The sequence below is a fragment of the Physcomitrium patens genome, chromosome 4, assembly GCF_059467195.1.
Source record: "Physcomitrium patens ecotype Gransden chromosome 4, ASM5946719v1, whole genome shotgun sequence".
Classification (NCBI taxonomy): Eukaryota; Viridiplantae; Streptophyta; class Bryopsida; order Funariales; family Funariaceae; genus Physcomitrium; species Physcomitrium patens.
Window position 1 is genome coordinate 3648178 of NC_143413.1, and position 69150 is coordinate 3717327.

General features: G+C 39.1%; 8 protein-coding genes, 2 long non-coding RNA genes, 1 other non-coding gene and 1 pseudogene across 19 annotated transcripts in view; 4 read left to right on the forward strand and 8 right to left on the reverse strand.

Annotated features, from left to right (window-relative positions):
• Nucleotides 1–6500: 6500 nt before the first annotated feature.
• TRNAR-CCG (transfer RNA arginine (anticodon CCG)) lies at nucleotides 6501–6573 on the reverse strand. The gene has a single exon. It is a non-coding gene; the product is annotated as a tRNA-Arg (tRNA).
• Nucleotides 6574–9893: 3320 nt separating this feature from the next.
• LOC112281885 (ACT domain-containing protein ACR3) lies at nucleotides 9894–13876 on the reverse strand. 3 transcript variants are annotated; one of them, XM_024518872.2, is made up of 7 exons: nucleotides 13614–13876; nucleotides 12222–12460; nucleotides 11924–12084; nucleotides 11740–11807; nucleotides 11002–11604; nucleotides 10797–10898; nucleotides 9894–10633 (listed from the first exon to the last, which is right to left on the reverse strand). In XM_024518872.2, exons 2-7 carry the CDS (start codon nucleotides 12296–12298, stop codon nucleotides 10283–10285), a joined length of 1362 nt encoding a protein of 453 aa, XP_024374640.1. In that variant the 5' UTR covers nucleotides 12299–12460; nucleotides 13614–13876; the 3' UTR covers nucleotides 9894–10282. The 3 variants fall into 3 exon arrangements, with proteins under 3 accessions (XP_024374640.1, XP_024374641.1, XP_024374642.1); XM_024518873.3 differs by having other exon boundaries at nucleotides 12711–13828; XM_024518874.3 differs by having other exon boundaries at nucleotides 13248–13623.
• A 6399-nt stretch (nucleotides 13877–20275) lies between these two features.
• On the forward strand, nucleotides 20276–21830 carry LOC112281189 (uncharacterized). Its single transcript, XR_002969539.3, has 2 exons — nucleotides 20276–20839; nucleotides 21266–21830. It is a non-coding gene; the product is annotated as an uncharacterized LOC112281189 (long non-coding RNA).
• Nucleotides 21831–30697: 8867 nt separating this feature from the next.
• Nucleotides 30698–32328, reverse strand: LOC112281315 (cell number regulator 9). Its single transcript, XM_024517694.3, has 4 exons — nucleotides 32050–32328; nucleotides 31620–31691; nucleotides 31279–31491; nucleotides 30698–31119 (listed from the first exon to the last, which is right to left on the reverse strand). Exons 1-4 carry the CDS (start codon nucleotides 32123–32125, stop codon nucleotides 31052–31054), a joined length of 429 nt encoding a protein of 142 aa, XP_024373462.1. The 5' UTR covers nucleotides 32126–32328; the 3' UTR covers nucleotides 30698–31051.
• Nucleotides 32329–33515: 1187 nt separating this feature from the next.
• Nucleotides 33516–34558, forward strand: LOC112281316 (uncharacterized). Of its 2 annotated transcripts, none has more exons than XM_024517695.2 (2): nucleotides 33516–33759; nucleotides 34218–34558. In XM_024517695.2, the coding sequence occupies exons 1-2, from the start codon at nucleotides 33627–33629 to the stop codon at nucleotides 34433–34435; spliced, it is 351 nt and encodes a 116-aa protein (XP_024373463.1). In that variant the 5' UTR covers nucleotides 33516–33626; the 3' UTR covers nucleotides 34436–34558. The 2 variants fall into 2 exon arrangements, with proteins under 2 accessions (XP_024373463.1, XP_073389393.1); XM_073533292.2 differs by having other exon boundaries at nucleotides 34026–34310.
• Nucleotides 34559–34872: 314 nt separating this feature from the next.
• On the reverse strand, nucleotides 34873–37834 carry LOC112281314 (ribosome biogenesis regulatory protein homolog; annotated as a pseudogene). Its single transcript, XR_016502507.1, has 7 exons — nucleotides 37716–37834; nucleotides 37380–37540; nucleotides 36763–36883; nucleotides 36380–36498; nucleotides 35961–36144; nucleotides 35512–35617; nucleotides 34873–35201 (listed from the first exon to the last, which is right to left on the reverse strand). The product of XR_016502507.1 is annotated as a ribosome biogenesis regulatory protein homolog (transcript).
• On the forward strand, nucleotides 37782–42056 carry LOC112281313 (uncharacterized). 3 transcript variants are annotated; one of them, XM_024517690.3, is made up of 12 exons: nucleotides 37782–38154; nucleotides 38339–38401; nucleotides 38537–38602; nucleotides 38742–38943; nucleotides 39064–39187; nucleotides 39451–39557; nucleotides 39691–39748; nucleotides 39887–39975; nucleotides 40181–40248; nucleotides 40639–40755; nucleotides 40873–41038; nucleotides 41326–42056. In XM_024517690.3, exons 1-12 carry the CDS (start codon nucleotides 38095–38097, stop codon nucleotides 41346–41348), a joined length of 1143 nt encoding a protein of 380 aa, XP_024373458.1. In that variant the 5' UTR covers nucleotides 37782–38094; the 3' UTR covers nucleotides 41349–42056. The 3 variants fall into 3 exon arrangements, with proteins under 3 accessions (XP_024373458.1, XP_024373460.1, XP_090105645.1); XM_024517692.3 differs by having other exon boundaries at nucleotides 40873–41015; XM_090249519.1 differs by lacking the exon at nucleotides 41326–42056 and having other exon boundaries at nucleotides 40873–41156.
• LOC112281311 (uncharacterized) lies at nucleotides 41092–46628 on the reverse strand. The gene is made up of 7 exons (XM_024517687.3): nucleotides 45206–46628; nucleotides 44790–45038; nucleotides 43767–44655; nucleotides 43334–43562; nucleotides 42442–43061; nucleotides 42060–42297; nucleotides 41092–41933 (listed from the first exon to the last, which is right to left on the reverse strand). Exons 1-7 carry the CDS (start codon nucleotides 45734–45736, stop codon nucleotides 41345–41347), a joined length of 3345 nt encoding a protein of 1114 aa, XP_024373455.1. The 5' UTR covers nucleotides 45737–46628; the 3' UTR covers nucleotides 41092–41344.
• Nucleotides 46629–50945: 4317 nt separating this feature from the next.
• Nucleotides 50946–52467, forward strand: LOC141045275 (uncharacterized). Its single transcript, XR_012217293.2, has 2 exons — nucleotides 50946–51914; nucleotides 52078–52467. It is a non-coding gene; the product is annotated as an uncharacterized LOC141045275 (long non-coding RNA).
• LOC112280905 (uncharacterized) lies at nucleotides 52294–54907 on the reverse strand. Of its 3 annotated transcripts, XM_024516845.3 has the most exons (5): nucleotides 54496–54907; nucleotides 54315–54411; nucleotides 53837–53975; nucleotides 52957–53545; nucleotides 52376–52729 (listed from the first exon to the last, which is right to left on the reverse strand). In XM_024516845.3, the coding sequence occupies exons 3-5, from the start codon at nucleotides 53923–53925 to the stop codon at nucleotides 52523–52525; spliced, it is 885 nt and encodes a 294-aa protein (XP_024372613.1). In that variant the 5' UTR covers nucleotides 53926–53975; nucleotides 54315–54411; nucleotides 54496–54907; the 3' UTR covers nucleotides 52376–52522. The 3 variants fall into 3 exon arrangements, with proteins under 3 accessions (XP_024372611.1, XP_024372613.1, XP_024372612.1); XM_024516843.3 differs by lacking the exon at nucleotides 54315–54411 and having other exon boundaries at nucleotides 52294–52729; XM_024516844.3 differs by lacking the exon at nucleotides 54315–54411 and having other exon boundaries at nucleotides 53837–53931.
• A 2258-nt stretch (nucleotides 54908–57165) lies between these two features.
• On the reverse strand, nucleotides 57166–64084 carry LOC112281775 (ABC transporter B family member 11). Its single transcript, XM_024518652.3, has 12 exons — nucleotides 63808–64084; nucleotides 62967–63337; nucleotides 62675–62729; nucleotides 62344–62519; nucleotides 61806–62027; nucleotides 61412–61650; nucleotides 60878–61141; nucleotides 60194–60729; nucleotides 59367–60006; nucleotides 59003–59231; nucleotides 58327–58857; nucleotides 57166–58113 (listed from the first exon to the last, which is right to left on the reverse strand). Exons 2-12 carry the CDS (start codon nucleotides 63306–63308, stop codon nucleotides 57469–57471), a joined length of 3879 nt encoding a protein of 1292 aa, XP_024374420.1. The 5' UTR covers nucleotides 63309–63337; nucleotides 63808–64084; the 3' UTR covers nucleotides 57166–57468.
• Nucleotides 64085–68324: 4240 nt separating this feature from the next.
• LOC112281443 (spliceosome-associated protein 130 A) overlaps nucleotides 68325–69150 on the reverse strand; it is a 5440-nt gene continuing 4614 nt past the window's right edge. The window contains exon 4 of the mRNA XM_024517960.3: nucleotides 68325–68918. Coding sequence (XP_024373728.1) covers nucleotides 68781–68918 — 138 coding nt within the window. The 3' untranslated portion in view covers nucleotides 68325–68780. The remainder of the gene's footprint in view (nucleotides 68919–69150) is intronic.

Sequence of the window (69150 nt, forward strand, 5' to 3'; positions counted from 1 at the left end):
TGGCTGTAAATACTTCTAAGAATAAATTCAAATCATAAAAGAGTCGTAAATCTTTTTCTATTAAAGATATAAACCAAGAGCAAGCACTTCTTGATAGAAGTATGCCTATGAATCCGACTTGAGTAAATCCATTGGGGTATTGAAAAGGATGCAATCTTAGATAGAGCTTGACATGTTGCAAAAATCTTCAAAGTTTTGATCTTATTCCATCAAACTTCTGAGGCATACTAATCCTTGTCCTTGTCATACTTATAGAAGCAAAACTCCATAGATTTGGTTGTGAGATTGATCTACTTGCTTCCTTCAATTGCACAACTTTTTATCGCAAACTCTCAACTTCTTTTATAGGCATAGGCATAATACCTCTATGATTCACATTAGAAATATGTGAGATTTTCACTCTTAGGGTGTTAACAAACTCATGAAGATTTACAATAGTTGTAAATCTATTCTCACTTTTGCTGAGAGTAGCATCCACAATCTTTTCTTTTATAGACAACTCAAGTAAATTCATGAAGATAAATGGATAAATACAACGTGTTTGGTATCACAACCTTGGAAGAGACTCCTGATATTTGGTGATTTTATTAGAGGTTGAAACCACTTCTGAGAATGTTTCAATTATTTTATTTGAAAGAAGTTTTGAAGGCCTCAATAAAAATCAAATAACATTCTGGTCTTCTTGCCCTAGTATGGAATACTATTGATGGTTAAGAAGACCTATCAACCAACTTCAAAGAGAACAAAGATCAAAATAAGTAGCAAACATAATTTACCATATCTTGAATTTCTTCAACATATGATAACCACTCCTTGTAGAATTTGTCCTTAAAAAGAGGAATAATGCCACTATCATATATATTTATTATAATATTTATCTATATAATTTAATTAATATAAATAAAAATAAATTTATTTTATAATATTTTTAAAAAAAACATCTTAAAAGCTTTATAGATGTTGCTTTGACTTTATATGTGTTTGTAGTTGATTGGTAGAATAGAAACTTTGTCAATAAGTTAACCACATATTGATAGCTTGCAAAACAAGCTAATTATGTGGCATACATATAAAAAACTTGTCTTACAACTTAAAATACTTGTCTTCCAAAGTGAACATGTTTTGGAAGTCTTATAGGATATTGTCATATAGCTCATAGTTAAGAATATATATGAAGGCAAGACTGAAGTCTTCTTCACTCTTGTCAACATCTTTTTAGTCTTAAAACTTATTTCAAGTCTTTCTAATCTTTTTATCTTTGGCAATAGTAATTCTAGTTTAATACTATATTATTTTTGAGTATTTTTTTAGTCTTTTCAAGTGTCACAAGATCATATTGATATTTTGTTTCTTTGAGGTTTATGTCTTTGACAATGAGTGTCATAAATTAGACTCATATTGGAGATCCTATAGAATATCGTCACATTGTTTTTAATTAAGTAGTATATATAGAGAAAAAATGAAGCCTTCTTCACTCTTATCAATTCTTTTCTTGCTTCTATTCTAATTTCAAAAGTCTCTAGATTTCTAGTCTTTGGCGATAGCCATTCCAGTTTCTTTTTGAATATATATATTTTTTTATTATCATTTTGTCATCTCTCTTTGATACTTATCTTACTTATTTACGTATCTTCTTTGAATTCTTGTCCTTGACATGATTTCATTAAAGGCATATTCTTCAAAGTTTTATATTATAAATCATGGCTTCAATGCAAGAATTTTTACTTTATAGCCAAAATATAGGAAATATGTTGGAGGTTATAAAAGAGAAGAGTAGAAGAATTTTAGAATTTAAAAAAGATTAGAAAATTTTCTACATTTCAAAAGTTAAGTCAATGTAGCTAAGGTTGAATTTTAGTATTACATATCAATATTAATATTAACTTTAATCCAACTAATTTTTTGTTTTAAATAAAATCAATAGGACCTAAAATCTTTGTTAATATGTTAGTCTCTTGTAAATAAATGAAAATATAACTCACTTTAATTGTATTATCTTAATGCTTGTTTCTAATGTAATTGAGATCTATTTTGATATATTTCATTTTTTGGTGTATGGCTAGATTCTAAAACTAATCTTATATTACTTATAATATCTCACAATAATGCTGTAGGACCTTTGTCATCGAGATGAAATTCCTTGAGTAATCTACAAAAAAAATGATGTTGCAATCACGATATATTCTTCTACTCAATAAACACCTTTTTTTACCAATTATGGTTATCATCTAGGACTTGATACTTTTGACTTTTTAAAAGTTGATAATCATACAGTCGAAGATTTAGCAAATCATTTATTAGAGCTATATGGAACAATAAAGACACAATTAAAAGAAGCTCAAGAATGACAAAAAAATCAATGCGGATGCATATTGCAAGGAGCAATTACAATTCAATGTAGGTAAAAAGATATGACTACTTTGTCGCAATATCAAGACTACTTGTCTTTGTAACAAATTAGACTATTCTAGGCTTTGACCTTTTCCTATTAGTGAACAAGTCAATCCTATTGCTTATCAATTATATCTACTAGAGTCTATGAAGATCCACCTCGTATTTCACATGTCTTTTCTTAAGCCATATAAGATAGTAAATATCTTGAAAAGAAGACAAATGTCACCTCCTCCTATAGAAGTAGATAATAATCAAGAATTCAATGTGGAAGAAGTCTTAGATTCAAAGCGACACCAAAATAGGTTGGAATATCTTATTCATTGATATGAATATGATATTAAGGAATGCTCATAGGAGCTAAGAAAGCATCTTGTAAATACAAGAAAGAGAGTTGAAGCTTTTCATCAATGATATCCATCAAAACCAAGATGAAGAATAACAAATCTTGGCTATAAAAGAAAAAATATCAAAGAAAGATAACATTCTATCTTCTATCTTTCTTTGCAGCTTCTATATATTTGTGACATTAAAGAGATAGAGAATCAACAATTAGCAGATTGAACTCAAGAGCTTTCATTTACAAACTTACCAAATGAGACATTATGATTTTTATAACCTTCAAGCTGAAAAAATCGAGATGAAGATCTTCAAGAACGACATGTCTTTTCTCAAATAGATGGAAAGATATAACATGTTTGATATCATGACCTTAGAAGAGAATTCCAATGTTTGATGATTTTATTAGAAGTAGGAACAATTTGTGACGGTATTCCAAATATTTTTTTTGAAAGAAGTTACAAAGGCCTCAACGATGATCAAATAATAAGATGGTCTTCTTGCCCTGGTATGAGACACTATTGATGGTTGAGAAGGCCTATCAACCATCTTCAAAGAGAACAAAGATTGGAGTATGTGACAAATATAATTTGTCACATCTTAGATTTCTTCAACATATGAAGACTGCTTCTAATGGACTTCGTCCCTAGAAAAGGAGATAATGTCATGGACATACATAGATATTCTAGTAAATACCTATATGATTAAATAGGAATAGGTAATAAAAGATAAAAGTATGTTAATTTCATAAGACCTTTTAGAGAAGCTTTCTAGAAGCTTCATAGATGTTGCTTGATTTTACATGTGTTTGTTATTGATTGGTAGGTTAGAAACTTAGTCAAAAAGTTAACCACGTATTGGTAGCTTGCAAAGCAAGCTAACTATATGGCGTATATATAAAAAACTTGCCTTACAAGTTAAGATACGTATCTTGCAAAGTCAACACGTTTTGGAGGTCCTATAGGACATTGCTACGTAACTCCTAGTTAAGAATATATATGGAGGCAAAAATGAAGCCTTCTTTATTCTTGTGAATGCCATTCTAGTATTTAGTCTTGTTTCAAGACTTTCAAGTCTTTTTGTTTTTGGCAATAGCCATCTTAGTTCAATAATATATCATCTTTGAGTGACTTTCTAATTCTTTTTAGTGATACAAGAATGTATTGAGGATTTTCTTTCTTCAAGATTCATATCTTTAATATGATTTTATTCTCAAGTTTTGATTTGTTTTCTTTTGAGATTTGTATATTAGCAATAGATGTGAAGATTCATAATTAGCCTACATGCAATTTGAATTTGTTGTAAAGTTTCTCTAAAATTACATGTCAATTAATGTATATGATACTTAAGTAGATTAGGTAATTAGTGGTACAAATAATCACAATCTATTATATTATTAATTTTTTATCTTTTTTAACTTTTGACAGAAGAATGATTCTTATAGCTTTTTAAGAATATTTCTATTAAAAATATTTAAATTAAATTAAATGATTCGACGTCTTTTATCAAAATTTAGATTATACTTTAAAAAAAATATTCTATAAAATATATTTATAAATTATTTTAAAAATAAAAAATAATTAAACTATGTTGAATTGATGAAAATTTTAAAATATTAAATCCAATTAAAATAAATAAATTTAAATTAAAAGATTTTAATGGTTCAAAATTTCTAAATTCTTTTATATAAAAATTAAAGGTTTAAGATAAGTAGCCATATTTTAGCTCATTTTGTGATAATATGAATTATATTTGATAATAAGATTTTATATATATATATATATATATATATATATATATATATATATATATATAATAAAAAAAAATAAAAAAATAAAAACTATTAAATACATTATGGTGCAATAATACTAAAAGTTATATTTATTACATTTGAAGGTTAAAACCACCCTTCTTATTATACTATAGAATTTGTGTTTTATACATATTCTACTTTATTAAATATTTTTTAAAAAATATATATCAATATAAGTATGTATAATTTATTAAATTAAATTTTCTATAAAATTTTATATTTTAGCTTTAGTTCTATTTATTTGAATAATTTTAGATGGTGAGAAGAAGTAATTGCATCAAAAACAAGTTCATTAGACTTTTTTAAAGTTGAGATTAATTTTCATCCATCAAATCTATTATATTCAATTAAATCTTTCATGTATTATATTTGATATTTGTAAGTATTCTTCATTGATATTTTAATATTAAAAAGATCAAAATATTTTTGCTTTTTGACACAAATAAAATACACTTTCATTGCAAGAAAATAACCAATACAAAGTTTGACCAAGATAAGATTAACAAAGACTAACCTAGCTACTACCTACTACAAGTGACTCAATAAATTAATGTTACAACTCTCCTTTAGGTAACTACTATATCTTAAATCTGAATATTATTTAGTAACCAACTAATATTTCTACTTTGTCTTTTGCATAGCAGACTATTATTTTTCCACCTTATCTCCAAGTCTTTATATTAGATATTGCCACCATTCTTGGAGGTTTTCTATATGACCTTCATCCAAGCTATCCTAACATACCTTTTCTGTCTTTTCTAAAATCATGCTATTAATTTTTCCATGGACTACTTGGTCTTATTCAAGACTTTGTTGTTTCATTCTAACCATAGTTCTTATATGGTCAATTTGTGTAGTACTAACTAGATGACTTGAAATTAGCCAAATTGCTTTGAGATTTTCTAAGTGAAGATATAGTAAATCTAATCCAATAAGAAATGTGATGTTAAATCTTGTGGCTTTTGTTATATGCTATATAGGACCTTTAAGCTCCATTTCCATACTCTACAAGCTTATGGGCATATCCAAAATTTGTATATAATCAACTCTATGGTGCCAAGGTAGAATAGGCATAAAATTTGTAGATTTGGACATACTAATCAAACTTAGATCTTTGATTTGTCTGTAGAAATATAGGATTAAATATGTTTTTATTACTTTTGATATCTTCACCACACAAACTTTCCGGAAGATGCCTACTAGATACTCTTTTCTAGCCTCTTCTTCTTCTAAAGCTTTCTTCAAAGAGATGATCAAAAGATTATATATGTGTGTGTGTGTGTGTGTGTGTGTCTGTGTGTGTGTGTATGTATGTGCTTGAGTAAATAAAAGCATATTAAAATATATTTTCTTGTCAAAGAATTAAATTTTTAAAAAAAATGAATTCAATTTTTTTAAGAATATTTATTATATTATTAGAATATATATATATATAGTATGATTTTATTTAGCAATGTATTAGTTAGAAAGTCTTTCAAAATAACAAAAAAAATTAATGCATTATTATTTTGAAAAAATGAATTTTTCAAGAATTTTCTCTATCATAGAATATTTAGAACACATACAAATAATTATAACATGTACACAGTTTCAAGAAAAAATAGTATCATCTGAGATTTCGAATTCAATTTGGTTCAATTCATCCATTGTTTCTCAGTTTTGAAATTTTTAGATGTCTCCTTTATTACAAAATTGTGATGTCAAATTGTGACAAATAAAATGCCAAAGACTATGAGATCTGCAAGACTTTATACTGACATAAGCTGTATAGACTACCTGATCAACTTCACAAAGCATCAACAAATGCTTAGTGGATCTTCAGACTTACTTTGTAGAATTTTGAAAGACTTGGTTCAAGTAAGTGCTAAATTAACTCCCCCAGTATTATCAATTCATCTCCTTTGCCGAAATATTCATAAAACTCAAATCCTTCATTAAAACAACGATAACACAATAGCGATCACGGTGGGACTCGAACCCACAGTCTCCCGCTCCGGAGGCGAGCGCCTTATCCATTAGGCCACGCGACCATGTCAGCTGCGCTATCATTTTTCGCAACACAATATATATCAAGATCTCCTTCTCCGACTCATGGTTAACTCAACCCTTCCACACATTATCCATGTCAATAACTTTACTGTAGGCTCCAATAAAGTTACAGAAATGCGTACATTAAACAGGAGGTAAACTCAAGTTTACATTGTGCCGTCGGTGACCAAGAAGCCGCCATGCGCACAAAGGATCAACAACCTCCAAAGAACCAAATGGATGTAAACCGAGATTCCATTGTCAACAAGTGGATGTGGGTGTCCAGTGTTCATCATAGACATCAACACTTCACGATGGAATCGCACGATGACCTCCGACACAGTCCAACATGCGGCCACGTCGACGAGATTTCGGAAATGCTAAAAGGGAGAGCATCCACGATCGAGTGTGTCTACGCCATTTGCTTTCACTAAACTATACCACAAAAAATAGTAAAGGTGAGAGTTTTTCTTCACTTGCTGACCATTTGTCGGTAGGACGGTGGGTGAATGCACAGTTGACTCTGGTCACCTCGGAAGGTGCAATAAACGTCGGTGGCATCCTCAAACAGCGCCGACTCCATTATTCCAGTCCCAAAACTGAGGGAAGCTGATGGATATCTTTTCGGGTTCCGCATGACCTAATAACGTGCTGTGCAACCCAGTTTCAGGCTTTCGCGAACGCATCGAGAGGGCCGTGGCGGTCTCTAGCGATGGCAGGAAATCTACCTTGGATATCCATTCCCACAGACACTGAAGGAGTCGGCCAGGTGACCCTGCAGTCGATATTCTTTCTCTGAACGAGGATCATCCCTCCTGCATTCCGGTCGGACTGACATGCATCGTCGCGTTAAATAGTCTCTTGGCCTCGTAATCTACGACGCGGTAAAACTGGAACTTTGTCAAATTGGAACGTTGCATGCCACTGATTGTAAACTGGACAGCTGTGGTTCAACTGATTCCAAAGTTGGAGGGGTCGGGTTCACGACAGAATCTTTGGGTGTAAAACATGCATATAATGCATGCAATTGCACCGGTTGTTTGCGGGAATTTCGTAAACCGCCAGAATAAACCATAACAATTTTTGTGATGTGAAACATGGATGTTGTGAGCAACAATGTGCTAAGATACAGTTCGAGACCTAGAAAGCACTTGCCCCCAAATTTACCCTGCCAGACCGTGACAATCAGTTAAGACATGGGGGACAACATTTTTTTTATGGCCATAATTGAAAAGGAAACAGTATATATCATTCAGATCGGGGAAGTTGTCTCGCTAGGACCACCAAGGACACCCAAATTCGTGGGTTGAACTTACAAACATGGATCTAATCACAATTATTGAACATTTGTAGGAACTGGGGGGCGGATCTAGATGCAGTATTTTAAGGTGGTATACAACATGGATCTTCTTACAGCTGGAGAGACAGAGAACATAATTTAGAAATGAATTCCGAGTTGCCAAAGCTACAGTTGAAACCATGGGTCCCGAAATCTACTAGCAACATACAGCAATCAAAATGCACCATACTAATGAACCAATTAATGGTTCATTACACCCTGCATGCCCAGCACCACATCGAACCAATGAAATATCAACTCAGGACCAACAAAATGTTATAAATAATAAATGTGGAAAGCTAGCTGTAGGAATAAGCTCTACATTCCGCAAAGAATAACCTTACCTAATTTAAAGACCTTATGCTGTTAAACTTCACTTACTAGATCTTCACAATATAAATATACCTAGACACGGTGTTTCTGGCAGGTGTGCGACAAGCAAGAGCGCGAAAGTTATCCCATGCAGGCTTTTTTAATATTATAATTTCTCTAAATGAACCGAAGTCAACAAGGACCTAAAAACCTTCGTTTGTAGTCCAACGGTCAGGATAATTGCCTTCCGAGCAATGAACCTGGGTTTGACTCCCTGCAAATGCAGATTTTATCTACAGTAGCTCAACACGTGGTGCCAATTCAGTTTTGCACAATTACCCTTACGTTTGAAAGAATTCATTTACCATGCTTAGATGTGGAGTAAGAGAATGTGCATTCTATCGTAGGTGTTGATTCTACGGCATGGCTATGTCATACTACAAAATAGCTTCTAATCCATAAAATTAGTAAGATTAGTGTCAATGATTTGTCATCTTTTTCTTAGTGCTTGTAGTTCATGAAACATGCGTTTTTGCAAGGCTGGGTGAGGTTTTTTGCAAAACAATTCCATTTTTCCTTGATTTTTCAATGAAATATTAAGAGTTGTATATTTAATAGCAAAACATATGCGTAAATACTTTTGTTAGTGGCTTAGAGTCATACTTATTTGACAAATCCTCATTTCTTTTTTCAGTTTCTAACCATAAGCACTCACACCCTTACATCGTGTTTGCTACTCCACAACTCGGATCTTTTCAAGTTTTTCATCAACGTATCCAGGTTGCAAGACACTAATACCATTTTTTTTCTTTTCTTTCCTACCAACAAGGGAACTAAAATGTGCGGTGCTGAGTTGGCAGCGGAGGGAAAATTTGAGGGTACGTGTGCAGGGTTACCTGTGACCGAGGTACCAAAAGCCCTAATTCTGGGGTATTCTTGAGGAAGTGGAATACCAGCTTGAGGACAAATAGGCAACAACCCTAAATTCATGACACTAGAAGTCTACAGGCAAGTATCCAAAGAGACAAAGAGAAAAAAGAGAGAGCTTGCAATAAAGCAGTAGAGATAACATTCTTCCTCCTCTGAATGGCTGCAAATTAATGGCTCATTTTTCTGAATCCAGACCTGGAAACGTGGCCATGTTGGTAAGACGGTAGACAGATTGGGTGACTCATCCGGGCACTGTTATAGGCCCACACTACCCATTTGGGCCTTTTTGAGTGGCATTTTGAATGCTTCGCAGGCCTAGCAGCTAGCATTCTATCCAGGTAATTGATTTCTATCCTGGACCTGTGTTTCATGTTTAAAAGCTCAGTGGAGTGTGCTAGCATCTTCAATGGCTTTCCAGTGGCGTCGCAGACAAGGATTGGTCTGATACTCGATAGGACTTGTTCACAACTTGTCCGGTCTGCACGACAAGGACTGCGGCCAAAAAATTCCCCTCATCATCCAGTTACGAAGAATCATAACAGGAAAAAAAAAAAAAAAAAAAAAAAAAAGTAATCTCCAACAACGGTCTGGCAGGGCAAGCTGTCGGGTAAATTGACAACACAAGCTTCTTTCACAGAATGTGCCGTAATTGCGCTGAAATAGCAACCTGTATGGAATCGTTTAAATCAGAAGGTCTGATAACAATCAGACGAGCGATGATGCAGCAGAAAATATGACAGATTTCGGAGGCAAGTCGAGTTTTAAGATAATATGGTTAAATCACCAAAGTCTGGTATGTACAATGGAAATGGTTCTGTTGCGCGCCCCCCTAAAAAGGACAACGTCTCGAATGAATTTTTACAGCTGCACCTCCGGAGGAATCCCCCGAGTCCTAATTACTCTAGCTGTCTTACTGTACAGAGGCTCCTTGAGCTTAAAAGAATTGGGTGTCGAAGCTGTACAGCGAGCTGGTTCTGGGGGAAGATTCCTAGTTTCTACAGCTCAAGGAGCTTGCAATGGCCACATGATATAAGTATCTCCTCCTCGGACAATTGAATCTTGGTCCGCTGCAATGCTCCGTTTCACCGGTCGGGAAGACCAACTATAATTGAGATTGTTTCAACACCAAATTATGCGATGGCCGTAGAACGCCAGTTCATACTCGTGAGCCCATAAATGAATCGTTCTGATGTTCGGAAAAGTCCACCAAGCGACAGTTTCGAGCTTGAAAGCTCGGGTTCCTGTCGGGGTACTCCCTTCACTTGCAGTATTGCGTGACCGATCGATTTGCGCATGGCTTCTACAACTTTCATATCTACAGTACAGCCAGATGCGTCCACCACATAAAAAACATTCACGGCCTTGTCATCTCGTGTTGTCACGTCTGCACGGGCAACTGAAAGCCCATTCTCTCGGAATATCTTGGTAACGTCAGACAAGAGTCCTACCCGGTCATTCATGCAGAGCTCCAACCTCAGACCCTGCACTCGCGATTATCAGAAAACCACTCGATATGAGCCAACAAGCAAGTTACAAGGGCCAGAAGAAAGAATATGAAAGTAACAGGAAGTAATGAACTAATGTACCTCAACACTGAACATATCAACTTTTAAAAACTTTTAAGGAACCTGGAAGAGTCTGTACCTCGGTAGTCCTTCGGTTGATAGCAGCTTCAAGACAAACCTTCAGGTGTTGCTCAGCAGCAGTATCAAGAACACACCCATTTTCATGGCGAATGAAGAACTCCTGGAGAACACAAAAAGATACGAAGGTCAGCAACCAATCTGGCGATCCGCATCAGTAATCGAACACTCCGTTCAAGCAAGAGTACACGTGCTATGAAGCTCACCTGAGTCGTTTCAGGACCTGGGGAGTTGATCAAAGCGTGATGAATCACGTACTGCATGTCTGTCAAAGTGCAGACAATGTCGAATAAGAGCTTCGGTCGGTCTTTGCATTGAATACTAACCATGGAGTATCCACGCTCACTCTTCTTAATTTGAATCTTCGGCCTACCCTGTGAATTTCTGTCACAATCCTGCTCTCCGTGTAGTCTGTCCTCGTACATCAGCTGGTGGAGCCGCCTTTCTACATGTGTAATTTCTGAAGCATACTCTATCTTGCATCTAGCATGTTGTTCGTCATGGTCACCTTTCAGCACTCTGGATAACTGCTCCTTAATAAGTTCTAGCAGCGACTGGCTCTCTATAGGGCCACCCGTATTTGTATTAGTAAAGTATATCACACAAGCAACCCTGTGATTATGCGTCCACACTTCAGCCGCATTCACGTTGCATTCCATACTCGTGAGAACTGCAGATATTTCTGATAGAAGCCCGGGTCTGTCGGGACCAGTTAACTCAACCACTGTATGGTCAGCAGTGGTCAACCCTGAAGAACGACGCAGCAAATCGGCAGAAGACTGCTCTCTTTTAGTCCTATACCCAAGTGACTGCAATACAAAAAGCCAGATCCAGAGTTGGTGAAATTCAAAAGAGCAGAGGATAGAGTGAGTTGTGGGAAACGAGAGATTAAATTTAAGGACATATAAACACAGTTGAGTAGGAATAGAATGACCCCCACATACCTTCTGGATGTAGTCCAATACAGATTGGTCTCGAACTTTGTTGCCGCTGTCGTCCACAACATGAAATACTGCAATGGCACAAGGTTATATCAGCGCGCAGAGAGCGACATTGAAGTTCACAGAAACAGCCCAAACAGAAGGTCAAGGCTTTCTGTCACAATATTCAGGTAAGGTAGAAACTCACCATCCAAAAACCACCCGCCATCGGAAAACATGTCGGATTTTGTAATCACCAAGTCGAGATCAGTAAGCACTTGTACAACGTTCAAAAGTATGCCATGTCGGTTGGCGCTGTGAACCTGCACAACCGTGGCATTCTCATACGCCTCGTTTTCGATTGTCACCCTGTAAATTCAAATGTACGCGAGCCCAGTTCAGTGGAAGTTTCTGGCGGGAAAAACCAGTAAAGCTCGGACAGAAGGCAGAGAACCACTTCACTCACTTCAGACGTGTAGGGAGTAGTAAACTATAACCAACTATACCTTGGTGGGTTGAAACTGGAGGAAGTGGTCTCGTAATCGGGATCGAAATAAGGCCACCTCTGGTTTTCCATGGCCATTAGGAGCTGGTACTTGTTAATATGAAAACCCAAAGCAGAGGGAACACAAACAGCCGAAATGCAAGTTGTAGCTCGAAAAATTCCCCAAGGGGAAAACTATACTGGAACACGCTGCATCGTGTATTTTTCCTTGAAGATCATATCCAAATGAATTTGATAGCGCTGCAACACAAAACATGGACGATCAGACTCACGAGGAAAAGAGCAGTGCAAGAGTGAATGTGGAGAACCTGTCCGAAGAGTATGCGTGGAAAGTGGGAAGTTAGTGCTTTCGATTATGTTCAAACACCTCCTTACTCACTCTAGAAGACGAGCGCAAATCAACACTGCGAATAAGTGGATAACAGCGGTCCAAGAGCATTGTAGTGACACTATTCAGGAGGGGAGGTTCTGGGTGTTCCATTTCTGCTACCTGACAGACACGTTTTCCTTTCCTCAGGAACTTTCACACCATACGCTCCATTCAGCAATCATACAGCAACGCACTGTAGCTTCTATTAGGAACAGTGGAGCTGTAAGGTAACTAACCAGCGAGTCCCTAGGGCTAAGGATTCAAACATGGGCGGGTAAGACACATACGAGAAACCTCTCCAAACCGAAACGTTCCGAATTTCGCCAATCATTTCCAGCGAGACGGTAACTTTCCCTTTTCAAAACTATCAAGAGAGATTCAACACTTGTACAAAGTGGATACCACTCCGCTTACCACACGCACCGAGTCGAGACATGTACACACAATTCTATGTTCTTGCAAGACCTCTCCCCAAGATCTCCACTAAGTTTCTTGCACCGAAGGCAATTTCCCAAATCGGCCGTTTTCAAAAGAACTCCACAAAACTCACCACCACTGTATTCCTACACTGCAGGTTCCCCTTCAGTCGATCTAACAACGCGGGAAAACCACCTCTGTATACACCAACCATTACCACACTCACTCAACTCCCAATACCTTAATATTCCTCTGCCAGTTCACCGCACTCCTCGATCAACCAAAAAATCACCACGTAGGCTCGCCACGGATTAATCCCCTTTCCTCCCTCGCACGACTCTAAATTATCAGAGCCGATCGCACGCATCACAAAACTGTAAACGCGCACACTACTTCACTCCCAAACCTATCCTTCCATCCTTCTCCTCTCCGATGCCCCCTGCATACACCAATCCTCGTCCCTCTATCTTCCTGGCAGGCGGTTCTGAAGGCACAGACGCTTCATAGTTCCCGATTACTAAATCTAGAGCTCCTTACAAACAGACGTAGCACCATGACCGAGAGACAACAAGAGAGTGTAATGAGGCCACGGGATGGTACTCATACCAAGACCAAGTGCGGATTTGAATTATTGTTCACTCGTATTGTGGTTGTTGTTGTTGTTGTGTTTTGTTTTTCCTTTGGAGGAGAGACAGCGAGAAGAGAGGGGGAAAGTGGCAGACTGATCGGTGTCCGCGCAGGGAAGAAGACCGCTGAGCAGTAGAAGGAAAAGCGACTGCTGCTAGGAGGGAGAGGAGGAGGAGGAGGGAATGCTGTCGCGAAGAGCTGAGAATGAATTGCAAAGAGAATACTGTGTGGGTTTGGAAATACTGCGGCCCAGACACGGTCCGAGGGAAAATAAAAAGATGACGCAACCCCCGCACAACCGTGGCACACGGATTTGGGACCCTGAAGCCATGCTCTTGGGGCTCTCTCTCAGAGTCTCTCCAGCTAGGGACGCAGTCTTAGGGCTGACTGGGAGACAAATTCGCAGACACACTCTGGGTCCTTGTCTCCTGGGAATTCCTACTGCCAGGGCTGTTCTGGTATTACGTGTGAACGTGAACGCCAGATGTTCGGTCTTGGATCCACATTAAGAAGTAGTAGTCATGTAACCGAAGCTGGGTGTGTGTGGAGGTAAGGAAACCTCGGCCTCCAAACAAACAAACAAATAAAAACATCAGAATCTACGAGGATTATTTGTTTCAGTATTGTTCAAGTTTCCCATTACTCTTTGTTGGCCTGAGTCCGTTCATGTTCGCGGGCAAATATTATTAAACAATTTACTGTGTGCATTGATGATTGGGGCTCGGTAACTTAACATGCATGACAGGAAGGGAGCATGAAATGAATGTGCCTGTCAAGGGTTTAGATAATGGTTTATAAAATTGGTTTTTGGGACAGGGAACGCATGCAAATTTGGCGTTCCCCTTAGCCCGGAATCTGAACACTCGGATTTTGTGCCGGGTCAATTAGTCAGGTCATCTTTCATTTTCTTTCGGTTAGAGTCAAAAACTATGGTTGTGAAATACATTCCACTCTGACTTTAATTTCCGTTCTGTCCAATGGATTAGAGAACGCCCCCACTAAAACTCGGTGAAATTATTTTGAAACTTCCCCAACTGTCGGATGCCAACTGTGTTAGGTTAGAGCTCAATTGACCTCTCCACCACGAGGTGTTTTCCTCTCAAAAAATGACAACCATGCTCAAGTTCCCATTACCCCAAATTCTGTCACTTAGATTCACTTTTGTTTTTTATTTTTATTTTCTTAATACTGCTGTTCGATGGAGACCCTTGGGGAAAACTACTATTTGGCGGAAGCATATAGAAGGCCATTGTCCGAAAACCGCTATTTTAGTTGCAGCAGCCCGATCTGAAAACTACGGTGCGACAGAAGCAAGTGGAAGGACATGAAGGTGCTTCAACACGCATCAATGGATGAACGATAGCATCTATCCAACTGCAGCTATGAGCTGCAAACGAGGCAAATTGGTAGCCCCTGGCCAATGTGAAGGCTTCCAGACACAGATGGAGGGGGGGGGGGGATAACAAACCCAAATGGATTCAAACAGACTTCACATGTGGGTACTACCAAAATGGAGGCTCAACTTGAGCCCCCAGTACTCCGTTCGATTTGGCCAAGACCTCCGCCCATGATTCCAAAATCGAGACATCTGTTCCCTCATTGTTGCCCTCTTCATGAAAAAAAATTAATAAATCAAATCTAACCGTCCCCACAGTCCATGATGGTGATGAAAAAAAAAATACAGGGCGGTGGAAGGAGGCACGAAGGAGGGATCGTGACAGGACGATTCCGTCCGTCCATCCATTCATTCATAGCCTCCACGGCATGATGCGAAGCGGGGGCGGATTCCAAGCGGAACATGCGTGGTGAGTGCTCAACGAGTGTGCACACAGGCAGCTGAGGAGTAGGATCCCTCTGTAGGACTGGCCACCGAGTGAAGGCGGGGAGCAGTAGCGCCGCTCTCCTCCGGCACCATAATACATAAGTTATTCCGGCTTGTGGATTGCACGGGAGCTTAACTTCGCCACATGATATGGATGAATAAATTATTCCCGCCAATTATTCATTTATTTACGGATACTTTCATCCATGTCGCGAGGTGCAGGAGGAAATGCCTTGAAGCCGACGGGAGAGGCTTTTGCTTTTTGTGTGATTTCTTAAAGTCTTTTCTTCCTTCTTTCTTTTTAGGGTTGACAATGATTGGGTTGGGAGTAGAGGGCGGTGGGTGTAGCTTGGGCTGTAGGGCACCATGGCTATTACCTGACAACACTCCCTTGGCTTCCACTTACTGTTCAGAACCCTTGATTTTAAATATCTCCCTCTATCTATCTATATATAGATATATATAATTTTTATTGACTCTAAGCTTGAGTTGTGAAATACATGCCAAAAATCAAGCTTTCTGAAAGGTTGACAATTGGAGTTTTGCAAATGAAGGAGGATAGCAGCATACACATGTCTCTAATTACTGAGGCATCATTCAATGACTAGCAAGTAAAGACACACTAAGTTTGTGGGTTTTATGCATACATGGCTCGCTTTAATGTTTTTCTTTTTCTTTTTCTTTGTTTCTATTGTGAACTCCAAGGTGATTTATGTTTACACCCATTTGAGTGGTCAAAGGGTGTGTTTTATTTCATGGTATGATTTCATTTTGATATTGGAGTGACTATCAGGCCAAAAATAGCATGAATGTGCATAATTGTGCTACCAAATTGTACACATCTACAGTCATATCTCATTCTTCAAACCCAATTTTTCCATCGCTTGAACTTGTAAATGTTTCTCCTCTCTTTGATTAACATTATTTTTCATGATGAATATTTAACTAAAACGGCATTAAGAACTGATGAGTATTGGAACCAGGTTGTTGAGTTTTGAAGAGGTCCCATTGCAATGTACCGAAACAGGGAACAAACACACCGTCCAAGTTTTCTGAGGCAAGGGGGGGGGTGGGGTGGGCCACCCTCCCCAAAGGATCTCCACCGTCCCCCACCCCCACACCCCAAAGGTGGGTCCAGTCCAATCCAAGGGCCCACATCCACTCTCCCCCGCTCTCGTTCTCCATCTAGTCCGAATTGGCACCCAGCACGTCAGCAACTGCCTGTCCAGATGGCGACATTCCATTGGCGATACCCATTCCTGCCATCTTGTTCGATCTTGTTGTGACGAAGGGGTACACACTTCCTTGTTTTGTGGAAGTTGTACACTCTGGTGCTGTCCTCGGTCTAATAAATAAATATTTATTTAAATCAACAAAATGAATGAATGAATGAATGAATTTTAGTAAAAAGAAAAAAAGAAGAAAAGGCACTGGTGTTCCTTAATTCCACTGCAAACGAATGTGAAGGAACTGTACTTGTTTGTAGACTTTTTGGTTTCCTGTTTTTTGTTTAAACGACTTAAATTTTGTAATACTCAAATAACTAGAGATCCTCTCTGAAAAAAATCAAAGTTCTCATCATAAAAAAGATCGTAAAGGAAAACATATCAAATATGGCAATGAGTTCTGATGAGGCAAAACTTGCGAAATGCTGCAAGCAATAACAGTGTTGTCCTCTTCAAACATGTATAAATATATATATATATATATATATATGGAAGAGAAAGTATAGAATGAGTGAGGGAGAGTGAGAGAGAATTGAAAAGGGGGAGAATAAGAGTAGAGAGTAAGGCATAACCTGATGCGCCTCACATCCATCCAACTTTAATCCCTCATTCATTCAGACCAGTTGGGTGCATTGCCCATCAAGAAAAGGTCTGCATCAATTGCTGATGAAAGCCAAACAATAAAAATTTAATTTAAATATCAAGAAAAAAATAACACTTTAAATGATAAAGAGGAGGAAGAGGAAAGGGAAATGGGGGACTGACTTGCTTGGCATCTGGTGGCCCTTTGCTCCCTTTAGAGAGACCATTCCCACCACTCCACACACAGTCAAGCTAATACCACCTCTCCCCAAACTTCACATTTCCAAACTCAACCTTGGTGGATTGTGCAGCAACCTTCTGTTATGGTGGTCCACAGTCTTGTGTGCCTTAAAGCCCTACAATGGACCTTGGGAAGTACAACTAATGGTATTCTCCATGAGGACTATTGGGTGTTAGTGATGGATGACAGAGGAGGATATGTGTTCTTGCATAATGTATCACTAAAGCCCTTGATTGTTATGAGTATTTTCTTTATATTTTTATATTTCTCATTTGATACTATGTGCATAGAATTATAACAGTTTGTTATAACAATGTTTAATATTTAGTTATGGAATTTTTATTACATTTTTTCTCTTTGTCTTTTTTGTTGTGGATGATGTTCTTCACAGAGGTTGTGTGAAGTACTTTGTGTGGCAAGTCACCTGAGACTCAAATAACATAACAAACAAGCTTTTTGTCTTGCAACTAGAATGAGTGTAGATAAAGACAAATATTTACACACACACACACACACACATATATATATATATATATAAATATAAGATGGGTTTTATTCAATTTTGACATGCACAAATTCTGATCTTGTACAAAACCAAGTGAGATAATCCATCTTGAGATTTGGTTTTGTACAAGATCAAATCTCAAAATTCCCAAATGTAGTAATATGTCCAGTAGGAATATATTAATTTTTGTTGGTTTTAGACTCCCATTGTTTTTTTTGTAGAATTTTAAAACATAAATTCTGCACACCCAAGTCAAAAATTATGGATAGTCTTTCTCATATATATATATATATATATATATGAAGTATATAATTTTAAAACTTTCTTTTATTACTTCAAATTCTGCAAGTTTTGGGAGTTGTATGTGATCAGCTCGTAGTATTTGTAAGAGTTAATAGAATTTGTTTTTAAATAATTCAGGAATGTTGTTCACACTCAGCTCTTGTTTAAAATCAATTCAATCCTGCTTTTCATTGTAATTCTTCAATATACATCAGAAGTGTGTGGTGCTACAAACATCTTGTGGCTTATGGAAGACAAATCTTGTGTAGGAGGCCCATCTTCAAAGTGGCAGTGACTTGCAGACACAAACACTGTGGTAGTGAGATATTTGTAAGTAGTTCAAAGATGGGGCAACATATATTTGTACAGGACAATAAGTTGGTCCATTGGTGGAATGAGGAACTACCAACAAGGTTGAAGTTGTATCATTGGTGTAGTAATTGTAATTGGCTGTTCACATTGGGTAGAAAAGCCCCATGCACATTCTTTAGAGTATTGATGAAGTCTTTGGCAACGTGCTTAATAATTCATTATTACATTGCAAAAGTTATATATACTGTTTATTAATATATATTTATTTATATGAAAAATCTATGTATGGTATATTTGGGTGTACTAGAGATGAAATTGAACTAAACTTAATAGTTTTTTTTCATTTATTGCATGAGAGAAGATAAAATAAAAATTGATTGGTTCATAAACATGGATTTGATGATTTGAAAAACATGTCAAGGAAAAATCTGAACAAATTTTGTAATTAACAGAACAAGCACTGACTGTTTTGCAAAGCAAGCATACAGATCATGTATACAACCATCAACTATTACTTTAACAAAAAGAAACTTGTGACCCAATATGGCTTTAAATATGATAGTAACAATATGTTGTTTGTATGGTACTAACAAACATGTAATTAATTCAAGTCCCCAATGGTCAAAGTCCCCAGAAATGTTGCTCTCTGCCTGGATCCATTTCTTTGTTTTGTAAAAGAAAGTCACCCTTTCCACACAAAAAAATATAATACACACATAGTATCATAAAAATAGTGTGCATGTAATTATAGAAGAGGTGGCTATATCAACAAAGCATGTTTTCAAGTCCTTACAAGACCTAAATAACAAGTGGAGAATAGTGTAGGATGTTCATATGATTCCTGTCTTTTCTTCAAACAAGTGCTAGTCCAACTCATGCTAAAGAATGACTTCACAGTTGCTCTGCAAAATTGCTTCTTTTACTACTATCTCAGTATTTTCTTCAGGATTTTAATTGCTGTGGAATATGACAACATACTCATTAACAATCCATTACAGACAACAAGATAAATCCAAATATCTACTGCAATCAGTTAATATATATGACAAGGTGCTTGTATGCTATTTATAGTGTTGTTTTATGGTATCCAGTTTGTGCATCTGACAATCAAAACTGACATTTAGTTTGTCAATTGCAGATTGTTTGAGAGCCCAAGATGCAAGATTACACACTTTTGAATTAAACAAACATCAATCATTGTAAGACACATCATCAATGTGTTGTGGAGACTAACAATCTTTGTTAACCTTGGGGTTGTGGGGGCTTCTAGATACCCTCTACAAACGCACCTCCCCCATTAAATGCTTGTAGGAATTTGTGCTAGAACCCTATCACAATTCCCACAACCCCAATCATTCCTCTGTCTTAAAACGGATTAAAAACAACCCAATTTTGTTTTCTAGAAGTAAAGGTCCCCTTAGAATAGTGCAGCCTCATTAAATGAATTTGCCAAAACTCCCAACTAACTTTCAAAAGTCAGAATTAGTGCGCTCCATTTAGATAAAATGGATGAAGGCTTAGGCTGTCCAGCGCCACCATATCGCTATAAAAGGATGAAAACTGAGTCGTCCATCTCGAGGAAAACAATAAAAACTTATTCATCCAAAAGTCGCGGTAACGCGGTGAGTGCCGCTACGAGAGTCGGCTCACCATGTGATGAAGACCGAAACCGTAATGGCAAGCGCGAACCCTAATTCTCTGGCTATGGATTAGTGGCCCAGCCTCGCTCGCTCGCGCCGCGGGTGGAGGAGACCAGGTATCTTATCTGGGGATGGGCCTCGGACCATGAAGGCGCAGGCGAGGGATCCACATGGTTGGACACCTCATGCTATCCAAAACACCGAGTGCGGGTTTGCCTTTTCAGTAGCATATTCGACAGAGGTGAAGTTTTCGATTCCTTTTTTCTTCTTGTATCAGCAGAATGTGCTTTTCGTCTATCCAGGATCTTTAGCGCCGGAATGAGGAGCTCCTACTGGGCTTTTCAATGCCCCCCCCCCCCCCGCGAGGCTCGCCACACAACTTGGATGACGTGAGGGCCTTATCCACACCAGGGAGTGGCCGCGCCGTGAGAGAGGCTGGCCCCGCTTCGATCATAACCCAGCGCAGCAGCAGCGCCGTGAGGTGCTGGCTTCCTTTTGGAGTGAGTTCGCCGCAGAAGAAAATGACGAAGAAGAAGGAAGAAGACGAAGCCAAACGACAGAGCTTTAGGGTTGCGTTGTCGCATTGTGCTTACAGGTGCTGGTCCTGAACTACTCCCTCTCTCCTGCTCATTTATGACTCTCTCTCACATTTAGGCCTCTCTGTTTTTTAATAGAAAAAAGCTTCTTTGTTGTGCATGTTTCTTCCTGTTCGTGGATGGTTTTGTTGCTTTTTCCGATGGTGTCAAAGGGTTGAGTTCTTTTTCACATAATTTTCATTTTAATGCCATTAATACTATTTGTATTATTATAACTATTGTTTGTTATTGTTGGCAGCCTTACTTTTGTGGTGAGCAAGTGTGGGCATTAGTTCACAACTTCGAACACTGTTTCTATTTATGTCTCTGTTTATTATTTTTTTTTCTCATTTCTTTTCTCTTTCGGTTTGTTTGTTTTGGCTTTATGGTTCTAACCACCTTCGTTCCAATACTAACTAACTTGCTTGGCTGTGCTGACCTGGAAGCTTGAGGAGGTCACATGGAATGGGATGATTTGGGCAAGTGACTTGGGTTTGGGGGACGCCAACAAAGCACCCACAATCATTGAACTATTGTTTTGCATGTGAAGGGGATTGATTGCACTCCAGCTACCTTTTGCTCTTTCATTCACCGAGAGAGATATATGTATATATATATATATATATATATTCATCTGAACTTAAAAACAAAGCAAAAAATTATGATTTCTTATCAATAACAAGACATGCAGAAAATTTATAGTTTATTAACCTTCCTCTGACACTTCCATCTTATGTTGAAGTTGTTTGTGTGCCCTACTGATGACATATTATGGTGCCTTTTCAAACCACACACAAGTGACACCTGCCTTGGGTCTCAAAGAACGACAATTTATCTAAGATCTTGTGGAAATAAAATGCATTGCTGCACTGCACATTTACAACTGAATTGAAGTTTTAATATAGATTTTTTTCTGGATTTTTTTTCTTTACCTATTTTTAGTAAGTAAACAATGTACAAATTATTTTAAGACTAAAGATTTAGGTGAAATCACATGCACTCTCATGTTGATATACATTTTTTATGTGGATTTGTAACTGATAGGGCATTGTTACATGAACATGACAAAGTTCTAGGTATAAATAGAGGTAGGGTCACAACAAGAACAAAAGCAAAAATTGAAAGAAAAAGAAAAAGCAAAAGAAGAGAAGAAATTGTTATATAAAATTCCAACTTGTTGTATAAATATAGATTGTCAGACACATCAAATGGAGTGTCATAAATCAATCATGAAGTGTACAATCTAAACCAAATACAAATGCACAATCAACACACTTTAAATAAATGATGGATAATCTAAACACCACTAAGTCAAGCTATCTCTTAAACCAAAAATGGAGAATCTAAGAGTGCAAATGTGTATAGAAAAAAATCCTAATAGCTTTACTAAAAGGTTGATTACCATAGCTAAGCAAAATATGACAACAAAGGATTTCTCTCTCTCAAACTCACTTACAAGATTTGACTTGACAAGAATGACAAAAAGGAATTTCTCCACCTAAGTCTTCAAACCTTAGTTGATACTAACAAAGTCAACTACCAGAAAAAACCAAGTGGATAAAAATACACTAATTAAACCAATTTACATACATCATGGATTTGGCACTTGATGCCACATCATGTGACAAACTTCACATTGTAAAACAAATAGTGGAAGCAAAATGAGGTCAAAAAATAAATTCAAAAAAATACATGTGAATGGATAACTTTCACATGATTCTTTGATTTTTTTTGTTTACTATGGTAAGACTTGATGACAATGGAAGTGTATGAGTGGGTATTTTATTTTTTTAACAATATATGTGTTCTTTGAATCAAACAATGTTCAAACCAAACAGTATTTAATCTCAATTATTGTAGATGTGTTATGTGTTGAGTTGATTTAATAGTTATGGTAATGCTCTGATTGTAGTTGTGACAACAACATTTGCAGGATTAGCTTTACAGGCAAAGTCATTCACATCAGAAGTGTTAGCTTATCTTGCTAGTAGGTGCATCATATAATAAACATATACCTTATAAATTACCCAGTAGAAGTCAAGTGTGCTGTTGAAAACTAATCACATGAAGTAAAATGAACATGTATCATGCATACATTTACAAAGTATAAACATTTGTGAAAACCCATCAAATAGTGCAATTACCTTTAAAGAGACAATGACATGGTTAAAAGTAACATTATATATAGCTAAAATTAATGTAATTTATTCTTTTTGACACCCTCCAAAATTTGGCAAGACTTCAAAAATTTATTCAAAAAGTTACGAAGAATGCAGAAAAATGAGAATGCCCACAACATTCGTTAATTTACTTTATTTATTCATGTATTTGAGGAATCACTGTAGACTCTTCATTCATGGTGTTGATTCAGTGGTTTGGTTTGGTTATGGAGCCACATGAGCAGAGGCACCCAAATTTAATTATTCGTTAAAATAACTACCAATGCAATTAACTCGAAGGGGGAGAAGATAGGATCGTAAAATCATTGGAGGGAACTGGGTCCTGATTAGCAAATCCCGCCCTTTTCAACCACCTCACCAAATAATCAGAAACTGTAGTTTTCCCTCCCAATCTGGAAGTTGAAGAAAACCATCATATATAGGTTCTTCCAGGCGGGAAAGTGAAAGAAAAAGGATTATTTGGCGGGAAGCAAAAAAGCGAGGGAAAAGCCTGGACGACGAGTCAGAATCGCTCCCTCCCAAAATGATGCGGGAGAGGGTGGAGCCAGCTGGGTTGTCCACGCTGTCAGAAAAATGTCCCTGTTGGCAAGAGTTGTCCTACTTGGCTTTACTTTGTCCCATTTGTTCCTTTTCTCTATCCTTCTGGATGTGTTCCACGCCTTCCTTGTTCTTTTTCTCAGTTACTCATATATGTATCAATTTATGTATTAATTTATGTACGTTTTGCATCCCCTTCCCCCATTCATTCATTCATTCATTCATTCAATCAATCCACCTTTTCACTTTGTGGTCCCCAATCAAACAACAACAACAGCAACATCCCCTGAAAGAGAGCTCATATTGGACAACTGCTGCTGGATTGTGCAGTGAAAAGCCTGGAATTAAGACAACAAGTCTTTTTTACTGTCCTTATGTCTCTGGCATCATATATATATATATATATATATATAAATTAAAACCCAAGGAGAGCACTCAATCAACGGCCCCCTGCCAGTTACTTTGCCCACCACAGGCCTTGAAAATGGATATTATATTTTTATGGTTGTAAGCTTCAAGGGAGGGGAAAGGGAAAGGAGTTGTACAACAACATGGTGTGCATAGTGGACCTCATGGAGGTTGAAAATGTGCTGCTGGCATAGTTTTGTTGAAGTAGCCCCAAAGCCATGTTGTGTGTCACAAGTTCTTTGCTGTTTTAGGGATAAGTGAGTTTGCAATAAAAGTTTTCCTTTTTCTTTTTCACGGGGTGGGGGATCGATCACACTCATTGTGCACTCTCGGAACCTCACTTTTGGCTATTTAATTAATTTTGAGTTGTAATTAAAATTATTGTTATGTAATAACTTTGTTTTAGATCATGTGATTGATAACTACTGTTATTAAGATATTGAGTCATTTCAAAAGGAACTTTAGTTTTTAATTATCTACACTAGGATTATATTACATTTCCTATGAAATCTTTTCATCGATGTCTATTAATTTCAAGTAATTGAGATAAAATTGAGTTGTTTAAATCAGTTATTTTCATATTTTTTTTTGAGCATATTTTTCTTCTAAAATTATGATGAATAATATCAAAGACAAACTTCAAGTAATTAAGACTATAGTTGTATAATGTTTATTTTATTTTATTGTAGTCTTAAGTAAAGCTTTAAATCTTCGAGGTTTCATATGATCTCAAAGTTTTATTGAGACTCAAAGATAATTTATATATATATATATATATATATATATATAAATAGTAATAAATTGCAAGAACACAAGTTGTATAGTGTGCAAGTTTTAAATCAGGCAATGTGGCTAAGTGTGAGGTTTTAAATTTTAGAAGTAGGAGTAAGTAATTTTAGGAATCCAAATAAAGTACAGGTCAAAGGAATTTGTATCTTAATCTTGACTTATATTAATTGTATGGATAATAACCTTGTTTTTAAACAAAAAATATTATACACTACTTTAGAAACAATCTGTATTGCTTTGGTTTATGCATTTAATATTTGAAAATGAGAAAGTCAGTCATCAAGTGATTTAATTGATAAATTATTCAAATACAATTAGGGATTCTTAGTGGAAAATAAAACATGATTTAGACCATATATTTATCTTACAAATGTTTTTTTTACAAAGAATAAAATTCACATATGATAATTACCAAAAATATGTTTTAATTTGGAATATCATTAAAAAGTAGAGTAAAGTTTTCTTGAAACAATATGGATGATGATACAAGGATCTTAAAATATTTAATTTATTACATACAAGAAATGATAAAATTTCAAGGAAATAAACAACTATAAAAATGTGTCTATTTATAAAAGTTTACTTTTATAACGTTTTTAAAAGTCTAATTTATTGTAAAATACAATACATGCTTTCTTACACATTTCAAATGATTGATATTTTTCTACTAAAGCATTTGCAAAAGTCAGATTTATAATTCAATGAGCTATAAATAGGAAGTGAAGAAACATTTTCTTCATAAATAGTTTACATAAATAAATATATCAATATATGTCTATTTATAATACATATATATATATATATATATATTTTAATGATGAAATTTATAGTAATAATTAAGTATTTTTTTAATACTAAATTAAAAAAATAAAATTATTCTTTAAAAGAATATTTTAATTCTACTTCCAAGATGAAAACTTTCAAACATGAGTCAAATATTTATTTTTATTTTTTTTGAATAAATAATTATATTAATTTTTTATTTTAGTTGTTTAATTTAATTGAATTTTTTCTAATTTTTCAAAAATTAATAAAATTCTTTGTAAATAAAAGAAAAATGAAAAAACAAAAATGAAGATTTATTTTTGTAAAAAATACATGAATTAATAGAAATAATAATATTTTAAGTTTCTGGATACTTTAGATCTTAGTTTTGTTTGTATTGGATGGGCTTTGTATACATACTACAAAGCAATGACTACATTGCCGTCTTAAAAGCCTATGTACTTCAATATATATATATATATATATATATGTACCAATTATTGCATAACAAAGTCGATTTTGTTTTATTTATTAGAAAGATGATTGTTGAGTACTAAATGAATCTTATTAGATAATAAAAATCTTTGTTATAGATTTGTTATTACTACAATTTTAATGTTCATGATAATACTTTAAGATTGATGAATTTAAATTATTAACCTCTTTTTATTTATTTTAATCTATATGAGTAATTAACTATCTTTTTAAAAATTGAATTAAAATTAATGAACTAATTATTAACATTACTTGCTAATCTTCTATTTTTTGGTTTTTAGTATTTAGTTTTTTAATTTAACTTTTCATATTGGATTAAACTATCAAATAGTTTTAATTAGTTCCATGCATAGATCTTAGTATTTTTAATAACACTATCTTTATTGTTTAGTGTAAGCAATCTATTTTTGTGACAATCTATCTTAATATGTTTTAAACAATGTTACAAATAAAATTTAAAATTTGAAATTAAAAAAGTATAACATTTGAAATAAACTTATTTGATTGCTACAAAACAAATCTTATTAAATTCTATGGAACAAAGTCGTATTTTTCATAAGACTTGGTCAATGCAAAATTATAAGTAGAACTTATAAAGATTGCAATAAGAGAGTCACCTTTTTAAAATTATAAATAACAAAAATATCTATTCTAAAAAAATGAATTAAATTTTAGATAATTAAAATTAAAGATAAGAACAAAAAATTAAAAATCTTAAGAAAATAAGTTAAAGATGCTAGTTGAGAACCATTTAGTAAAATATCTATAATGATTTTATCACAAAATTATCATTATGTCTATTAGTATAACAAGAAAGAGTAACTATTTTAGAAACTATCGCTAAAAAATTTAAAGTAATTTAACATTTCTAAGATTTAATTGTAAGACATCTTAAGTATGTTATATAAAACCATGCTAATAAAATCAATTGATTTCATTTTTTTGAAATGTCTTACTAAATAATTAATGTGCATTAAGTAATATATGTGTTTTCATATGATTTTGATTTTTTCTCCAAGTACAAATCTTTTCTTATTAAAATAATAAATATAATTTTTTGGATTTGAACCACATTGATAAATTGATATAATATGTATCCTTTTTTTTTTTTTTTTTTTTTTTTTGTTTTTGTTTTTGTTTTTTTTTAAAAAATTTATCTATTTCAAATACAATGTCATGAAAACTGTCAATAGGAAAATGGAATGAAAGTAAGTACCTTTGCATATTACATGAACTAATAATCTCATCTCACACAATACTGAAAATTTGCTAAAGCGTATTTTACCATGGAAGTAAGTGATGTAGACAATCCAAGAGAAAAGAGGTATACATAATCAGAATTAGATCTAGTTTTGAGAAATTGCCAAATGATGGAAAACAGTACATATTGTGTAAGTGCACAAGAACATCAGGAACCAGGTCACTACCCATTTCCACACTGATTTCCATCCATTTAGTTATTTTCCAAGTGAACCCCTTTCAAACAACACATTAAACACGGAAACTCTTTCATCAGTCTATAGATTTCTGCTTCCACTTTTTCTTTCTTTTTCTGTCTGATGTTTTCTCTTCTTGGGTTGTATTTGAGCTGCAACTGGGTGTGAATTTTCGACACCCAAACACAGCCTCTGTTGCAGACACTCAAGCACAAAAGAAAAAAACACAAAGTGTCTGTCTGCTCTGCTCTGCTCTGTTCGGTTGTGTAGAACTGCAAAGCATAGGGAAGAAAGGCTGAGTGTTTTGCAGTCTAGGTCCCATACATAGCTGAGGAAGGAAGTGCAGGAAGAGCAAGAGCAGAGAAATCAGTTAGTGAGAGAAAGCAGAGAAAGCAGAGAAAGCGAGGGTGGTGGTGGTGGTGGTTATGGTGCTCAACTTGGCCTTGTTGGCTGTGCTTATGTACGTCATGATCTGCAGCAGGAACATGGACCAACTCCTGTTTCAGCTAGCAAAAGGGCAGCAGCAGCAGCAGCAGCACTGACGAGCATCAAAGCAGAGCAGAGTAGAAGAGGGCATGAGGATTACATGGGGTATGACAGATAAGAGAACTGACTTTCGATTGCACCTGGGCGATGGATGACTAGCACGCGCTCTGATCAGCCTCATTTATAGCCCACTCTATGATGATCACCCATCACCACTACTACTGACTGACACACACACCCCTACTGCACAGAACAGAACAGCAAAGAACAGCACCGAATAGATCACTTCACATTCATATGTCATCACAATGATAACCATAATAGCCAACACTGGCTAAAGCAACTACACTGTGATCAGACCTCCTAAGACAACAGAAAAGAAAAGATAAAAGTGAAAAAATGATCTGGAATGAACCCCGAGACCTGCTCACCCTTGTGCTGCGTGCAAGTGGGAATGGCTTTTAGGTCGTTTTTATTTTATTTTATTTATTTGTTTATTGTAATTTATTTGTGAGGAGAATGAGTGCTGGTGTGTGAAGCAGAGGAGACCAGACGCTGATTCTTGTGACGCCTGGTGGTGTGCGCTTCTCGGATTTTGTCTCATCGATGCAACTCTGGATGCTGAAGAATTGACATGCAGTGCAGCATCTGTGGCCAACCAGGTTTCGGTGGCATATGTGTTTGGTTGTGTCCGTTTTGAAACGGACTGTTTAGTCGCTGCAATGCATTAAAAATAGGTATAACAAACAACAACAAAAACAACTGGGTAGGATATTGTTTGTCAGAGAACGTCGTTGCAACAAAGCAGATTGTTGTAGATGTGGCGTGTCTCGAGAGAAGCGAACCGAAGAGGAAGGATTTGAGAGAAGTAGGTACATGGATTTTCTTATGCAGCTTCACTTGGCTTCGTTCTGGACACCTAAGCTAGGAGTTGTTTAAGATTACCACCAACTGCGTGTGAGTGTGGTACCTCTGCAAATTGAGTTTCTAGGTGAGTAATGAATTCCACCATAATTGGTTTGAAGTCGTAGCAATAGATACTTCAACTTCGTATAGTTGGTAGTAACACGATGTACAACGTAACAATCCGTGTAACATACGTTGTTATCACATGTAGACAGATTAAAGTGCACGAATTCAATGCTGCACTGGCACTGAGGAAAATCTGTCTGTTATAGCAAGACCCAGTTAGTGGTATTTATTTGTATCCCCATCATGGATGTTTGGTTGACTTGGGGTTTCTGGCATTCATCTGACACCACCCCCACAAAACCCCATGCGCATAAGACGACTGTATGTTTTGAAGCTTCCGATTTCTAGTCCAAAGTGAAGGGGTTTGGTCTGTCTCAGGGTAACCGCAGCGTGTGTCTCCTCTCCTTGTCTCAGCACACGCTCAAGTGTGCCTAGCATTATTCGTTCTAGCATCACCGTCTGGGCCTACAGAACTGTGTGTACCATAGTACTACTGCACCTAAAAGAATTCTGTCTGCAGGATTTCTGTCTGGGAATTCCGCATCATCTCACTGCAGCAGCATGAGATCATCACTTGGCATTTTCGATTTGACTAGGTGTGAGAAGACCAAGGTTGTCCCTTGGCTTAATTCCTGGTATTTTTCTTTCTCTCTCATGTCATCAGACCTGCACTTCTGTACTTGCTTACATGTGGACGAGGTGACTCAAGGAGTGCCTGCATCGATGGGGGAATGTAAGAATCCAAGCCTTGCGATCTTTTGATGACGTTTCATCAATAGAATGCTGAAGGCTTTGGCACACACAACTTGGTTGACTTGAGGAGACGATTGCAGTTTCTACAAATAACGATTGTTTCATGAACACTTGAATAAGTGAGGCACAGACCTTGAACCGAATGAATCTTCTCTGCGAATACTCACAACGGGAAATTGTTGTTTCCTCATGACAGGGAATGGCTATAGAGGGGGTATTATCCAACAAGCAATTGGCAACAACAATACAGGGGTGCATGTTCATTCATGGTCGATCAGAACGTGGTTGATGATTCTTTTGATCCACGAAGACTTTTCGCAGATTACTGAATTATGTGTTCAACTTCGTTCCACGAGCCTCGCCCCCAAGTACATTTGCATATGAACATGGAATGGAAAAGAGTGGAAGCTGAGTGGAAACAAAGTTGCAGTGAAAACTAAGAAAATATCAGAAACACAAATGGTGAGATAAGTCCATGTTAAATTACCAGGTCCACCATAACCAAATGGTTGACGTTGGTGGATACTATTACGTAACAACATTCCTCTTCTTCCACAAGGGGCGCAATTTAATTTAATTGGCATGCAATTGGAGGTGCACTACGACAGTTTTTTGAGTTTCCTGGCCTTCAACACATGCAGATTCTCGTAGGTTCACATTTTGACAGTCATGAGATTAGGATGTGTGGCTTGTGTCTCAATACCAGGCTAAGTGAACGGGGTTTACTTGATATCGCATGATTGGAAGACTTCAGTATGGCCCGGGTTTGGAAATGGGATGTAGTTACCAGACCTGAATCTCATATGAAACAATCTATGAAAACTCAAGGCATGACTGTCTTGCCTTCATTGTTCACCTCTCAAAATTAAGGAAACAATGTGTTCATTGAGCGAGAGTTTCAAGTTCACTTCGATAAATGGTCTAACTTAAGATTCCTGTGGTACTTCCCAACCACATAGGTTTTTGTCCTCGGCTTAAACATGACGTTACATGGCATAATCTACAACGTGCATGGAAAAAGAAACAAGACGCACGAATTGATCCGATTCAGGAGCTCTGAATGCAATTTTCAACCCAATTTCTTTTTAGGAAGGCAACAAGGGACAATTTGTTGACGTTGCAACATGCGATATCACAGCATAAAGTAACACTCGTAGGTAATTGTATGCCATGAGCAGTACCTACTCCACTTCCAAAGAAGTTACCACTTGCAAGGGGGATCTAAAATTGACTAAACTTAGTCAACGGCCAAGGTAACCAAACTTGAGGTGCGAAGTTATTTTTAGGATTGACAATCCCTGATATCAGGTGGGGCTCTTTTGAAAATGGGATCCTTGAATAGCTTAGCGTTAATCCAGCTCGTCAACCCATTGGATACGAACACTCTGATTCCTCTTTAAAGCATGTGTGTTCAGTACCCGGCCATTTTTTGTGCGGGCGGAGCAGATTGCTCGTAAGCTTGGCGGTTTGCAGCCCACCCTGAAAAGTTGGTAACAAACTTCATCACATTAGATACATAGGAATCGGTTAATTATTATTACTATTATTCTTATTGTTTTCAGGACTAAGTTAAGTTGATTTTCAGGTTAGGTTCTAGAATGTTAGAATACATGGCAGAAGTGGAAAAAGAGATGGTACCAAGATCAGCCTGGACGCCACGTGCCGCAAGCTCTCGATATTGCTGCGACAGTGAGCAGGGAAGACAACACCAGTCCACGCAGACATCACCGCATGGCTCTGGGGAGAGCCCATACTTTGCCCTCAGTCGTGCCCGGTACCCGCATGTGTACAGACATCCCATTCCGGTGCAGCTCTGAAGAAGACAATAAAGGCATCCAGCACTCGAACAAGCTGCCTCAACCACGGCGAGTTCTAATATCAACACTACGAGATGCAAATTGGTGATGACGATGATGATACAAAAAGCCACTGTGAGTAGCATGGAAAAATCATAGATATGGTGGAGAGGAGCTTCTCACATGTAATGCCTTGGTCAATAATCTCGACCAACTGGCCGACCACGACGCACGGGCAGCACCATGCACAGCAGCCTGCAACACACGATCAATCAGTTATCCAACAGACAATGAGGTTGTGAGTTGCAAAACGAGCATTAAGCAGCTTGTCAGAAAGTTGAATAAGACGCAAGATGAGTGGATCAGTAGCTGGTGACGACAACGTGTAGAAAGAGCCAAATGTCGAAGAGATCGGACTACGACTTTGCATGCATGGTGGGATCACAAAGCCTGAAAGACAAAATGCTCACAACACGACATCCGTTCATAACACAACGGATCCTCAGAATGTCCATAACAAAGCAGATCGGAGTATAAGGCTCGAGCTGCCTGACTAGTGTGGTGAGAAGGCTAGAATCGGGAGGGAAGACAATGTTGCAGAAACAATACTTACATGTGCCGCAGTCTTGGAAGCAATCACAAAGCCCGCTGCTCCATTGTTCGCTTCCGATGGGAGGATTTGAGCCCATTTTTTTTGATGCACCGTGAAGATCGTCCCTCTGCCTGATCCTTCCCGAACGAACTAGGCTAGTTTTGGTTAAGGGATCTCCGAGAAGCTATGAGAAGGTGAAGCTGCTGCAACAACAGAATTGTGATCGCAGGACGAGACCGCCGGCGAGTGAACTCGCTGGGTATAAATCGCCTGCAGTGGGGAGATCCTCCTGACACCGGGGAGCCGAAGTATGTGCGCGATGGAGGCGCGGGAGGAGATTTAAAAGCCGATAAGGGGGGTTGGTTTTTGGTTGGGGGCGGGGTTTTTGCGCAGCTGAGCTGTACCACCCTATCGTGACTTGAGCCGGAAATTGGCATCCGCGGTATCTCTCGAGTCTCATGACGACTTTTCTCCCTTTTCTTAAGATTCTAGCAGCTCAACGCCCGCACGCACGTCACGAAAGCATGGTAAAATCTTGTGCACTTAAACCCATGTGGCTATTTACAGTCCTCTCGGTGACGACTTTGCGAGCTGAGTTTTGAGGGTATATTTTAAACATTGCCTGTTCCATCTTTGTGGCTATGGTTCGACGTGGTTGAATGAAAAGATTACATTAAATTGTGGAACCCCATTCCTTTTCTCAGTCCATTCGCTCGCAGCCCACGTGGAGCTGACCGCGAAATGCGAGGTAAACCATCTGGAGATTGTTTTTTAAGTATTCGATGTCATGAGTGGTAGACGTAATCTTTTGGAATAAGAAGTGTTGTGACTCTCTCTACCTTCCGTCTCTTTGAATGGTACTCAAGCAAAGTAATTTTTAACACATAATAAAAGTTTGTTTTCGCTATCTATAACAATGAATTTAACTTGGTGTCAGGTATACAAAAAGCTCAGGCGGAGACAGATTCTCGGTTGTGAAATGCATGGAGTAGCGCCGGAGACTATTTTAGGGGGATCAGGGCCTCCGAATGAAACACGCGAAAGCCGAGAACACCCTCATGCAGTCGGAACAAATTCCATGGATTGAGTGATCATCTGCGGCTGCTTGTAAAAAATCTAATCGCACATGCACAATTCGCAACTTAACTTTGTCACTTCCTTGTCGAGTTTGACCGGAACGTCAATTGCAGATCGCCTTGCCTCTCTTGCTCAAGTACAAACACACATTACGTAACGTGGAGTTCGCAATGCAATAAACAGGCGGTGGACTTTTTGTTTTTGTGTTCCCCTTCAAGTACAAATTGTACCGAAACTAACAGGGTAAAGTGATTTCTTACGTGACATGAGAAAACGCTAAGTTTGTATTTTTATTGCTGGGTGCGTCTTTGCAGGATGAAAAGAAACTTTATGTTCCCTTCAGTACAAAGGTTTCAATCCAACCCAACGTGGATGAGCTCTACGGGAAAACAGGCGGTGGACTTTTTGTTTGTTTTATCTCCCTTCGGTACATTGGTTTAATAACAGTCTGTATTCGTTTGGGTGCTTGTTTGTCAGGAGAAAGGACGCATCTGTTTCGTAGGCGGGGCCGCGGATGCTTCATGGTGCTAAGTTTAGAACTCACCGAAGCTGTGATACCAGCCCATCTTCACGTCGAAGTGTGGGATTCAAGTGTAGTTTGGCTGGAAATAGCATCACGAGCATTTATTGTGAAATGCTTTCGGTCTATGCCAGGTGAGTGGGAATCTTGTTACTATATGGGAATGCCATAACGATTTGACTAATTTGTTCTCGATTAATTCAGTCAAAACGAGGGGCTCAGCTGGTGTCTGTTTTTCATGCGTGATTGTTATTGTAGAAACATGCGTGCGGCATGAGAGATGACAAAAATATGAAATAAGCTATTCAGGGCAAAGATTACGAAGCTCGTTTTCAGCGACATGTACAGCTTGAACTTATTAATGATGTGAAAGATGTCTGATGTTGCAACATATTTGCAGACAATCTGGCGCATTCTGAAAGAATTCCGCGAGGGACATCCGCTCAGACCCAAGCAGTTTTAGTTTGTTTTATTAAACTAATTTATTTTGCAAGTGACGTTCTCGTGGGCCTGAATCAAACTTGCAGAGCCCATTCTCAGCACCAATAATTGTATTCATGGTGGATAATACTGAATGTTGTGTGTTTGGTAGGAAGAAGCGTCAACAGCACTGATAAAACCTGCTGTCTACATGTGAAACTCCCATGGTACCCAAACCCGCATCAACGTATTTACCCAGCGATTTTCATGGCCCAATTTCACAAAGAGCTTGACACAACCTCAGGTGGCGGGAAGAGCTTGAAAGGCGAGGTCCGAGCAAGTTTCCGGGACAGAGCCACTACCCTGCAATGCCGTGAACGAAACGCTTAGTGACCTTCAGCGATATTTGCGGCATGAAACCCTGACTGCGCATGTGACGCACCCAAAAAACTGTATACAAGTGGGGAGATGGCTCAATAAAGTTGCAAACCTACAGGATTGTTTTTTTATTAACCCGCATGTGATTATTAAGATTGCGCACGCTCCACGACAGATATTTGTGCTGCTGTCCGGGTTGAACGGCAAGATCGGAGCATACATGCATAGCGAATGCGAAGAGCCAGGAGAAACATCCTAACCGCTCATCATAAGATGCTTTTGCCAACAGACAGTGCATAGTCCATGAGATCTTCGTTCTATTTTTAAGAAAACATCAAATTTGTCCCGGTGTCAGTAATAAAAACATACACGTTCACAAAAACGGAGGCATAATTTTTCTCATCCACATTAAATCGGTGGGGATTTATGTGGTGTCCTGCAAGATCGAATTGGGATGTGAGCAGAGACGAGGTAACGGCCATTTTAATGTTTGTGTAAGTTAGTACATTTCTTTACATTCAAACTCTCAAAACCATTTCGGTGCCTTACTGATGAGGAAACTACCAAACTTGCTACACCTAGAATAACTAGTAAAAAAAAGGTTGTAAAGTAAACATTGTTTGTGAGCAGCTACACATCAAAATCGAGTAACTGCGAGGGAAGACGTTTGGAAAATCATCTATTCGAACCCTTCTGCCCTCCAGACTTGCCACCTTTTTTCCCAAATGAACTCTTCTCCAGTTTGCCCGCTCTCCTCCACATTATGGACTCTTACAGCCTGAAAGACGAACAAAAATTGAGAGATTATTTTGTCTATACTTTTGAATGCAATGCTCCTACAACCAAAACTAGTAAATAACATCTTGCGTAATGCTATTTAAAAGAGAAAGAAAAAGAATAGAAACCGCTCTTCCCTAGGACTACCTGCTCATTGAAAAATCTCGGAAATGGCAAGAGCAATTCAACGCAAGTCTTAGACAAATTAGCTCTGCGATTCAGTATTATTAACACCTTCGGCTCAAACGAATGAAGTGAAGATCGAGCAAAACAATAACGGAATATCTGAACTTGTAAATTGGAATGCTCACCTTGTTAACATCAAGACCACTGAAATCATTTTCGGCTAATACTTTCTTCGTCACGTTAGTAATAAGCACTTTTTTCTTTGACTTCTCCATCAACCACTAGCAAAAACTGCACATCCACAATTAATCAACCTAAATTAGCGCGTTGTGACATCTTTCATCACCAGGTACCACACCTATTATACAGTTGGGAAGATCAACAGGTTTACGTTTCAATAGGACACGAATACTAGATTTCTTGGTTTTTGACTAATTAATCTTCATCAATAAAATAGGTTAGTCAACTTGAACTTAACCATTGTTAAGATGAGCCAATCTAATAATGTAAATCTAGCTCAAAATCTTCAAAACTAGTCACTGTTTGTACTTGGTGCTTAATTAAGTGCACTAAATGCATCCCATCTCTGTAATCTTGTTGAACCATAAAGGCCTTAACTTTAAGATCACAGTACCTTGCGGTGTTTGCCAAGTTTCTTTGAGGGCTTCTCTCCCGGCAGCTTTTTGTCAAACATGCCGATGCTTGCAGTAGCTGTACTCGTAAGTCCAGCAACATCGCCAAGATCGTTCCTGCTAAGACGTTGGCCTAGTTGTTTACTCCCTGTTATGGCTAACGAGGTAGCAGCTAGCTGCAGAGTGCTGTAACACAGGAAGTAATGAACTATCCGTCACAAAAACATAGCACTCCGACTAAAAATACAGGTGATCGAAACATTAATAAACGAACTTTACAAGCAATGAGACAACTCTGATGTGTTGGACAGCGCAATCCATTTTTTCTGTTATACCTGCAGCAATCTTCCCTACAGACACAATTTTTAGATGGACTCAGCGACCGAGGTTACATCTAGAAAATTGCAGACGCATTACATACCTAGGAAGTGCACCCTTGCTTCCTTGTTTAGCAGCCCTTCTCTAGCTGATTTTTCTCTTGTCTCGCTACTCGTTCTTTCTTACTTGTTTTTAAGTTTGCAAACGGATCCTCTCCGAATTCTGTGGAGAACAGCGCAACAATTCAATATTTGTAACAATTAAGTGATGACAATACATCTCTATAGTTCCTTAGCCAAGGTTTCACGAGATGGTGAATATGTGGAAGCTAATGAAGGCAACTACAGCTTGTCTACCTGCAAGACAAAGGTCATCATCAAGCATAACCCAGAAACCCCAAAAGCCTCAAATAAACGGCAGTGAGTGATGGACACACCAATTGGACACATCCTTCACAATCAACCATGAAGTGAGAGAAATGAGTACCTTCTCCTGCTTTAGCTTCAATAACAAGAATATCATTGTCATCGTTGACACGTTTGTATCCATGTCTTCACCTCCATTCATCTTGACCTTCATCGTACTCCAACTTACTCCGCTTTCGCTTCTTAATGCTTGTTTGCAATTGTTACCAATTCAATTTCGGTCATCACTTGGCAAAAGCAGCTAGTAGATATTGCACCTTTAAATCCAATTCATGGTAATCCATGAACAGCTCCATTGAGAAGAATGAGAAGAATATCCATGAGAAGAATATAGCGCCCAAAAATTATAAAAGAAAAATTCTTCAGGACATATTAGACCTGAAAGAAAACCCTACGAACGCAATCCTTGCATTTGGTAAAACACCAGAAACTCACCTTTAGATTGCGCAAACGCTTCCCACTTGGTCATAGGATGAGGTTGAGATAGCCACCCAAATCAAATTCAAAAGGAGAGACCAATTCTCAGGAAACGGTCAGAAATAACATCAGCAGAGAATCTCATGTAAAATTTCCCAGATCATCCAGGTCGGACACACGCTTGAGTACGCAACGATGGCCTAAATCGGCAGACACACCCTAGACAAAAGAAGCTCAACTTTGTTGCAAAGTTAGACGTACCGGCTTCTCTCTAGGGAGTTGGAGAGTAGGTTTCGGCAGCTTCACCAACCGCCCCGTCTTATCAAGAGTCAATGGCATATTGAAGAGCTGATCAACAAGAACTTGGACAAGCTCCCGTCCCAGTTCCTCACACTCTGCATCTTTGTCCTCCATAGTCTAGTCTTTGTCAATCTCTGGCTCAACAGCCAAATATTACTCGAGGCATCACACAAGAATCAAGGGAAATTCACACATATGTAGTGATAGACATACACACACTCACAATATCAAGGTGGTACAGCCAGAAAGTCGAACAGGATTGCGAGCGTGCACGACGACAAGGTTACCGAGGTCGACCTCATGCTCGCCTCCTGCACCCGAAGGTGTCTGAACGTCCATTTCCGTTGCCATGGCTGAGGCAACTGCAATGGTGTCGCTTATTGAATTCTTAGATGATTCACTCTCTACCTTCAGGACTATTCAGTTTTTAGGTTTTAAGAATCTACAAGGGGTTTAGGGCTTGGATGGAAGATGACCACTCCGAGCCATAATTCCCAGCCATAGCCACCATGGAATATAACTGGACAGTAATATTCCGCTTTTACACGTGTGCAACTGTTGGCACAATTGTTGGTGTCAACCAACCCAAGACAGGTCACACAACAATTCATGCAGGATTGACAATGGGTTCTTCGATTTTCGCGTGGAGATTGTTGGAATTGTTGGGTTGAGAGAGATGGGTTTTACGAATGTCGCCAGTATTTGCGCTTCTGCTTACCCTCGAATTGTGAGGGAGGTAAGGCATAGATTTCAGGGTGCGTAGAGAATTCAAGGTTGTCCAATTGCCGAGGTTCAAAAGCAGTCGGTGTGATTCATTTGCGCTTTTCGACATTCTTAGATGGAGAGATGCTGTTTGTGCTCTCGGATGCTGCTTCTGAACTACATTTAATGTGTGTGAGGTTCGAATTTTGTTGGGACAGGTGCAGTGGAGGTGCTGCAACGCAAGTAATATAAATCTCTCAGCAAGGGTAAACCATTCTCTGGTAATAATTCATTTCAATTTTGAACATGGTTTGAGATCCAAACAAGCAATTCCTCTCATTGTTATGTGCCAGTAATCTTTGTAGAAAATCACTATGAGCGATGAGGTCCTGATTGATGTGGCCATGGCAATGCAGCAGCGGCAATGGCAAGGAAAGCTCCACAATAGCACCATTCTGTCCTTGATTTTGCATCACTCTAAGGTGAAGGATTTACTGGGAATTTAAAATTTGAAAAGTTGATGATACTACTCAGTAATCAAGCATGACATTGTGAAGAATTGGTGTTCTTTTAAAGTATTGTCCCGTTGACCAAACTTTGATGGAGTGCATTTTTTCTCAGCTAAACGCGAGCAGATTAGCGCTCGTTTCGTCGTCCATTGATGCCCAATTGTTAACGACATGTTTTAAAGTGCGGACCACGACGGATGCGAGTGTAGGAGGAGGCGTGGAGGTTGTTGAAAGATGTAGATTATGGGGATCTGAGGGCAGTGGTCCAATTTTCTCGTTGGGGGTCGCACCGGATCTTGACCTACTCATTACTGGCAAGTACCAAGATGATGATTGATATTTAAAGGTTTTGCATTCAAACTTGATGCTCAAGCTGTGGCACACCGCACGCTCCACAATACCTACATGTTCAAGTTTTTATGCGGTGTTTGTAGGTCATGCGGAGAGGGAGTTAATGCTTTGGAGGCTAACTGACTGGACATCAATTCCTGGAGTTCCTTTGGGAGGTCATACAGGATGGGTGCGAACTCTTGCTATAGGCAAAAAAATCATAATAAGGTGAGATTGGAAGTATAATAGCGTACAAAGTCTCATAAGATATTCGTGTTGTTGAGATGAAGGTCTCAAAATCTGGCTGCTGCCTAGTTATCACACCAAAGGTTTATCGATCTGCCCAAATCTATATTTACTACTCTTCACACTCACTTGAGCTTGCTGCTACACAGTCTATATTACGCGGGTAGTAAACTTTATATTTTTAAATGAGAGAATATTGTCTTTAACTTCTTTTTTCTTTTTTCTTTTTTTTTGGTACTGTTCAGCGCAGCATGCAATTTCATTAAAGTGTGGGAGCTTCCTGACTTCTCAGACGCTACCGTGACCAACACCTCCAGTGTGGAGCATTTAGGCGATCTGCAACTATTCAAGGGTAAGGATAATCAACTAGCCATTGCCATTTTTTGGGTTCAAACCTGCAGTACTTTTCATTAACAATCCATGAGGAATATCACCACAGCATTTCTAGGAAGTTTTCACAATGTCTTTTTAGTTGTTTGAATCAGGTGACGTGCTTGCTGTGGCCATGGACGATGACTGCATCTATGCTGCCACCGTAGATGGGTAGGTCCATTCATTCTGTGAATATAACGTTGTGCTTCCTAATTATATTCTTGAGGTGCTTTAGCTTCGCTACTTATCTTATTTAGCCTTCTCAACAGAAAATTGAGTAGGATCTGAATTTTTTTGGGGGTATGACAGTACTTTACACATGTGGATAATTTCCTCAACTGTTAGGAAATTAACTATGAGATCTATTAACAAGGGTATCAGTGTCCAAGCCCATGAAGGTATGCCATCCAGTTCAATTACATTGCACTAAATTATTCACGGAGCATCTTTGCATAGTTGTATTTGGATACATCACTTCACTTAATACTTGGTGACTTTTTTAAAATATTAACAAGCTATTCTTTTAGAACCAAAAGAGCTTTTGCTTTGTAACATTGCAATATTGTTCATGGGGGAGGGATACTGGCATCAAGTAAATTGCAGGCAGAATCAATAGTGTACTGGTCCACAATGGTGTTGTCATAAGTGCTGGACACGACGGCTGTATACGGGTACTCAAACTCTCCTTCCATAACCTTCCAAAACATGATTGAACAGGCCTGATGGCTGGAATATGTATCCCCCAAATTTTGGTCACCCAATTACTATTCCGTATAGAAGTGGGGAGCTCACCATATTATCTATGACTGATTGTTCATACATCGATTTCTAGCCTCGGAGGATGGTAGAATTTTAGATTAATTATTAGCATGGAGGATTTCCTATCTTCCCTTAGGTGTGACGGCTACCATTTGCCACTAAATGGTGAATGTTTAACATAGGCAACTTCTGGAAAATGAGAATTTTCGTCACAAGAGGTTGGACACCTCAACTCAATATGGAGTTGCAATACTTTCTCGATCCATATGATGATTTCATATGGATCGAACTATATTTTACAGGTATGGTGCAAATTAACTCTGGAAATGAAGGCTGAAGTAAAAGCTGCACACGAAGGCTCATTGGTACATGCCTTAACAGCAACAAGCAATTTCCTCTTCAGTGGAGGGGCTGACCAGGTTAGTGGTCATCAAGAATCTTGCCTTTCTCAAAGGATTGCCGTCATTTCTGCAAGGGCCAGTTCATGTTGCCTCGTGTATATAATCTTGAGTTCTATGCATGATTATGCATCGCAGCTTGTACGTATTTGGGATCCAGAGAGTCTGGCTTCCATTGGGGAACCAGCGCGATTACATGCTGCGGGTGTGAGATCACTTTCCGCTGCCACTTCATCATCTATGCCATCATCTACGGAAACAATGGTGAACTCAACCATTTGGTTAGTATCAGGAGATGCACAGGGTGAGGTTGTGCTATGGCGCCTTCTGTCGAAATAGTTGAATGTGTAACAAATATTGAAAACATCGACGCTTTCAGTGCGTCTACAAATTAATTCATAAATAAAATACACTTGTATAAACATTTCTCTAGCAATGATAAGAATCTATGACCTTCTGTGATGGCATTCATTTCAAGGTACAGTATAAGGTCCTAAAGAGTAAATTGTTGGGTTTTTTCTCCCATCGAGGCATCGTGGACAATTATCTTTTCTACTGAACTAACAATGATAAGTACATTTTGTGGCACAGCAACCTTCCAGAAAACCTCTTAAGGTGCGGCCAATAAGGAGGTTTGCTCCTCCCGTTTATCGGCATGATCCGAAATAACGGCACTCCTTCGTGCAGAGATAATCTTTGCCATCTCCACCCAAAATGTACCGCAAACACAAATGACAGTTAATACCAACCACTGCCTCAATGGCACAACCTCCAGCTTCAAGTGGCGTCTCAGCAACGCCGATACTGAGCTTGTTGCAGCGAGGCCAACGGCAGCCACAAGCCAAACGCACATTGCAGGATTCGAAAAAAACCCTTTATAATACACTGGTTCCCGAAATGTCCGCAAATTCAAGGCCAATAACACGTGAGCAAGTAGCCAAGCCAGGAAGGCACTGGATTGCGCAGTCTCAGGATGGACGTAAACACCATATGCAAAGCTCACAAGAACGGTGAATATCATGCACAGGGCTGAGACAAGAATGCCCCCAACGATCTCACGGTTGAAGAAACGCTTGGTTGAATCAAGAGGTGGCCTACGCATGATGTCTGTGTCGGCTGGCTCCATCACAAAGGATGTGCTAGCACCCAAGTCCATGAAAAGCTCCAGTACTATGATCTGAATAGCGCTCAGGGGAAAGCTTCACCAGACGGGAGAATGTCTGTCAGTATTAGGCTTCATTCTCCAAAACTTCTCATTAGAAAACTGGTGTATAAAAACAATAAGTATGTTAATTTTCAAGTAAAATTTTGAGTTCAGGCTTCACCTTTTCCACAAAGTTCCGATGATGAAGAGCATTATCAGGCCAATCTTAGCACCCAAATAGAAAGCTAGCGCCTTCCGCAAATTTGCAAGCAACCGCCGCCCCTCTGCGAGCGCAAACGGCACCATTGCGAAATTGTCGTCCACGAATACAATCGAGGCTGCCTCACGCGCCACGTCTGTTCCTTTCCCCATTGCCACTCCCACATCCGCTTTTGCTAAAATCGGAGCGTCATTAAAACCTGGAAATCGTCAAATTTTAAAACGTCGCGATTCAATTCATGAGCATTGAGTCTTATCTCTTGAAAGAGGAAACCAATTTCTAATGTCGCCACAAGCTATTGAGTTCAAGCCATCACACTTCATTATGGTAATGACCAACATACCGTCGCCAGTAGCCATGACGCACTTCCCAGACCCTTGAAGTGTTTCCAGTATAATCAGCTTGTCATTTGGAGTAGTACGGGCAAAGACACACGTCTCTGCAACAAGGTTCTGGATTTCCTCTTCTGCCATGCATTGCAACAGAACATCTGCACAGGAAACACCAGCGACGTCTTCTCTTCCTTCAAAGCCTTCATAGTCAAGGATTCCCGAAGCAGACGCAATAGAAAGTCCAGTCTTAAGATGGTCACCCGTCACCATGATCACCCGAACACCTGCTTGGTGACAAGTCTCCACTGCCTCGGCCACACCTGGCCGCACTGCGTCTTGGAAGGCCATGAATCCAAGGAACGTTGTCCCCTCCATGGCTGTGACGGAGCTTGGATCTCCCCGCGCCTTGTTTGCTACATCCTCTGATCTGTGGGTTACGCTCTGAGCGTACCCAATGAGACGAAGGCCTGCTGATGCGGCGCCCCATATCTGCTCCTCTAGCTGCTGCCGCATATTTTCAACTAATACATACCTTCCGTCTTCTAGTGCATATGTGGAAAGCTCTAGAAGAAGCTCAGGGGCGCCTTTCATGTACGTCACCCGGTGCACACTCGGTACTTCCGAATTAACTCTGTAAAGACAACGAATTAATTTTCAGAGGAATCAAAGCCTACAGCCTTGGAAGTAGAATGATCAGAAAACTAATGTACGGTGACATGCTGTAACTCGCAACAACATTCTCAATCTAACCACTTCAAGATCTTTGAGATTCGTCCTCTAGAAGACTCGTTTTGTGGCAAACCTCAAATAAATACAGCACTGTTTTTAAAATGAACGGTAAGTTTCTACATAAGATGTGTAGGATAATTTCTAGGGAATTAGATAGTAGAGAGGTGCACTGACCTCCTATCCTTGAGCATGCTGAATGTACGAGAGGCAAACTTCAGTGTTGGACAAAACGGGGTCTCATCAGATAAGTTAGCTTCTGCCTTGGCAACTTGCACTGCTTGGAAATGATGCTCAATTTCAGAGTCTTTAGCAACGAGCTCAGGAGCTGAATTTGCCATTTTCAGCCGTGTAACACCAAGCCCTCCTAGTATTGCATGGTCAAAGGCATCCCCACCTACGACAGCTGCAGGGGAAATTCATCACGTAGCAGAATAATTGGTTAGAAATTGCATTTTTAAGTGTTCGACTCTCATAAACTTGATTATGTTTCCGAGTGCTTGACAAACAACAAAATGCAGAAACTAAAAATAGGCACTTTTCTTCAGAAAAAAACGACAAAACTGGACAATTCGACACTTTAACGTGAGGATGAATTTGCGATGCCTACTAGCGGAAGTTTGAGGTGAACTGCTATCAGTGCGTTCAAGTTCCACAGCTCCCGTCAACGGAATCATATCTAAATGAATCTCATCAACGACCTCTTCAGTAGGGAGGACCCCAGGCTCATTCCCTTCAACCATCGCATGCACGACGGCAATCTCATTCTCCTTGTTTTCATTGGCTCCGTCCCCAATCTCTGACATGAAGACCCAAGCCGTAAGTAAAGCTTCAAATCCTGCCGCATCATAGCCCTCTGCAACTCTAGTGGCAACCTCATCCGCAGGCACCAGGCACTCTCCAAAGTGCATCGAATGAAGCCGCAACTTATTCTCCGTGAGAGTGCCAGTCTTATCCGTAATCACCGTGTCCACAAATCCTAGATTTTCCGCTGCTCGAAGGTATTTCACGTACACGTTCTTGCGGGAAAGAGTTTGGCTTCCAACTGCCAACACCGCAGCGATGAGGATAGGAAGCTCCTCGGGAATAGAGGCAAAGGCTAGACTAAGACCTGAGAGAAGAATGTCTTGCCAACGCATATGCTTCACGAAACCGAGCAGTGCACCCACCACGCTAGACACTAATGCTGCAATGCTCAGTACCCATGCGACTTCTTTCAAGCCGATTTGCAGCTTCGTCTTCTTGTCTTTCACTTTGTGTGAGCGCGCAAGGATTTGACCTAAGGTTGTTGCAAGACCTGTTTGGTAGACAATACCAGTGCCCTTGCCCTTTGTCACCAGACTCCCTGCAGTGGCAATGTTAGTCAATTCGAAGAGAGACGCGTTCTCAGGATGAAGAGCGAAAGGGTCTTTCGGCACAGAAATCGATTCGCCCGTCATCTTGGACTCGTCGACCTCAAGAAACTGTGATTGCAGTATTCGGACATCTGCAGGCACCTCCTGTAGATAGAAACCCCTGTTGCAGTGAGGTCAGACTACATAAAAAGCTCACTATACAAAATTTCATGCTCATCAGAAGATGGCGACCACGAAAGTGGGAGCACGGAAAGCGAGGCAACAAAGGAATTACGTACCATGCCAACACTGAGTTGGACGATGTCACCCGGAACCACATCCTTGGCGGCAATCATCTGGAGCTGACCATTGCGTCTGACTGCTGCGTCCCGGGGAGTAGAGAGCTTCAGCGCTGCTAACGCTCGCTTCGCACGCCATTCCGTTCCAACTTCCGCAATGACCAGGAGGAATATAACTATGAAGGCGGTTGCGCCTTCTTCCAAGCCCCCGAACATGACGTACAATCCGCCCACGCATAATAGCAGCAGCTGCAGATGCCAGAAATATTATGAAATTTAAAAAGAATAATATATATATATATATAATAAAAACACAACATTCGGTTACAAAATTGATTCCTCAACCTGTGCCATCAGCAAACCAATTTCGATGCACTTGCACTAAATTCAATGATTGAACTTCCAAGCTCGTGCACCTGAGTAGGCTCGTAAATTTCCTTCACGAAGAATCCAAAGTAATTCGGAAGCAAAGGAGTTTCAATGCGATTCTCTCCGTGCTCACGTAACCTGTCGCAGGCTTCCGTCGTTGATAAACCAAGCGCGGGACGAACTCCAAGCTCTTGACACAACGAACTAGCAGTACGGGACCACGGCGGTGGTTGCACCCAAGTCGTGATCTTCTCGGCATCTTTGTTTATTTTCTCCTTGTACTCTCGCCTCCGCTGCTTCTGCCATACCTTCTCGATCAGCGGAATTGACAACAGCATTCCCATTATACCAAACACAAGCAGCCCCGCGTAAAGATTTGGCACCGACTCAGGGCTGCTACGTCTGGCAATTCCCACCAACCCCACGATGCTGAGCGATGTAGAGGAGATCAAGTAGGCTATGGGCGCCAGCCATGCCTTGCCCATCTTTACCCTAGCGAAGCTCTTCTTCTCTGCTCTGTTCTCGACAGGCTCACATGCCAAGCAACTCAACAAACAACAAAGTACAGAATGCGCCATGCCGTAGATCTAGTAAATGTCACGAGTTCCTCATAGTGGAAGCTCAAAAATTCCAAGTTCTTCAAAAAATTATGTCCTTTCATCACATTGCTTTGCTTCCACATCAAAGCTGGTCCCCCATACTGACCCCAAATCCCAATCTACATATCAAAACCACCCATCACCCTGCTCTAAACCCTCGCAGTCGCACAATCACACCCACAATCCACTCCAAATTCGTCAGACCCCTTTTTAAGTTTCCGCAGCACAGACAGCTTTGAGAATGTCGGGGTGTCAGCGGCTCATGACCAACACCCTCTCGCGACTGAGTACAATGTGCAGAATTCTGAAATCAGAATCAACCACTCATATCCAGCCTGTAAACAGACCGACCCTCGGGCTTTCTCCGCAAAACACACCCAGCCAACCACGAAGGGAAGAAAACTTCAACCACTACCAAGTCCAAGTAGCGAATTTCTACCGAATTCTATACTCTCTACTCACCCTCACCGCGATAAAACCTCAGAAAAACCAGGCAAATCTTAGGAAAATGTGGGCAATTCAGCACATGAGTAACTCAATCGGCAGCCAAGGATGTCCCACCAATGAATGCATCAATCAAGCAGGCCCCGCAGGCTCCGCTGTCCCACGACTGGTTCAAGGGACCCAGGATCTCTCAGAGCCCCACTAACACAGAACGAGATCACGCAACTGATGCAATCCATCGACCATAGCCATCAGCGTTCATTCAAATCCAGCACTCGCTCTCAACTCATCTACCGCTTCTGGTGACAACTCCCCGCGATTTCAACCTCGTGGAAACAGATCCCACGTCGAGCACAGTCATCCACATCCTGGCAGTGAGGATCGGAACCATTCCATTCCACAGTGCCGCGATTTTGGTGGGAGCTTGAATGCGTGTGCGATGGTCCTGGGACTGCAACCGATTGCATCTGTCTTGCGGCCACGGGCTGCGATCGCGACGGTAATGGGTCTGCCCTTGTGCGACGCGGGATCGCGGTGCCGATATCCCCAACTTGCCGCGCCATGCTTACCGCTCCCGTGATCCGCGAATGTCTCCGAGTCCGCTTGACGGGTATCTTCCTTGGGGCAAATGCCAGCGGGTATCTAATTCTGCGTGACACGGCGGGTATTGAGACCTGTGCGGGAGCAACGAGTGGTAGACGGGATGCGGGTATCAATAACCCGGGTATCAACAACTCCGGAACTTGCTTGTCATTACTGAAGCCTAAACTGAGAACCAATTGTAAGTGAGGCTTTGATAATCTAATTTCGGTGCCATTAAGAGGTACCTTATTTTTTTGTCTTCTCTTTTAGTGGGACAAAGAACAACCCAGGTCGTAAATATTTGAAAAACTAGATTTTCTTTTTCTTTTCCTTTCTAGAGAAAGTAAAGTTTATGCTTTGGTGTACTTGATTGTGGGTCGTAATGGAAGGAGCACTTGTGCTGTTCCAAATTTAGATAGTATAGTTTGTATTTAATAGTGTTGCTTTTTCTTTTTAAATGAACGTTTTATTTATATGTGTACATAATCACGTGGCTTCATTTCTTTTTAAAGGTTTTACCCAGTTTTGACATGCATGAGGACTTTGGTTCATGTCAATTTGGATTTTGGTCCAAACTGCTTAAACATCATCCAACATACTCATGGCTCTTTTCGTTAAATAACATAACTCCTGGCTTCCATTATTTAACTTTGTTATGATTGCATGCTTTTATAAAAGAAGTAATTTTTAAATAGATGCTTAAATAAATAAATCAAGCTCATAATTATTTGTATGTTTCAATATTTTGAAGATGTTTCAATATTGATAGAATTAGTCATGCGTTTATTGAAAATATTTTATTTTATCAGGTAACATCAGTTTTGAGTCGTATGTAATGTTGTTTCAAAAAAATTTCTGTAGGTTATATATAAATTAAATTCTGAAAACATTTTTTTTTAAAAAATTGTACTACTTTTATCATGTGGTTATAATATGTACTATACACTTATAGGAATCCTCATATTGTTTTGTGATGATGATAAAGTATCTTTAACATCAAAGTAATATATGAAATTAGTATTGAAATTCAAAAAAACCAATACAATGCATATTTTTTTTATTTAAATCTTTTTTCAAAACCGAATTTAAACTGATTGATTGCTAAAGCTCGAAACAATTTTTTTTTAATAATTGAATCAAATATTAAAAGTACAACTAGTGCTTGGTTTTAAATGATTTTGTGACGTGTGTGTATGTTTACATTCAAAAATAGATACATTTTATATTTTTTGATATTGAAGTAACAATTAAGATTAAAATTTTAATTACCAACATCTTTAATGCATTCTTATTTTTATTTTTAATATCATTTTCATGCATTCTATCTTGTTAAGAAAAGGAAAGAACATTTTTATTGTGAATTTATTTATTTACTTATTATTTTGTATATATTTAAATGTGATACTTTTCATTGAAGCAAAAAAAAAAAACAAAAACAAAAAATTGGATAATAAAAGGTAATCCTCAATTTGATGTAACCAAAATTATTGGAGTTGTATAAAATATATATATATATATATATATATAGGGTTCTAATGCCACCACAACTTATCATTTTTTTATTATAATTAAATTTACTATATATATAGTTTAAAATAAAAATACATTAAAAATATTTACACAAAAAATTGATTGCAATAAAAAAATAATAATGAAATATATTGAATGGTTGGCAAATTGTAGTGGCAATATATATATATATATATATATATATATATATCACACAATTTTTTTTGATTTTTCTATTCCTTTTATTTTTCTTCATGATGAATAAGTGATTGAATGCATACATACATACCTTGCGTCAGTTAAATTTAAACACTTTTCATACTCTGCTTTTTATTTAGCTGTACTATTTGAATCGTATATCATTTATTTGAAGTGTCCAAAAGATCAAGAATTAACATTTATTTCCCACCTTATTTATAGAGCTACCTAAGTCCAACTCACATACTTGCTTTTTCTGCATCATCATTTTTGTTATGTCCTAGAATTTTGATTTGAATAATGTATGTACTCTAATCTGCAGAAAGTTGTATGTAAATATGATAATTAAATATGTAAAATCTGTAAATACACCATTGGTGCATATTCCTATCAATCATTGAATGAATGAAAAAAAATCAATGAAACTAAAAACTTTAGAATAAAGCACACCTAATATTTTAAAATATAAATATTTAAATAAATAAACTATTTTGCAGGTTTGGTATGTCCAACTATAATTGCATAAAGGAATAAAATAATTGAATGATAACTATATTTAAACCATTAGTTTAAATAAATATAAAACTTGAGCAACATAATTGAATACTAATGTCTTTGACATAGTTAAATCATTACACTATGTAACATCTAAACAATTTGAAAATGTCCATGTTTGAATTTAATTTATTAAGCACTTATATCCTATGTGGAACTAAACGAAAATATTTTCTTATATACTAGTTTTTTATTTTAAAAAATATTATACAATATTTCATAAGTGTCTTTGCTTGGCATATCCATAATAAGAAGATATATAGGAAAATGTAAAATTGACCTTGACTTTTATTAAATCAATCCACTTATCAAAACCATCATTATACCTCTCTCATTCTCCATCCCAATTCTCCCCCATCCTTGTTCTTAGCACATATCTTCCATCTCAACATCTCTATCTCTATTTCCAACCTTTGTCTCTCATCTCCACATTTTGTACTTGTTCCCAACCCTCATCCCTTGTCTTGACTTCCATGTCCTTGTTCTTAATTTTCATCATCTATCGTGACTCCTCTCTTTAGACAAGTTACTATCTCATAACTATTCTTCTTTGAGTTCTTATTGTGGTAAAACTATGATTATGTTTAATACATCTATTGATTGATTGATCATTTGTGTGAAGATAATCCAAACAAATAAGCTTGATGTTATACATCATATTTATCAATTGTATCTTTGTTTCACTTTACATGTTTATTGCCTTATTCTTAAAGAAATTATATGGACACAAATAATGACTACAACTTTCTAAGCATTAATTTGTATACCTTTATAAATTTGAAGTCAGAAGACTAGATAATAGGCAAGATGACAAATATGTTGTTCATTCTTCTTTAACAAGCATAACTTCAATTGCTTAAGAATTGGCCAATGTTGGTATTCAAGTGAAATTTGGAAATATTTTTGAGTGCTCTATTTGTATCTTTTTATATTTGGTACTTACAAAGTGATTGCATTATTGATTGTATTGTTGATATGATCTCAAGGCCATGACAAAAGCAATACGCTGGCTTTGTGTTGATGCTTATACTCCAATGCAAATACTTGACCATCCTAAAGCTTTGGATGTGGATAGACCATGTCAAATAAACATGGATGTTTTGACTCAAGTTAAAAGATTTCAATGTTGTGAATGAAGTCAACTTATTCACTTGAGATGGAGGACATGGACTAGGGAGACAACAATGACAACTTGAGATATGGATAGAGAACAAGGATTGAGAATGGAAAAAATGAGAGGGAGAGTTGAGAAAAGATATGGAAGAATGGAGAAAAGGGTTGATAACAAGGATGGGAAATGGGCATTGAGAATGAGGACATAAAGTGGGAATGGGGATAGTAGACAATGGACAATGGTAGTCTAATGATGGTTTTGATAAGTGGACCAATTTAGTATAAGTTGAGATCAATTTAACATATATATATATATATATATATATATATTTGGATGGAACAAGAAGAGACAAAGAAGTCTTTTGATTGGTTGTGAAGAAGTGAACTTAGGAAATACTCAAGGAACATAGGAATATGGAAACTTGAGAATATGGGAATGAAGGAGGATGAATGAACAAGAAAATGGATAGATGTTCCAAAGAGTGCAATGCAAATTTTTGCTTATATATATATATATATATATACATATAACAATGATATAAATAAAATAAATGAATATAAATATAAATATATATATAAAGAGAGAGAGAGAATTGTTAAATTGATCTAAGTATTAATTAATAAATCAATCTACCCATCCTAACCATCATCAAAAAATTCTCTACTGCTAGATCTATATTGGTTAAAAATCAATGAAAAAATGGTTGGATCCACAATCAATGATGATATGTGAGTTAATTTAGTAAATGCATGAGCCAATTAAAAAATTCTCTCTCTATATATATATATATATATATATATTCATACTTACACACAGTGAATCCTCCATCAGATCTTCAAAGAAACAACTACTGCTCAACCATTCCAATGCACGAATGTTCTAGATCTCGGATCTATAACCGTGCTCCTCAGAAGACAGTTGGAGGAACACCACGGACGTGTTGTCGCAGACTGGTAAGCCCCACCACAAGCTCAACCGTAAGCAGACCACAAGCTTAGCCCTAATCAGCGCAGCCTACCGGAAGCTGTGGAGGCGGAGAGCTTACAACCTTGACTTGCGGCATTTCAAGGCTCGTAGGTTTGAGCGGATTCTCTGGGGCGGTCGCTCACTGCACGGGAATGCACGTGGAGGCGGATCCAGCGTTAGCGTCGTGCAGTGTTCCACCAAATTCTTTCGCAATCTCTGCCTTCATGTATCGGTTTATATGCAAGTATCATGCACAGGATTCCGGGGAGAGGTAGTTGCGATTCTCGTCTGCGCAGGTTGTGAACACAGGTGTGTTCGCCATCGGCATCGTTTACACAAATATGCAGTACATTCTTCTGCACCTGGTGGGCATCAGATCCCTTCTCCGCACACAGATTTGCTAGGAGACCTGAACAAGTTGAAGCAGTCTTGGTCGGTTCGTAAAACAAATGATCATCAACGAGCATTCTTCATGATGACCAGCTTAGGATGTGTCGCTGCGCGTCAACATTGACAACCTGTCTAAGAGAATCGATCAACACAAGCACACTGTTGACGGAGTCGAGTTGCAGATGCATTCCCAATCATGGAGGAGCATTTTCGTGTGTGTAAATTACGCGTGAATGTCTATCCACAAATTTAGAGTTTGAACGAATTATGTACGTCCACAAATGAGTGAATTGATTAACCAAGTGATATGGTTTGCAAAAGGTGGAGGCCATTAAGAAGTGTACACTTACTGGATTGAGCTCTATTGTTCAGCGGCTACCTAAATTGCTTGTTATCATGGTTGGACATCATCATTCTCAGCCTTACCTTTTCATCTTTCCTGTTTTGGAGGCTTTTTTGAGACTGTACCAATTCGAAATCATGTGCAAAGCGTTAAGAAGCATTCTTCTTCTTCCAAAATATTATCAACAAGCATTGACATTTTTGTTTGAGCCTACTGCAGAGTGAAGGATTTTATTTGCGACGTCAACACTCCTTTAGTCTGGTCGACTGTACCACCCGCATTCATCCTTTGAATTGTCACCAGGAGCCAACTGATAAGCCCTAGATGATCTGTTGAAGCAAATGACTTAACCTAAATAGAGTTGCATGTACCATAATGTATATGTCCGGGATCCACTACTATGGGACTCGCATGCACAGAAACTACGACCTGATAGATTTTTCAGATTGTAAATTAAAGGATACGCGTTACAGACAATTGGGGTACCGAGATAAACTCGGGAGATAGAACGCTCACATATTGAAATGCCATCAACAGTTCCAGCAAGTGTTTACTGAAACACTTAAAAAGTGGTGCCTGCTGATAATGGAAATATACTTGAATAACAAAGACACGTGGAATCCGTCAATGTTTGAAAATAGCAGCAGGTATACTCTACAGAATGTTAGAGTTCAACTAGGGAGGTCAAAGAGCCGAGTGCGTGTCTAAGGACGGTGCCATGCAAACCAAATGTGTTGCGAAGTTGCTTTGCATGGGCAGCTATCCAGCGTTCGGTGATATCCATGGAGAGATCGTCGAAGTGACTGTTCGTCATGCCTCGAATTTCGTCCAAGACCTTAATGATTCCGGTTTTGGCTGCTTCTTGTTCCTCCTACAAGAAATCAATTCCACATTATTCAATAATTCAATCCTTCCAATATTTGTTTTCAAAAACATCTTAAAGAGAAAATTACTAAGAAAAGGACTAGAACGTAGCAAGCTAAGGATAGTATTAAAAATTATGAGAAGGATTAAAAGCGAAACAACCTATTCCTGGCTATGATTTATATGTAAGAGGGAAGATAAAAGCGCAAACTCAGTGAAAAACAAGGAAGGTACCATTGCAGTCACCACTTCCGCGACAGCTGCCTCGGGAAGCACTCGTCTCTCAAGAGACAATGCACGTATTCTCTGATTCACCGATTTCTTAGCTAAGATCCTAGCTTTCTTCTTTGTGGTAAGCTTCTCTTCCAAACTCAACCCCAACTTTCCAGACCGCATTTCCTTCTTTGTTCGTTTTGGTATGTCGATTGGTGTGATTTGTTCTGTCGCTGAAGTTTTCGCTTTAAGAGTCTTCTTTACGAAGATATCATCATGTGATTTCTTAGAAAGTTTTGTGGGAACTGATAATTTATATGCCCTTTCGAGATAGCTATCTGAAAATGGATATTTCTCTCTTTCCTTGATTTCCTCGAGCAGAACTGCCTCTTTGGCCTTCAAGTCTGCTTTCCGTGTTGTGGACGATTCATTTACGGTCTTAAACTTGGTGCCATCATCGGATATACTCCTCTTAGCACGATCTCGTTTATCCTTCACTTTAGTTCGGAAAACTTCGAAGTCCCGTATGCCCACAGCAAGGACGTAGAGTTGGTGTAAAAGATCTTGACTGCTCAAGGCTCCATCGTAAGTTGCGTTTTCAGGTTCCTCTCTGGAACACATCATACCTCAGGAAACTCATCATCTGCGGGTACAGATGTAATTTTCCGGTCAAGAAAGACTCTACATTTGCAAAAAGAGCTGGGCACCCACTTACTGTCAAAGGCAACACAGACTGGCGCCGTCAGAATGGTTTCCGGTTGAACCAAAAACACGCAAGCATTTTCTCGTCAAGAATCCTGGCAGCTATAATGAAACAATCTAGCGAATGGGACAAAAAGATAGGATTCACCTATACAGGGCTAACCCTGACGTGCCTCTAGGAATAAAAGATTGAACCTACTCTCTTTCATTGAGGTTGGTCATGAAAAGGTCCCTCCGCTGCTCGCACAGCGGAGGCATCTCCAGTATATCCGTATCCTCCTGGGTCATTTCCGTCTGCAGTGACGTTTTACAAATCAGGGGCGTTCTTTTGACATCCCCTACAAAACACAGTAAATAAAAGCCCATGTCACATTATCAAATACCAAGCTAAAAAGCCCCATTCAAATCAATACGACACGAGGCAATAAACTGGCTGCTTAAATTTGCCTATGTTAACCGGTTTGCCTCCATGGTTTCACATACAGAGAACCCTAAACAATTGTCTGATATGAGTGAAAACGCATTTTCAGTAACACGGAAGTGTGACAAGACAACACAATTTCGATTCCATGTCCGATTTCGTCTTCCTACAAATTCGTCATCCCCGATGCCAGCATCAAGATGCGCACGAAAATTTCGAGAGAGAGAACGGCAGAGAGGCGAAGACAGAAGTATACAATTTCTTCATGTTAAGCGCATCGATGCACCAAACTCCACGCTCATGAAGACCCGCAACCAAAAGCACCATCACAATGTTCGAAAGAGGAGGGCAGCCTGGCGAACATAAACCAACAGTTCTCAATGCCATCAATCATGCGAAATCAGCACAGACAAACCGGCACCGAAACGCATGAATACCTTGAAGTGTGGTGACATGAGGCAAGCACTTGAAGCGGTCAAGAATCCTCCACTCGTCGCTCTTCCCTCCGTGCTCCGCCATGTTAACTCACCAACTCCTCGTCCAGCCCAATACTCCTCCTCCTCCTCCTCCTCTAGACCCTGCCCTTCAAATTTCTCCTTCGTCCTCCTGCAATCAACAACTCTTGTGCAGCACAAACTTGGACAAGCTCAACTTCAAGACCTCAAAACCTGAAACTCAAATTCGAAGAGCACTCTGAAAGCTGAATGCATGCGATGCGATGCGATGCGAGGTCGCTGGTGGTCCGAGTCCCAACAACGGCAATTAGCAAGCTGCGTCTGAATCGTCGTGGTAAGGGCCCGTGAGCCATGGAATTAATTGTTCAGGCTGGCGCCAAAAGGGAGCTTTGCCTGTTCGAAGAGCCGAGGCCTTTGTCAGCTGCGGACGCTTCCACTTCAACGGATGAATGAAGTTCTCCGGACAGGTCTTCTGTCCATCTCGCTTTCATTCGTTTGTTCCACGTGTACATCTCGGCCTACTCAGCACCTTGATGCAGCAGTGGCGGGAGTCAGGGTTCACTATTTACTGTGAACTATATCATGTTGCCATTTGGATAATGAATGCTAGTGATCTCCTAAGAAGATTGTTAGATTTCAATCAGAAATTTTTATTTCATTTTATTTTTTTATATTTTATTTCATTTATTTATTTTTTTATTTTCATAAATTTTAATTTTTACATACATACAGACATGCATAGATATAGATATAGATATATATATAACTGATTTGTTTTATTTGAAGAAATTGAATTATTTGCATTGTTAATTAAATAAAAAACTGTGAGTAAAATTTGAAAAAACTTAATTTACTAAAACTTGGTGAAAAGATTCAAGCCTTATTGTGTGTATGTTTTTTTTTATTATTTATTATTTATTTAAGAATGTCATTAACTGTGGTTATTGACTGTTGGATATGGAATTAAATTTATTTTCAAAACAGCATAATTAACATAAATTACCTCTTTGAATGAAAAAAAAAAGTGTCAGTAGAAACATGAATAAATATTTTATAGAGAAAAATAAAGCTCTTTCATATCCATTTTATTTTTTTAAAAAAGGGAGTATGAAAATATAATTGTATAAAAGTGATTTATAGATTTCTTATCTTTACATCCTTAACAAATTGCATTGATATAAATTGCATTGTATTAATTATCATTTATTTCTTAATTTATTAATGTTGATGACTTTTCAAAACTTTGACTATTGAATAAAAATACTAAGAATACATACCTATATATATATATATATATATGGATATATGTTATAAATATAAGAAGAATTTGTCAATAATTCACATTTGAAATCATAATGATTCTACCAAATAATTTTTTAAATCCTATATGTATCTAAGGTATCTTGTAAAAAAAAATTAAATAATAATAATGTTGCATTAATACCTCATATCAAGCTATAAGAATATTCCTTTGTAAAATATAGTTTTTTAAATAAATAAAAACTATAGTCTAAAAAATTTGACATAATACTAAATATTAAATATTTTGAACATCCTTTGCTAAAAGTATTATATTAATCATTAATAAAGCCACACACACAAAACAAAAATTAAGATTTTCAAATCTTTATTTTTGTTTTTCTTGATTGTCATATTCTACTATCCAACTTCATAAGATTGTTTTAGAAGTTAACACTTAGATTTTAATTTAGATGACAATAATTTTTTTCCAAAATGTTCTTCTAAGCACGTCTATCTTGAATTCAAATAACTATGTTGACCTGGACTGTTTTATCATCTTCGCTTTTGTATATTAAAAAATAAAGCCTGTATGTTCATTTATACATTGTCAACATTGTAACCATCTCTAATTGAACTTGTTGTATTTTTCTTAAAAAACATTTTTACAAAGTTCATGTGAATTGCATGAGAGCCTCATTCGAAAGAGCATGCAACTCTTCAGCCAATAGAAGGACTTGCTTATCTCTCAAGTTTAATTTCTAAAGAATTTATCCTTGTCCTTGCTTATTATATAGGTGTATATAAATCACATGCCCTATTCATAATAGAGATATATTTATATTACTAACAATTTTATTTATTTATTTAAAATTAAAATTGTACCAATCTAAAGAATTGTTGTAAGATTAAAAATAATATGTGTAAAATTTAATTATTTTTTGTTATAAAAATAAATAAATTTTTATAAATAGATTACTTATATTAACATATATTTAATTATCTAGTCTAAAAGAAACCACCATGTGAATATTTGCTTAAAGTTAAAGCACTAGTGTACCATGCATCATCATGTTTTTTTTATTTACGTATGCTTTTACAAACATATATATTCTTTTTGTATAAAATTCTAAAAAGCTAGAACAATTATATCTTGTATGTCACATGTAGTTTTATGCAAGTGATTGATTTAATCACCATCAATTCTTACACATTCTTTCATAATTATTTGTTCATAAATAAATAAATATATATATTCAAAATACATTGCCTTCAAAGTGATGAGGAAACTTTATCACTCATCCAATGCAAGCTATTTGAGCAAATATTCTTTTACATAAGTGATATTACCCAGATAAGAGACGTTAATTAATAACGTGGGCAGTAATCCAATTGTGCCTTTGACTGAAGAAATAAGCTGCAACAAGTTGCCCCTTCTTCATAATTCTCAAAGAGAAATCCAAATAACAACATCCACCAAGCTGGATCTTCACAGCAAAAGCGTACATATACAAAGTGTTCAAGGAATTTGTCACAAAAAGAATTTGTCCTGGTCAAAATTGCAGTCAACTATGTGTGTGTAAAGCTCTCCTCAACTAATCGAGCTATCTGTTTGTTTTTTTATGAACTAACTTCCAAAAAAATTCCTAAAGCAGTGATGGAAATATTTGACAATTGGCAATTTACGAAGTGTAGTAGTGTCCACAGCAGTTAGTTTTATTTGCTGGACAAGTGAAGACGCACAAGAGCATGATATGCTCCATTCTCCCGAGCCATCAACTCATCGTGTTTTCCCCGCTCAATAATGGCCCCATCTTTCACCACAGCGATGAGGTCAGCGTTTCGAATAGTGGAGAGACGATGAGCAACAACAATGGTGGTTCGGTTAACCATGATACGGTCAAGAGCCTCCTGTACAACATGTTCAGATTCAGCATCTAGAGCACTCGTAGCCTCATCCAATAGCAGGATTTTGGGGTCCTTCACAATTGCCCTGGCAATGGCCACTCTCTGCTTTTGTCCTCCTGAGAGTTGAACACCACGCTCCCCGACGGTTGTGTTAAATCCTTCAGGTAAGCCCATGATGAATTTGTAGCAGTTAGAGGCTTTGGTAGCAGAGACAAGTTCTGTCTCTGAAACATCGTCTTCTCTTCCATAAACGATGTTGGCTTTTATAGAGGTGTTGAAGAGGACAGGTTCCTGGCTCACAAGCCCGATTTGTTGACGCAGCCACCGGATTTGCAGCTGTTTGATGTCAATACCATCAAGTAGGATCGAGCCGCCATCCAAATCATAGAAACGCTCTAATAGCGAAATCACGGTGCTCTTGCCCGAGCCTGACTCTCCAACGAGTGCTACAGTCTGCACATCATTAAAAAAAAATGAAAAAAAAAAAAAAAAAAAATCAACTGTGAGTACAATCAGTACAGATGCAATCTGGTTTAACGTTTCAAAGGAAATTCAATCTATATCATATCTATTCATGTAATTTCACACCTCGTGGAACTTCTGAATCTACCATTTACATGGATAATTAGTATCGACACAAGTTGCAGGGTTTCGAAGATGATGAACCTTGCCAGCCGGCACAGTGAGACTCAAATCTTTGAATATGGGTATAGTTGGCCTGGAGGGATAAGTGAAGCTAATGTTGCGGAGCTCAATGTCTCCCTTCACTGTCTTCAACGTCGTTCCAGTCTGATCATAGGGATCGATGCGTGATTTCCTATCAAGCAGCTCAAAAACTGAATTTACAGCGAGCTTGGTTTTGGTTAAATCAGGTGTCAAACCTGCAGACTGTGAGACACCTATAGCACTCATGGCGATGGCAAAGAAGACCTTGAAAACATTGGCAAATTTAGTTTTGCCCTGGTCCACCAACTTCGCCCCAAACCAAAATGCGAGAGCGTAGGAGGCAAAGATGACAAAGTTGGAAAAGCCTAAGCCGGTTCCACTGATAAAACCTAGGCGTATTCCACTTTTCAGAGGCTTTTCGCATTTTTTTTCATATAAAGCCACCGTCTTCTGTTCCGCGCAGAAAGATGACACTGTACGAATACTTGAAATTGCATCGTTTGCAATACGGCTTGCATCCTCGTATGCTACCTGAACACATCACGAAGAGTGCTATAAATGAGAAAAACAATGAGTCAAGTAATGTACAATGTGTTGAGAAGATTAAATACTTGCAGCTGGCCACTGAAACCTAATTGCAATGAGTAAAACAGAAACAGAAAATTTCAATTCTAACCTTGGAATCATTGCTAAAGCCTTTCATCATTTTCATCTGAAAGTACCCTTGTGAACCCAGGAGCGGAACCAGGGCAAGGACAACAAGAGAGAGCTCCCAATTGTAGATGAAAGCTATGGTTAGTCCGCAGACGATAGTGCCAATATTTTGAACAATAAGTGAGAGTGTGTCTGCAATCATACTTCTTACAGCTGCTGCATCTGTTGAAAGGCGTGTACCAATTGAGCCACTGCAACCCACAAAAGAAGTGAAAGCTAAGTTTAGAAAACTTGTAAGCTAGGAATTGGTTCATAAGAATGTGCGAGATGAGGCTACATGAATGCAACAAAAAAATAAAAAATCATCAAATGTCAAACAATCACACCTGCTGTTATCGTCCTCATCAAACCACGCCACTTCATTCCTCAAAACCTTCTCAAAGGTCAACCTACGGATGCGACGAATAAGCCGCTGGCCTATCACTCCAAATGTGTAGAATTGTACTGGGACAACGATGAATATACCAATCGCCACAACGAAGTACATGAGCGACCAGAAATTTGCGTCGTGTCTCAGTTTCTTATGATCGGTTATAAAATATATGGAGATCATATTTGATAGCAGAAGTCCAAAGACTGGAAATGTGGTTCCGTTTGCAACTGCGGCAATTGAACCTATGATGAAATGGAGAATCTCGGGTTTACTGAATTTGGCAATTCGGAAGATTGAAATCTCAGCGCGCTTCTGTTTCTTCTTTTGCCCCGCCTCAGCATCGGACTGATCTGATCTAGCACTCTTTCCAACCTGCTCACGGAGACTTCGAGTTGTACTCAATGACTTGCGTGAAAGACTGAGCCGGCGGCTACCTTGTGAGCCTTTACTTAGAGACCTGCTGATAGTCGTAGGGTCGCCCTCTAGATCCAAATTCTCATACATCTCATCGTCTTGCTGCTTGTTAATCTGCTGCAAGCGAATTAGCTGTGAATAAGCTCCATCTTGTCTGGATTGAAGTTCATCATGTGTACCTGCACACTCTCAAAAGTGAAATTGTAAGTGACCACCTCTTTGCATCACCTGGCAAGTACATGATGCCTCTACAAACACAAGTTGAATATCACATCAAACCAGCCACGTGCAACCGACAAAAAGGTCTAAGTCGCCATTTGGCATCGGAAAGTGGACGCTGTTTAACTGAAATGCCAACTTCCTCACCTGTTTCTACAACCACCCCTCGTTGGATGACGGCTATGAGGTTTGCATTACGAATTGTAGTAAGCCGATGTGCAACTACAATTGTAGTGCGACCGACCATGACCTTCTCCAGTGCTTCCTGAACAATATGCTCAGACTCAGCGTCCAAAGCACTTGTTGCTTCATCCAACAACAGAATTCTAGGATTCTTGAGTATTGCTCTCGCGATTGCGATGCGCTGTTTCTGACCCCCTGATAGCTGAATCCCTCGCTCCCCAACTTGGGTCTCATAGCCTTTGGGCATCTTGTTGATGAAAGTGGCTGCATTCGCCAAAGCAGCTGCTTGCTGTACCTCCTCATCTGTGGCAGAATCTTTTGCGTATGCAATATTCTCTTTAATTGAGGTTGCAAACAATACCGGCTCCTGGCTAACAAGACCAATTTGCTGCCTCAGCCACCTCAATTGAAGGGTCTTGATATCGACACCATCCACCAGCACTTGCCCTCCACTGGGATCGTAAAATCTCTCCACAAGACTCACAACTGTGGATTTACCACTGCAACCGACGAAGAGTCATTAAATCAAGTTCAACTTACTGCGCATACATAGAGAAACCAAGATGTATGAAGAAATGAAAAATGCTTAGCAATGATCGACAAGGAGCGGCTTGTAGGAATTCTTCAAGAAGCGGCAAAGAATCTCACCTTCCACTTTCTCCCACTAATGCAACAGTCGTACCGGCAGCAATAGTGAGGTTGAAGTTTTTAAAGATGGGCACATCTGGTCGACTCGGGTAGGTGAAATCAACGTTTCGTAATTCAACGCCACCTCTTACGTTTTCTAAAATTTCACCACTGAGGTCGTATGCATCAATCGCAGGCTTGCGCTTGATAACCTGGAACATTTTGTATGCTGCTGCTTTACCAGCGGCAAAGGCTTGTACACATGGAGATACTTGGCCGAATGAGCTTTTCAAACCACAGAAAGAAGGCAAGCGTCGTCAGAAGTCAAGATATTATACTCTATTAAAGAAGAAGCATGCAGCATCGTAGTTTCTCTTCGACAAGAGTAATCGTTATGGAAGGGAGCAGGTTTTACATTTGAAACTCGTTTCCAGACCAATGAAGAAATACTTTGACAACGAATAACAAATACTTACACGACAGAAGTGCAGGTTGCATGTGCAACCGACAATAATCATTCAAATAGAGAAAGGACAGAAGCCTTAAGATGCTTACCCCCCACCGGTAAGAACAGCGAATACGACACTGATTACGTTCCCTCCAGATAAGCCGTCGTTAGCTACGAGAATGGACCCGTACCACATGGCCAACGCGTAGCTAGCGAACATAACAAAAAGTGCGAGGCCGAGACCCAAACCCGCAGCTATGGATGAATTGATCCCCAACTTTTCAGCCTTGCTAATAGCACGATCATACTCAACCACAGATTTTCTCTCACCATTGTAAGACAACACCTGCACATTACTCCAGAAAAAAATTTAAATAAATGATAGTTAATTCACTACGCGAATGGAGATTAATCCAAAGATATGTATCCGCCTTATGAAGTCCCTAGAGCTGAACCCTTATTATTCCTAAACCCCCATCTCGCAGCCACTTGCTTACTCACCGTTCGAATTGAACTGACCACTTGCTCCACAGTTGAACCAGCATCAGCATATGCTTCCTGACCTGCGCCTGACAGTCGCGACATCACCATTGCCATAATCCCGCCGGAGGCGATTAAAAGAGGTAATGTGGCCAATATTACTAATGTCAATTTCCAGCCTTTGAAAAAGGCGACTACGAATCCAGCGATGAACGTAGCGAACAGCTGCTGGAATTTGCCAATCTGCCATGATAGCCCATTCATTAGGTTGAAAGTTTTGAAGAAAACCCAGAAAGTCACCCACATTCAGGATGGCGTGCACACATCGAAATGAACCTAGAAAACAAGACTAAACATGATAATATAAAACAGAATCCGACCACAAATTTGAAGGCGGTACTTAAAAGATCAGCACTGCCCAGCTACAGGCTTGGCAATAGAAAAAAACATCCGCAATTAACTGTTAATTTCATCATTTCACACTCTTTCTACAGTAAGCAGATGAAATAGTGTTGCCAGAAGGCTAAATGGATCAAAGACCTTGGTACTAGTGCAATACCTTCTCGCCAATTGCATCTTGAATGAGCATAGTATCCCCAGACATCCGAGAAATAACTTCGCCTGTTGTAGCCTCTTGATCAAAAAAAGGAACATCTTGCCTGAGAATCGTCTTGAGATACAGACTCCTGATACGAGCTGCTTGACGCTCTCCAGTTATCATCCAGCAGGAAATTTCTACTCAGGAAGTAAAACATTTAAGAAAATGTGAGTGCTTTAATCGGCTTATCTTAGTATTTGAGAGCACCAGCATTTACTCATTTCTCACGAAAAGGTGGAATAACACTAAAAACTGAAGCAAAAGTTCATCAAATGTCAACGAGAAGACTCACCCAAGTATGATGCAACTGCAGCTCCAATACCGAGGTACACAAACTTTAAAGCTACCTGCACACGTCCAATTAATTCTCCCGGAGTCAAATTTTCAAATCTTCCGGCAGCACCACGGAATTGCCAGCAAAGAGAAAAGGCACGTAATTGCTTGTGCGTATTGACACTGATCGCAATAACCGTAGCTGACTTTCTTTCAATTCTCACAGAAATGCCCAAGATTCACATACGAAAACCGCATACATGTAGCATTCTCTGCACCTTTAGAGTAGAGAAGTGAAAAGAAAAGCGCACCTTGGAGACTTGATCAACCAGCACACTTGTGTCAGTTTGGTTGTTACCAAAAGAATTAACGAGATCGCCGAAGATGATCGTCATGATGGGCAAAGATACACCGTTGGCTAATGCACCGATACTGCCAACGATCATCAGTACGTAATCCAAGGGATCCGCAAACGCAAAAAGCTTCAGGAATGGCACGACCTCGACCTTCTCTTTTTTCTTCTTCTCCACCTTCGTAACATCCTTCGTCTTTTCCATCACGACCTCAGCGGCGTCCAGTGCCGGCGTCTTCTCCTCGCCAAGTGGCACCGCTGGGACTGGCACTGTGATATCCGGTATTGGATGGTCCGCCATGCATAACAGCACCGCGGTCCCACGTCTATCTGCAGCAGCAAAGGGTCCAGCACAAGTGCACATCACTAATCAGAATACTGATCCTGCATCTTCCCGTCTCTAAAATTTCTCAATACCAATCTACTGGACAGTGATCTTTCTTTCTCCTCCTAAATTCATCGATCTCGTTAGTCCCCATCCATGTGCATGCACACGAAATTCAAAAACAACGATTCGCTGCACTTGAATGAGGTCATAATCCCCCCTGAACACTATCGATTCCAACCAAACCGCCTGCCACAATTGAACCACAACAAGCTCTTCATCACAGTGGAACCTACTCTCTTGGATCAGCTGAACACAACTCTCACAAAACGCTCAACCACACAGCTGCATAATGACCTCCCTCCCTCCCGCCCTCCCTCTCTCAACAAGTCAACTTTCCAAAGTCCGAAGCACCGAAGGTCCATCATCGAAACAAATTCGAAGTCACAGAAACCACTCATGGTGGAAAATGTACCATATAAACGGCGGTTGCAAACTAGCGAATCCAATCCTCCCGACGTTAATTTTCCTCCCCTACCCCCCCCAAAAAATCCTCCACCCTTGGTTTTCAAACAAAATCACGAATCCTCGACAGAAAGGGAATGAGGTTTGCGAGACCGATTCTGCTGCTGTAGTCGATCAAAACCGCGAACTACAAATAGGCCACGGGTGCTGCCAATTCGGCAACATCATGGGGTTGTAGCGTAGAATGGCGGTGGGGTACGGCTCAAGGAAAGAAGATGAGTAACGACACTTCAAGGAAATGCTCGGTTCCGATGTAGAGAACTATAGAACGACGACGAAGGAGAATGAAGCACGAAGGACGCAGCAAAACCCAAAAGGATTCTGAATTCCCTGCCGGGTGGCGGGGCCACCGGCTGATACGAATCTCCCACCTCGCCCGGCCCAGCCTGCAATGGCCTTTCCCCAGCCCAAACCAGCACTAAAAGGGTCCAACTGCGTGTTTGTTCCAAACTCGACCCAACACCCGAAAGTGCTGCCCGGACAGTTGAAATTTAAAATAAAAAAAAATGGGTTTCATCACCAAACTACTACTGCTACTATTACACTATGGCTGGGCTGGGCTGGGCTGGGCTGCCCCAGTTGTAGCCCTATTCTGAGCTCTTCTTTGAAACCCATGTTCTCTGCCAATTCCTTAGAAGGAATAAACTCGTCATGCCCTTCATTCTTTCCATTCTCCAGTCCATATACTTTCGGCATGCTGTCGCATGTTCTTGTCCAAAGGCCCGTTCAAACGAATTCACTAATGGATGAGTAAATCTAGGAACCGAATGTGTGGGTGGATGAATGTGTTAACTAACTATCCAACTATTTATATTGTATTTAATTAAGTCGTACCGGCCTTCTGCTTTTTATAGACAGGAAGGTGCTAATTATCCTTTATTTTGTTCGGTGTGGTTCAGTTTGGGGCTGTGCCACTTCATTTTATTTTATTTTATTTTACTTACTTTTTGTTACTTCTGAGAGATGGCTATTTGTACCCAATTACATAGTACAAAAGGATTTTGATTCCTGTGATTATTTTTTAAGTCCCTCTATTTATTCATGTGTTTGTTTGGGCATGTTCTCAAAGGCGACTTTCTTCTTTGGAACACTTACGATCACTATACTCTCATCAAACAAAAAACAAACAAACAAACAATCAAGCAAAATGATGTACAAAATGTTGACAAAGTAATTCAATAAGATTATTGGACAAAATTTCCAGACTATTTTTTTAACCGTTACGTTTGCTGACATAAATATCTTCCAGCTGTAAAGAAACCTAATTACATGCCAAAACTGGTGGTGAAAAGTAACTTGTGAATGGTTCAAATATGAGGTGTAGGACATGGTGAACAATGAAAAGATATATTTTGCCAAGCTAACCACCAAAGCTACACATGAACCAACGCAGTTGCTGTCAAGCACCAAAGACTTGACATGTTGGTCCCCAACAAAGTTGTGACTGCAATAATGGAGACTCATTCACTTTCAGGGATCCAGTCCCCATAATGCCTCAGATTTAATTTACTTGTCTATTCATTTTCACAAATATATGAAGAAAATCTAACACATGTGGTGGACAATGAAATCTCAAGAGGTAACGGAGCTCTCCCTCGCTTGCAAATACCTCATTCGTCCAAGCTTCTCCTTTAAAGCACTATACCAGAAGTACATTTGAAGTGGAACATAAAAATGGATCGTTGATGTGATAAATTTTCTATTTACATTTGCACATTCAACTCGTACTCTATTTAGCAACTATAGTATACAAGCTTCGAAAGCTGGCTTTGAATATCTTCATACCCTCATAACGCCAGATCAATTCATTTTTTTTTCTATTTTTATTATGTTGGTCTTGTCGATTTTCTGGGCAGATGATATCGTATTCTAGACATGTCGATATTCTAGAAGCTGAAAAGTGAAACTAATCTCTAGAAGCCTACCCCTTCACATGATCAGTTATTCTTTTTTCCTTCCTCCTTTCCAACTCAAATGCTTGGCCAGCTTCGCGCATCATGCGTGTGGTCAGCAATAAGATTCGAACCCTCGCCGATTCACGTTGCGAGATTGAAGCGGTTTCACACTGCATCTGCATCAAGGTCAAAAGTTGTTGGTTTACGCCCAGGAGTTTCCAACGGGCAGAGGGGGACGGGCAGAGAGCAGAAGCATGAAGAGAAAATTATATAGGATCAGAGGCAGTTAACATGCATGGATTCCGAGAAGTTGTGAAGGTGGGTTCAGTGAAGTTTCGGCACACATGTTCCCCGGAGATGCTAATCACTTGTAGAGTGGGTCAACATCTCGCCCGAACCCGGCTCGCTTGGAACAGCATCAGTGTGCTCCACGGGCAGCCCGAAAAAAAACTCATTAACTAAAATATAACGTGGTGCCTTGAACACCACGGACAACTAAATCGTTCAATATCGTTAAGACCAGAAGTGACAAAAAGAAGGATACACGAAAAAACAAGGGAATATTGTCTCTTTTTGCAATCACCATGATATCATTCGTTTGCATGTATGCGTATGAACCAGTTAGTGTCACGGAATTAGTATGTATATATATACATATGTTTCTGAATATGTACTTCAGTTGGGTCGACATGGAGGACAAATGAGTATCGTATCAGAAAAAGAAGGTGACATGTATCGATATACGCCAAGCGATGCTGAATGTCAACCTCCGCCGTCCTGTGATCAGGTAGAAGAAGCTTCTTCTCCCCTAAAAGCTGAAAGCTAATATTAGTTAAAATGTAACACAAACAATCTAGAAGTTTTTTATATATAGGCGCTGGATGTACCTTGTAGTGTCTGGAAGCAGTGAATCTAAGAATCAAATGCATTGGCTGGAACCATGATCCTGAGCGCAAGTGGCATAACTGTACAAAGCTTGGGCACCAAGCTTACTGCGGTGACTCGATTTAGTCTGCATTTCCCTGCCTGCCCATGCCCTCCAGATTCCGTCACGTCCTACTTCAGAAGTGAACCAAAAGCTGGTCCAGTTCGGGTCATGGTTGCAGCGAATCCCACGACATGTGTAACATTATGAGCCATCCTCGTTGTCAGGGTCATATGTTCTTTGGGTATATTCTCTTATGTTGCCGATGACCAGATCCGTACGAAGGTCTAGATTCTGCTTGGTTATTGCACTGCAGCCTGTATTCTTAGCACACCTGGTTGCATTCCTCTTTCAGAAAATGATGAAAAATGCGTGGAGGTCGTTGAACAAAATTGAACTCTACAATGTCGTGGAAGGACCGTTGAGTCTCGTTGGGAATACTAAGTCAATGGACGATTACTTGGGGGTGGAAGGTACGGGATAGTCGGTATATTGGCATGCTCGACGTACTGTCATGACAGTCAAGGAGTGATGACCACGCCTGCCATTGTACTGGATTGGGTGCGGACAATTGCTGGTCTTCTGCATTGTATTGATGACAAATTCAACAGACAAGTATTGTCGCCCGCCACAAACCTGCATGGTTACGCTGAAAAACACGGTCCAAGAAATTAAATTCGATTTTCTCGTTTTCTAGAGCTCAATAACATTCCTGTCGAAGACGAATACTCTCCTTGGTTCCTGCCAATTCTTGGGCTTACAATGTGACTTCGCAGTAGATGCTCTAGGTCTCTGTATCTGCACAGAACTCGTTCAAGTGGCTCAACCCATTCTCCACGTCATCGTCTTGTTCGCCTTCCGGGACGGCTTTTCCATGTCCGTCGCATTCTCGTAGATCCCGGGACTTCGATACATTTCGCCATTATCTTATGCTTATTCATTTGAGATTGTAACGAGGGTGAGATCCTTGCGTTCTAGACGTTGCCCTCCCTACCATGTTTGCCATGATTCAAACTCCGATCTCAACCGTAAATACATGGCTTACAAAAGCCATCAAATTCAGTTCACCTCGAGCAAACCCCCTCACTAAAACCATCTCAAAATTCGGACAACCTTCCCAACCCTCAGCTTCAGACTACATTAACAGAATGAAATCTTTGAACTCTGAACTGTAGGCAAGCGAAGTCTCGGTCGTCGAATCCCTTCATCACAGACTGAATAAACTTAATCTTGAAGAATGTCATGAACATAAAAGAACACAAATGTGGCTATCCTTAGCTCAATGTCATGTTAGACCATGTGCTTAGTCGCGAGGATAAGCAGGCGAGAGACACTAGAAAGAAGGGCAGACATCCGTATCACACCAAGGTGCCATTTTATCTGGCAAAGATCCAGTGTAGCATCTACTCAGTTCAGTATTGAAGTATCCACGAATCGAATCAAGCACCATGAAACTGATCTGTTTTTCCTGGTGCGGGTGCATAGAAGAGCATGAAACATTACCTTGTTCCAAGCTTGGATTAATGACTAGTAGCAACTGGTTGCTTAATTGGTTCTAAGTAAAACTGGCCAATCACGTGCAGAGATATTTTGCAAGAAAACACATCCCTAATGTATCAAAGTATGACAACTAGGCGAGTAGAGCGATTGGATAGTAATACAAGTCTAAATTAACTTCCAATGATCACGTGAAGTTGTAGAAAATTACATGTGCAATGATCATAGCATTGCTTGTGTTCATGTCCAGAGGTTTGTTCAAAGTTAGAGATCTAAGATTCCTCGCTTGCCGAAAGGGCTACCGCACTCAGCACTGCATGCAGTTGAAAATTACTTCAAACGGGCACATCTACAATACAGCAAACGCTAGTTTTTCGATGCAGAAGCGCGTGCATATGTTTCGGATGTAGTGGAAATGACTCCCCAGGGGCCAAAACATCTCTAGTAATCACTTGTACCTGAGAAGGAACTGTCTTGGTGATTCTTCATCGTGCATGGTCACTCCAAGAGTCTAAAAATATTTACCCCAGCAACTATGGGAAAATGTCAAGGTTAGGCGCTTGGGTGTGGCGTATGAACTCGATCGATACACCATTGGTATTGGACTTAAATAATTCGGTTCCTGATGTCCTCGAGCTTCTTCACAATTTCACCTGGGGTTCGGTCAAGATCATCGGCAATTTTTTTTTGCAACTCCGATGTAAGCATTGAATACTGCTCACAGAGATCTCCGTCGATTACATCCTGCGACAGCCATGCAAAGAATAAGCCCTATACTGATTATACAGTGTCCATCGGGCCACAAAAACCAAGATCATTATTGCCCATTTTCACTAACCATTTCGCAAGAGATTACTGTAAAAGAGAGCCAAAAATAATGCATGTCCACACAAATCCTGGGGCTTGCGAGGTAGGGGGGCCAATTACCGCCCCTTCCTTGAGAATAGCTCTCTAAAAAAAAACCACCATATTCCGT

Coding starts and splice junctions, on each gene's coding strand:
- LOC112281311 (XM_024517687.3), bottom strand. CDS start 45,736: ATGGCGCATTCTGTACTTTGTTGTTTGTTGAGTTGCTTGGCATGTGAG. Junction 45,039..45,205: donor AAATTTACGAGCCTACTCAG/GTGCACGAGCTT, acceptor TGGCATCTGCAG/CTGCTGCTATTATGCGTGGG. Junction 44,656..44,789: donor TCCAACTCAGTGTTGGCATG/GTACGTAATTCC, acceptor TTCTATCTACAG/GAGGTGCCTGCAGATGTCCG.
- LOC112281316 (XM_024517695.2), top strand. CDS start 33,627: ATGGTGCTAAGTTTAGAACTCACCGAAGCTGTGATACCAGCCCATCTT. Junction 33,760..34,217: donor ATGCTTTCGGTCTATGCCAG/GTGAGTGGGAAT, acceptor TGTGTTTGGTAG/GAAGAAGCGTCAACAGCACT.
- LOC112281313 (XM_090249519.1), top strand. CDS start 38,095: ATGGGTTTTACGAATGTCGCCAGTATTTGCGCTTCTGCTTACCCTCGA. Junction 38,402..38,536: donor CAAGGGTAAACCATTCTCTG/GTAATAATTCAT, acceptor ATGGCAATGCAG/CAGCGGCAATGGCAAGGAAA. Junction 38,603..38,741: donor TGATTTTGCATCACTCTAAG/GTGAAGGATTTA, acceptor ATTTTTTCTCAG/CTAAACGCGAGCAGATTAGC.
- LOC112281885 (XM_024518872.2), bottom strand. CDS start 12,298: ATGGCCATGGAAAACCAGAGGTGGCCTTATTTCGATCCCGATTACGAG. Junction 12,085..12,221: donor TCCAGTTTCAACCCACCAAG/GTATAGTTGGTT, acceptor TTGAATTTACAG/GGTGACAATCGAAAACGAGG. Junction 10,899..11,001: donor CAGGTCCTGAAACGACTCAG/GTGAGCTTCATA, acceptor TGTGTTCTCCAG/GAGTTCTTCATTCGCCATGA.
- LOC112280905 (XM_024516843.3), bottom strand. CDS start 54,577: ATGGCGGAGCACGGAGGGAAGAGCGACGAGTGGAGGATTCTTGACCGC. Junction 53,976..54,495: donor TCATGTCACCACACTTCAAG/GTATTCATGCGT, acceptor TGTGTTTTGTAG/GGGATGTCAAAAGAACGCCC. Junction 52,730..52,956: donor CGGAAGTGGTGACTGCAATG/GTACCTTCCTTG, acceptor GATTTCTTGTAG/GAGGAACAAGAAGCAGCCAA.
- LOC112281775 (XM_024518652.3), bottom strand. CDS start 63,308: ATGGCGGACCATCCAATACCGGATATCACAGTGCCAGTCCCAGCGGTG. Junction 62,520..62,674: donor TGCAGTTGCATCATACTTGG/GTGAGTCTTCTC, acceptor CTTCCTGAGTAG/AAATTTCCTGCTGGATGATA. Junction 58,114..58,326: donor TCACTGTGCCGGCTGGCAAG/GTTCATCATCTT, acceptor AATGATGTGCAG/ACTGTAGCACTCGTTGGAGA.
- LOC112281315 (XM_024517694.3), bottom strand. CDS start 32,125: ATGGGCTCAAATCCTCCCATCGGAAGCGAACAATGGAGCAGCGGGCTT. Junction 31,692..32,049: donor CTTCCAAGACTGCGGCACAT/GTAAGTATTGTT, acceptor CGTGTGTTGCAG/GCTGCTGTGCATGGTGCTGC. Junction 31,120..31,278: donor TGGCGTCCAGGCTGATCTTG/GTACCATCTCTT, acceptor CCAACTTTTCAG/GGTGGGCTGCAAACCGCCAA.